This window comes from Oncorhynchus mykiss, chromosome 11, assembly GCF_013265735.2.
Source record: "Oncorhynchus mykiss isolate Arlee chromosome 11, USDA_OmykA_1.1, whole genome shotgun sequence".
Lineage (NCBI taxonomy): Eukaryota > Metazoa > Chordata > Actinopteri > Salmoniformes > Salmonidae > Oncorhynchus > Oncorhynchus mykiss.
Window position 1 is genome coordinate 44873738 of NC_048575.1, and position 65897 is coordinate 44939634.

General features: G+C 39.9%; 2 protein-coding genes and 2 gene segments (V, D, J or C); all 4 read left to right on the forward strand.

The window, feature by feature from the left end:
* The first annotated feature begins 15991 nt into the window (after positions 1–15991).
* Positions 15992–22199, forward strand: LOC110536623. The gene is made up of 5 exons (XM_036936307.1): positions 15992–16093; positions 16300–16617; positions 21081–21374; positions 21671–21734; positions 22142–22199. The coding sequence occupies exons 1-4, from the start codon at positions 15997–15999 to the stop codon at positions 21682–21684; spliced, it is 723 nt and encodes a 240-aa protein (XP_036792202.1). The 5' UTR covers positions 15992–15996; the 3' UTR covers positions 21685–21734; positions 22142–22199.
* A 4180-nt stretch (positions 22200–26379) lies between these two features.
* Positions 26380–36721, forward strand: LOC110535026 (immunoglobulin lambda-1 light chain-like). Its single transcript, XM_036936308.1, has 5 exons — positions 26380–26544; positions 26711–27014; positions 29025–29074; positions 29571–29879; positions 36308–36721. Exons 1-5 carry the CDS (start codon positions 26502–26504, stop codon positions 36445–36447), a joined length of 846 nt encoding a protein of 281 aa, XP_036792203.1. The 5' UTR covers positions 26380–26501; the 3' UTR covers positions 36448–36721.
* A 6929-nt stretch (positions 36722–43650) lies between these two features.
* On the forward strand, positions 43651–44436 carry LOC118937356. The segment is given in 2 exon segments: positions 43651–43912; positions 43999–44436. Coding segments are annotated over 2 exon segments (372 nt in total).
* A 9100-nt stretch (positions 44437–53536) lies between these two features.
* LOC110535731 lies at positions 53537–60687 on the forward strand. The segment is given in 4 exon segments: positions 53537–54461; positions 55727–56029; positions 56357–56452; positions 59685–60687. Coding segments are annotated over 4 exon segments (558 nt in total).
* Positions 60688–65897: the final 5210 nt, after the last annotated feature.

Consider the following 65897-nt stretch of genomic DNA (forward strand, 5'->3'; position numbering starts at 1 on the left):
CAGCTGGCTGGTGTGTTTACGGACATATTCAATCTCTCCCTATCCCAGTCTGCAGTCTTCACAGGCTTCAAAGGGGCCACCATTGTTCCTGTACCCAAGAAAGCAAAGGTAACTGAACTAAAAGACTATCGCCCCGTAGCACTCACTTCTGTCATCATGAAGTGCTTTGAGAGACTAGTGAAGGATCCACCTCTACCTTACCTGTCACCCTAGACCCACTTCAATTTGCTTACTGCCCCAATAGCTCCACAGACGATGCAATCGCCATCGCACTGCCACTGCCCTATCCCATCTGGACAAGAGAAATTCCTTTGCAAGAATGCTGTTCATTGACTTTAGCTCAGCATTCAACACCGTAGTACCCTCCAAGCTCATCATTAAGCTAGAAGCCCTGGGTCTGATCCCTGCCCTTTGCAACTAGGTCCTGGACTTCCTGATGGGCCGCCCCCAGGTGGTGAAGGTAGGAAACAACACCTCCACTTCGCTGATCCTCAACACTGGGGCTCCACAAGGGTGCTTGCTCAGCCCCCTCCTGTTCACCCATGACTGTGTGGCCAAGCACGCCTCCAACTCAATCATCAAGTTTGCAGACGACCTTGTTGTAGGCTTGATTACTAACCATGATGAGACAGCCTACATGGAGGACATGAGGGCTCTGGGAGTGCGGTGTCAGGAAAATAATCTCTCACTCAACATCAACAAAACAAAGGAGTTAATCATGGACTTCAGGAAACAGCAGAGGGAGCACCCTCCCTATCCACATCGACTGGACCGCGCTGGAGAAGGTGGAAAGCTTCAAGTTCCTCGGCGTACTGATCACTGACAAACTGAAATGGTCCACCCACACAGACAGTGTGGTGAAGAAGGCACAACAGCGCCTCTTTAACCTCAGGAGGCTGAAAAAATTTGGCTTGGCACCTAAAACCCACAAACTTTTACAGATGCACAATTTAGAGCCTCTTTTCGAGCTATTACGGAAACTGCACAGCCAGGCAAACCGTGGCACAGAGGCTGCTGATAACTGTTTAACAGTCTGATGGCCTTGAGATAGAAGCTGTTTTTCAGGCTTTCGGTCCCAGCTTTGATGCACCTGTTCTAACTTTGCCTTCTGGATGATAGCGGGGTGAACAGGCAGTGGCTTGGGTGGTTGTTGTCCTTGATGATACATAAACTTGAAATCACTGGCCACTTTAATAAATGGAACACAATTCACTTTAATAATGTTTACATATCTTACATTACTCATCTAATATCTCACCTCTCATCTCAAATCACTGAAGTAGCAGCCTCTTACCTCTCTCACTAGCTTTAAGCACCCGCTGTCTGAGCAGCTCACAGATCACTGCACCTGTACATGGCCCATCTGTAAATAGCCCATCCAAATAGCTCATCCCCATACTGTATTTATTTATTTATTTAGCGCCTGCACCCCTGTAGCTCTACTTGGACATTAATCTTCTGCACATCAATCACTCTAGTGTCTAATTGATATATTGTAATTACTTCGCCAACATGGCCTATTTATTGCCTATACCTCCCTTTTCTTACCTCTTTTGCACACACTGTATATAGATTTTATTCGACTGTATGTTTTGTTTATTCCATGTGTAACTCTGTGATGTTGTATGTGTCGAACTGCTTTGCATTTTTTCTTGGCCAGGTCGCAGTTGTAAATGAGAAATTGTTCTCAACTTGCCTACCTGGCTAAATAAAGGTGAAATAAATAAAATCAAACAAAAAACATGTATATACTGTATTCTATACTATTATACTGTATCTTAGTCTATGCCGCTCTGACATTGCTAGTCCATGTATTCAATATTCCTTCATTCCTTTACTTCGATTTTTGTGTATTGGGTATATGTTGTGAAATTGTTAGATATTACTGCACTGGAGCAAGAAACACAAACATTTCGCTACACCCACAATAACATCTGCTAAACATGTGTATGTGACCAATACAATTTGATTTGAAGCTCAGGAAATATGTATTTAAAAAAAGAAATATATATATATATATATTGGACACACAATTAACCCCTTAGTTTTGAAGGTAATCCATTTGTATGGGTTACCTTCAGACGAGTGCCGTGAAACTTGTGTGGGATGTAGAGAACAATGGAGACACCATAGTGTTTGTTAGTCTCATCTTTCCATATTAGTTTGTAGGCCAACTTTACAGATATTATCATCAAAGATCGTTTTTTGGGATGTCTCCTGGTCTAACAAACAGCGCTGTAGCTCTGCCACTTAACACCGCACATGTGGAAGGGTGACATAGTTGAATGCGGTGGATTGAGACGTAGACAAAAACACATATCTCAAGCTTAAATTGTCGGATTTACGCAATAGACTGTTAAGTTAACCAAAAATGTGCAAGGTCCTCTTGTTGAAGTCGTTGCATCGCCTGAACTGTATCTGTTAAAGACATGATATATACTGTATACACTGAGTGTACAAATCATTTGGAACACCTGCTCTTTCCATGACATAGACGGACCAGGTGAGTCCAAAAAACAGAAAACCTGAGAAAAATACATCCAGGAAGTGGGATTTTGTTAACGTTTGTAGTTTTCTATTGAATGCCATTACAGTATCCATTGACTTAGGACTCAAATTGCACATCCTATAGCTTCCACTAGATGTCAAGAGTCTTTAGAAATGAGGGAGTAAGACCACTTTGAATGAGTGGACCATTCAGTGTCCCAGAGGTTTTTCATGTGCATCAAACTTGTTGCTCCTTCAGTCACGAGCTGGGGTGTAACGTTACTAATTTGTCCAGATGCTTAGGAATTCTTCAAATCGGGATGTGAAACTCCATAAACCAGCTGCATGTGTTTTCATTGTGAAATGACAAAATATATATCTATAAAAAATACCCTTAAATGAAATATGACATTATGTACTGTTTCCACATGTTCATCATTTGTCAGATTTGTGTGCTCACTCACCATCTAATGACTGACATGGCTGTCTCAGTGGCTAAAGGAAATCCAGAGGTATTTCTTGTTGTTAAATATGATGAATAATCTTTAGCACTCTGCTTCAAATATTCACTTGACAATTATTGTCTCACCATAAACAATAGTAAAAGAGCCACTACATTACCCCCTTGCTATCTTCAGCAACTGAGCCCAATCTCGTGTTGCCTTTAGGAAGTTGCTGGCCAGGCGTATGTATGCAGTGCCTTGCAAAAGTATTCACACCCCTTGGTGTTTTTCCTATTTTGTTGCATTATAGTCTGTCATTTAAATTGATTTTTATTTGGATTTCATGTAATGGACATACACAAAACAGTCTAAATTGGTTTAATGAAATGAAAAAAATTACTTATTTCAAAAATAAAAAACACAAAAGTGGTGCATGCATATGTATTCACCTCCTTTGCTATGAAGCCCTGGTGCAACCAATTACCTTCAGAAGTCACATAATTAGTTAAATAATTGTACCTGTGTGCAATCTAAGTGTCACATCATCTGTCACATGATATCAGTATATATACACCTGTTCTGAAAGGCCGCGGAGTCTGCAACACAATTAAGCAAGGGGCATCACGAAGGAGATCTCCAAACAGGTCTGGGACAAAGCTGTTGAGAAGTACTGATCAGGGTTGGGTTATAAAAAAAATATCAGAAACTTTGAACATCCAACGGAGCACCATTAAATCCATTATTAAAAAATGGAAAGAATATGGCACCACATCAAACCTGCCAAGAGAGTGCCGCCCACCAAAATTCACGGACCAGGCAAGGGCATTAATCAGAAATAACCCTGAAGGAGCTGCAAAGCTCCACCACAGAGATTGGTGTATCTGTCAATAGGACTACTTTAAGCCGTACACTCCACAGAGCAGGGCTTTATGGAAGAGTGGCCAGAAAAAGCAATTTCTTAGCCTTTTTGGGATAGGGGGTAGCATTTTGACTTTTGGATGAGTAGTGTGCCCAGAGAGGACTGCCTACTACTCTGTCTCAGATGCTAATATATGCATATTATTATTAGTATATTCCTCTGGCTGTTTTGGGCTCTGAGCGCTGTTCTCAGATTATACTTTTTCCATAAAGTTTTTTTGAAATCTGACACAGCGGTTGCATTAAGGAGAAGTCTATCTTTAATTCTGTGAATAACACTTGTATCTTTTATCAATGTTTATTATAAGAATTTCTGCAAAATCACCAGATGTTATGGAATCAAAACATTAATGCACGTAAGGCGCCAATGTAAACTGAGATTTTTGGATATAAATATGCACATTACTGAACAAAGCATACATGTATTGTGTAACATGATGTCCTATGAGTGTCATCTGATGAAGATCATCAAAGGTTAGTGATTCATTTTATCGATATTTCTGCTTTTTGTGACTCCTATCTTTGGCTGGAAAAATGGCTGTTTTTTTCCGACTTGGCTATGACCTAACATAATCATTGGTTATGCTTTAGCTGTAAACCATTTTTTAAATTATAAATTGGACACGATTGGTAGATTAACCAGATGTTTATCTTTAATTTGCTGTATTGGACTTGTTAATGTGTGAAAGTTACATATTAAAAAAAAATTATGAATTTCTGTCATGGGAATTTTACAATTCCTATATGTGTTCATTAACCAATTCAATTAACTTCTTGACGCTACCCATTCCTTTAGCGGGATCATTTTCGTCAGCAACCGCTGAAGAGCATAGCGCAACAGTCAAATAATTTTACTAAAAATTATTCATATTCATGAAATCACAAGTGCAATATTGCAAAACACAGTTTAGCCTTTTGTTAATCCACCCGTCGTCTCAGATTTTGAAATTATGCTTTACAGTGAAAGCAATCCAAGCGTTTGTGTAAGTTTATCGATAGCATAACATACCATTATGTACACTAAGCATTAAGTAGCTAGGTCACGAAAATCAGAAAAGCAATCAAATTAATAGTTTACCTTTGATGATCTTCGGATGTTTTCACTCACGAGACTCCCAGTTACACGACAAATGTTCCTTTTGTTCCATAAAGATTATTTTTATACCCAAAATACCTTTTTTACCGTTTGTTTGTCGCGTTATGTTCAGAAATCCACCGGAAAGAGCGGTCACGACAACTCAGACGTATATTCCAAATAATATCCATAATGTCCCCAGAAACATGTCAAACCTTTTTTATAATCAATCCTAGGGTTGTTTTTAAAATATAGATTCGATAATATATCAAACAGGTGTGTAGGTTTTTCATGAAACACCGGAAGAACAATGTCATCTTTACTCTGTAGCGCAAAACTCACTCTGAGAGCCCCCACATATCCACTTCCGCAATGTGATCTTTCACGCTAAATTTTCAAAATAAAAGCCTGAAACTATGTCTAAAGACTGTTGACACCTTAGGGAAGCCATAGAAAAAGGAATCTGGTTGATATCCCTTTAAATGGAGGATAGGCATGCATGGGAACAGAGAGGTTTCAAAATAAGAGGCACTTCCTGATTGGATTTTCCTCAGGTTTTCACCTGCAATATCAGTTCTGTTATACTCACAGACAATATTTTTACAGTTTTGAAAACTTTAGAGTGTTTTCTATCCTGATAAGACAATTATATGCATATTCTAGTTTCTGGGGCTGAGAAATAGGCAGTTTCAAATGAGTACGTTTTTTACCAAAAACGAAAATTCTGCCCCCTACACGCAAAAGGTTAAAATCACTCTGTTTCTAAGAAATTGTAAGATCCTTATTTGCATAAAATAGACAGAGACCAGTCTATCAAAAATGAGCCAATAGCATTTATTCTCGGAGAGCGCTGCCCATAGAACCCTGTACAACAGTTTATATATCAAATATGACATCATCGGTTATAAAATGAATCTACTCCTCTCGACCAGGACAAAGCAGGTTCAAAAGTTAATTCCAAATTTCTAGCGCACACACGGCACACACTATATCTGGATAAACTTCTGAAGTCTCACCATAGTTTATCACTACTTAGCAGACAGTTCCAGATACGGAAAACCTGGAGAGGCTCTCGCTGTCTTATATGATCGCCACAGAGTTATAGTTGAGTCGGTTCAAACATAGGTTAATGATTCTCTTTGCTTACTTAAGACACACACACACACACACATTACTTCCTACACAATGGTTATCATTTCCAATTACCCCTTATCCATGCTACATAACCTCTTTCTTAGGAACTAACATTATTAATCAGATATTGTAAAACAGGGTAGAGTTTAATTAGTTATAGTTCTATTGAAATGTAGATAGTGTCTAGTCATTATTCATAAAATTCCTATCAATTTCTCACGCTGCCTTTTCAGCGGAATGTTGTCGAGGGGTTCCCCTGTGCTAGAAAGGTTAAAACAGACAAAACAGATATGCTTGTTCTAGTTTCTAAGAAACAAAGAGATCTGCTGTCAGATCTGAAAATGAATTTTGATGGTTGAACAGTCGTCTCAAATAAAACTGAAGGAACTCAGCGTGACTCTGGACCCTGATCTCTCCTTCGACAAACATAACATAGGACTCAATGTTACACAACACATGTATGTTTTGTTCGATAAAGTTCATATTTATATCCAAAAACCTCAGTTTACAATGTCGCCATGTTCAGAAATGCCTCCAAATCATCCGGTGAAATTGCAGATAGCCACATCAAATAACAGAAATACTCATCATAAACTTTGATGAAAGATACAAGTGTTTTACATAGAATTAAAGATAAACTTGTTAACTTCTGTTAACCGCTGTGTCAGATTTCAAAAAAGCTTTACAGCGAAAGCACATTATTCAATCATCTGAGTATAGTGCTTAGCCACCAAAGCAAGCCATACAGTTACCCGTCAAGTTGTGGAGTCAACAAAAGTCAGAAATACCATTATAAATCTTCCCTTACCTTTGCTGATCTTCGTTTGAATGCACTCCCAGGACTCCCACTTCCACAAGAAATTGTTGTTTTGTTCGATAAAGTCCATCTTTATGTCCAAATACCTCCATTTTGTTTGCGCGTTTAGTTCACTATTCCAAAGGCACAATGCGCGAGCGCAAAATCCAGACTAAATGTCAAAAGAGTTCCATTACAGTTCGTAGAAATCTGCCAAATGATGTTTACAATCATCCTTAGGGTCTTTTTATCATAAATCTTCAATAATATTCCCACCAGACAATAGCGTATTCATTACAGAGGAAAAAGAAGGAATGGCAGGCCCGCGTGATCGTGCAGTAAACAACTCATTGGCCTCAGCCTAGTCCACTTGTTGAAACAGCTCTTATTCGACACTCTTCCACAATAGTAGCCTCAAACAACTTTTTAAAGACTGTTGACATCTGCTGGAAGCCTTGGGAAGTGCAATCTGGCCCCATAGACACAGCATATTTGATAGGCAATCACTTAAATGAAACTACAAACCTCAGATTTCCCACTTCCTGGTTGGATTTGTCCCAAGTTTTCCCCTACCATATGATTTCTGCAATACTCACAGACATTACTTTAACAGTTTTGGAAACTTTAGAGTGTTTTCTATCCAAATCTACTACTTATGTATAGAGATTTTTCGAGTTTCCATTCATAATACATAACAATGATAACATTTAAATTAAATGTGTTTAATGCAGGCCTGAATCATGTGATTGAATATATCTATTGTTCCCTGGACGGCAGATAGATGAAAAAGACTGAACTGGAACGTTTGCCGAAATAGAATGCAACTGTTCAGCTACAGTGACCAACACATATCAGTTTGCTACTAGCTAATTTTGCAGTCTGGTTGACATGGGTCGATTTATTGTAAAAAAAAGAAAATAGAAAGCTATTGTCAATGAAAATGATGGGCAAGAGCTGGAGAACAACATGACAGTCTTGTCTTTGTGATACAGAGTAGGTGAATGGATAATCTCCATATGTGTGATGGTGTGGAGGTGCTTTGCTGGTGACACTGTCAGGGATTTATTTAGAATTCAAGGCACACTTAACCAGCATGCCTACCACGGCATTCTGCAGCGATATGCCATCCCATCTGGTTTGCGCTTAATGGGACTATAATTTGTTTTTCAACAGGACAATGATCCAAAACACCTCCAGGCTGTGTAAGGGCTATTTGACCAAGAAGGAGAGTGATGGAGTGCTCTATCAGATGACCTGACCTCCAGAATCACCCGACATCAACCCAATTGAGATGATTTGGGATGAGTTGGACCACAGAGTGAAGGAAAAGCAGACAACAAGTGCTCAGAATGTGGGAACACATTTAAGTCTATTGGAAAAGCATTCCAGGTGAAGCTGGTTGAGAGAATGCCAAGAGTGTGCATAGCTGTCATCAAGGCAAAGGGTGGCTACTGTGAAGAATCTAAAATTGATTGATTAACACTATTTTGGTTACTACATTATACTTAAGTGTTATTTCATAGTTTGTATGTCTTCACTATTATTCTACAATGTAGAACAAAATAATAAGAAGAAGAAAAACCCTTTAATGAGTAGTTCTGTCCAAACATTTGAATGGTATTGTATATGGTGGGGCTCAATGATGCGTCGCCACTATATATTTATATTCCAGACTCTGACATTTCTCATTGTGACTCTTCTTAATTTCTTTATTTGTGTGTATAGTTAGGAATACCTGCACTGTTGGAGCTAGAAACATAAGCATTTCGCTGCACCTGCGATAACATCTGCAAAATATGTGTACATGACCAATACAATTTGATTTGATATCGTGGTATAAAAGTTTATTTTGACATTTATAAAGACAAACTTTTATAAAAAGAATAGTAGCTCTCTTGACACTGCCATGTTAATCTGAGCCTTGCTGTTGGAAGCTCATTACATTGTCCAACTTTCAGCTGTCGCAGATTCACCTCCCCCTTCACTCGCCAACTTTCGTCTACAGTTGGCTTTGTTAGCTTTACCACTTGAACACACCATCATGGCTTGTTCGATATTGCAGCTGAAAGTGTAGGCAACTTCTGACTGATCTACAAATCACCTTGCATGATAAATAATGACTCATTATTTGTAGATCATTCAGACAGTCCTCATTCACCTATGATACAGTTTTGACGCTCTCGAACACGGCCACTGACTCCTACAGTTGGAGAGCGGAGGTCAAAGTTGAGCCACTGAGGCAGTCAAATGACCAACTTCAAAAGCACCACAGGGGTAAAGCCTGAAATCAAACTTGAATGTTTTGAAATTATTTGCCTACATTATAGATTTGCCTACTGTATAAATGTGCCTATGGCCGGTTTTAACATTTATTCAGTGTTGCAGAAGCTGACTGGAAAACCCAGTGATAAAGCATGTGGTAAATTACAGGCATTGTTTTTTTGGGGGGGTAGGCTTGGTTGTTGTTAATGTCACAAAATGGCATTACTCCAATAGACCTTCTGTATAGAGTACATGAGGACTTTGTAAGTATGAGATCCATTTTCTTTTTATTATACTGTGATATTGTAACGAGCAGCCTGGTGACCTAAAGGACGGAGAGGGAGCACACGTGACATAAATAAGGCCATTATGGGTATTAGTATTTCTATGGCAGCAGAAAGATTAATTGTGAGTATAACTTACATTTAAAATATGAACATTTGCAAGGATATTATTTAAAACCGCAAACACAAAATTTAAATCATAAGTAATGAAAGTAGTTTTCTTCAGATGTAGATGGTGTAAGTTCCCCAAGACAACTCTTGTGACTTCCCCAAAAAGCTTAACACATTCACAGCCTTCACTATCACTTCCTGGTACCTCTTCTATTCTTACACATTCACAGAGTGGTATATCAAAACCAGAATTGAACACTGACTGGTATTGTCTGGTAATATCAAGGACAACATACACTGAACAAAAATATAAATGCAACATGTAAAGTGTTGATCCCATGTTTCATGAGCTGAAATAAAAGATCCCAGAAATGTTCAGTTATCACAAAAAAAAGCATATTTCTCTCAAATTTTGTGGACACAATTTTTATATATCCCTGTTAGTAACCATTTCTCTTTTGCTAAAATAATCCATCCACCTCACAGGTGTGGCATATCAAGAAGCTGATTAAACAGCATGGTCATTACAGAGTGGCACCTTGGGCTGGGGACAATTGAAGGCCACTCTATTAATGTGCAGTTTTGCCACACAACACAATGCCACAGATGTCTCAAGTTTTGAGGCAGTGTGCAATTGGCATGCTGACTAATTTAATGTTAATTTCTCTACCATAAGCCGCTTCCAATATTGTTTTAGAGAATTTGGCAGTACATCCAACCGGCCTCACAACCGCATCGTGTGGGCGAGCAGTTTGCTGATGTCAACGTTGTAAACAGAGTGCCTCATGGTGGCAGTGGGGTTATGGTACAGCAGGCACAAGCTACGGACAACGAACACAATTGCATTTTATCGATGTCAAATTGAATGCACATGAATACATTGAAGATATCCTGAGGCCCATTTTGAGGCCCATTTTTTTAAGGTATATGTGACCAAAAGATGCATTTCTGTATTCCCAGTAAGGGAGAATCCATAGATTAGGGCCCAATGAATTGATTTAATTTGACTGATTTTCTCATATGAACTGTAACTCAGTATGATCTTTGAAATGATTGCATGCTGCATTTATATTTTTGTTCATTATATGTGTAATGCTCATTCATGGTTAATGTTTGGACAGCTTTGCATACAGTGTAAATCATACATATTTTGGAGCAATAGCTAAATGTCCCATTCATAAATGAAGTAGCCGTATCGTGACTCATTAAAATTTGTTTATGATTCTTGCCATTGCAAAAGTATGACTTGGATTCAATACTGTATTTTAATTCAAATGGCAGCTTCTTGCGCAAGCGTTTTCTGTAATAAGGAATAATTGGCCGATAATAAAATATATTGGGGGTAAGGAGGTGAGAGCATTTACCAGAAGTAGGCTACAGTTCACCATTGTTTATACAAACATTATTGTTACAACCGCGCGCACACACAGTTCAAAGAAACAGTTAGAGGAAAGGAGAGGTACAATGAAGGAAGTGACATGCTGATGAACTACACAATCTAGGTCTAGGACACAGACACAGACACAGACACAGACATTGTTCTATGGATATTGTACAATATAATAATATAGCAATGAAGCAAATTATATGAGGAATGTATTTGTTGTTCTGTTTCAATGATGTCTATGGTGCTTCAAATGAAATGTTAGTTTCAAATTCTGATTTGAGCCACATCATGTGTGACAGCTCTAGGCCTATAGTAATACCCTACTGTACATAAGCATTTTTCAAACCTCTCCTCTGGGACCCCCAGCCATTCCATGCATTTGAACTAGGACACCTGATTTAAGTTGTTAACTAATAATCAAAACCTTAAGTACTTGAATCAGGTCAGCTAGTTCAGATTTAAATTTGCATTACCTGATTTGACATATCTTTGTTTAATGTATAAGGCCAGATTCAAAAGCCTTTTCGATGATCCCAAGGTCCTAAAATAGAAAATAAAATACAGTGACGGTCCATGTTATCACTATTTTAAAACAAATACGTGTTAATAGGGCAATTAATATAGTACAGAAAATGCATGTATTTAGTGGAATGTACTGTAAAGGTCTGCCACATCTCTCCTTAACACATCTCTGTTAGATAACTAACAGAAATTGGATTATGATGATATAATATTCAATATAATTTCAACACCAAGCCCCATAGTCTTGTGCTGTGAGTCTGACAACAATTATAGGCAGGTTAAAGAAGGATTTTTAAGCCTTGAGACAATTGGGACATGGATTGTGTCTGTGTGCCATTCCAGAGGGCGAGTGCCTTTGAACGGGGTATGTTAGTAGGAAGGTGTTCTTAATGTTTGGTATACTCAGTGTGTATTTTTTTTGTGTTCTGTCGCAAACTATCATAAACATAATGCTCCCGGCTACTATTCAATCGATGCCACATTAACATTATCCCACCCTTGTTTAGTCACTATCGTCTTAAAACTCCAATCTACCAAAATGCATTTTCTGCAATATTGCCCATCTGTCTGTCTGGAATGCGCGTTTGTCTATCACTCTGTATGTAGTGATGCTAATGATAACCGTCTGTGGGTAGATTGAAATACTTTCCCCAAAAACCTTCTCAATTAAATGTTAACTGCGAAGTAGGATTAACTGACGTAACTATAGCATGATTGGGTGGTGATTGTTTTGCAAACTTGTGCTGCAGCAGTAGGCCTACAGTATCAACAGAAAACATCGCTAGACAGACAAGGGGAATTACACCCCCAATTTTTTTTTAACCTTATCCTTTTTATTCTGATGTGATTTAAGCATAGAAATGGAGTCAGAACATCATTGTTCATTGTTTATCTATGAATAATTGTAATATTAAATACAATTTTAAAAAATGTGACATCCGCCCAGAAAAACTGAATTCAGATATAATATATAATTTTATGGGGGCTGCTTAGTTGTTAATGAACCATTCATTTAGCAGGTATATTGACACAAAACACATATCTTGTACACCAGAACCTGGGGAAGAGTTGCATGGTAGAAGTAAAGAGAAGAATGTGCCTAGTTTGAAATCTGGGATGACCAGCGATGTTCTCTTTATAAGTGTGTGAATTAGACAATTTTCCTGTCCTGCTACGCATTCAAAATTTACTTTTGGGTGTCAGGGAAAATGTGTGGCGTAAAGGTACCTTACTGTCTTTAGGAATGTAGTGAATTAAAAGCAAAAGTTGTCAAAAATATAAATAGTAATGTGAAGTATAGATACCCCCAAAACTGACTTAAGTAGTACTTTAAAGTATTTTTACTTAAGTACTTCACACCACAGCCTATGTAGTAGCACATTTCTCCAAATAACCATATCTTTTCAAATTGGGATGGGTTTAATAATCGCTGCCCTTGTGAAAGAAAAGTTACAACCGTGCTGTTTTATATGAGCAAACTGTCACCATAATTAAAAATAAATTATACTTAAAATTGTATTTTATTGAATCACTTCAGAAGCGGAACTTAAACTTATAACATCCCCTATTGTCTGTTTCTAACCTGTTAGCTCTAATCTGCAAGTTCCGACGCAGGTGTTGAGCTTAGACTCAATAGTGGTGGGAAAATGTGGTTACCATCTTTCTTTGTTGTTGTTTTTTTCCAATGAAAGGTGAAACGGTAGTTACTGGAAACATGCACAGCTCGATAGTGTGATGAGTTTTTGGTTATTCAAAGCTGTTGGATGTTTATTTTTATCTGGGTCCATTTCTACATTTTAGTCATTAAGCAGCACTTATCTAGTGCTCAAGGGCACATACCACATACGATTATTCTAGTCGGCTGAGGGATTTGAATCAGTGACATTTCTGTTACCGGCCCATAACCGCTAGGCTATGTGCCACTCCTTGCCATCAAATTCGAGAATATGAGAGTGATCAGAGATCCTCAGACAAGAGGATTCCATAGTGGTAGCTTATTGTTCTTGAATTTGTAGAATTGTAGGTCTGTGGGAATACAACTTCTTCATACTTCTGTTTATGTGTACTTTTACCATGAAACAATCAAAATAAATTAAATCAGGGTTGGAGTGTTGAATTTTTTTTACCAGGAAAGTAATAGGGTTATCAAGAGAAGTAGCAAATACAGTAGAAGCTAAGGAAGTGTCCACGTTATTATTTTAGTACCCATTCTGTGATGTAAAGTGTTACCGAAATGTCTTAAGATACTTTTTTTCTCTACACTTACCATAGAAGGCCCTTTAACAAAATGTGCAAATGTTAGGCTACATTTTATTTAAATCTAATGGAATGTTAGTAATGTTAGGTTTGGTTTTCCATTAGATTTAAATCAAATGTAGCCTAACATTTGCACACATATACAGTATATATATATATTATATATATATATATATATAATACTATAATTAAGAGAAATTAATCATATAATTTTCACTTTCATCCAAAAAATGAAATAATTAGAGGAATAAAACCACTTTGAAAATTGACTTGGTGCCTTGAATGGTGAATCTTAATAATGTACTCTATTGAAAAAATAAGAGAATGCTCTCTTTATTATTGGGTATTCAATATAAAACAATAAGGCTGTGATTCAATCTGATTAACTTTGTCGGGCTACAGTATTGACAGTTTGTTAGATACATGCAGCAGGATGATTTTGTCACACATGAACACTTGTAAAATGGACAATGGTTGTGGCATTTATGACGTTGGACAGACGTTGATGTTGTTTGACAGATATGCATTTCCAGTAAAGTGGGCAACCTAATCTATTCTCCAACATGAGTGTCTTGGTATATTTTTCCAACATCTTTGAATTATTGATTGTTGTGTAAACATGTTCTGACAATCTACAATTCAACCTCTGATGCTAGTTCAAAAAGCACAGTAGTGTGCTAATATTTGTATTAGCCTTGTTAATATCAAAGACGGATATTTGACATAGGTGTGTAATTCGTTGCTCAGAGCACCACGTCATTACTTATGACTTTGGTGAACTATTCTGCACAACGAAGGCAAAATGCATTAACTACAATTTGGTTAAAACAATTAGTTAAGAATGAAATCAGGCTTTGTAGTATCTGTTTTATATTCACTTATATTTATAAGTGTACTGGTTCAATTATGTTCTGTTTCATAGAAAATTAATTGTGACATTTGCAGTAACTAGAAAATCCAATAATTTTTTTTGTTGTTGAAAACAGCAGTAACTGAAGTTACTACACTTTGGCATTGTTTCACCTTTTAACTGCAGTTACCTGCTCTGCCATACAAAGGCATAGAGCAGTAACTATGCAAACAGTGAAACAGAGAAACATGGTTTGAAAACGTATTTGCTGTCCAGCCAAATATGCTGTAAGTAGATAAATGACAATGTATTATCTTATTATGAAGTACTTTTTTATCCATATCAAGCATGACCACTGATTTTACCTATGACCCCTAAGTCAAATAAATAACCATACCAAGTCAAATAGAAAAACCACAAGAAAGTTGGATAAACAGATTGTAGATACTCACAAAGTCAAACATTTGTTTTATGTATAAACATTCTATGTCATGAAATAGTCATCATCTTATGGTGGAAAAATGCTTCTAGGTAAGTACAATATAACATTCAAAACATAACATAAATATAGAATATAGTTTGATCTCTCAACCTGTTTCCATCAATCAGAAATAGGTCAAATCCGTGGTCATGGTTGATATGCATAAACATTACTTCATAATATGATGATACGTCCATGCATTATCACTACCATCTACCTTCAACATATTTGGCTGGCTATCAAATAAAACTTTAAAGCCATTTTTCTCAGTTTCACAGTTGGGGTAGTTAATGCATTTTGCCTTTGTAGGGCAGTATAAACATTAAAAGGCATATGAAAATGCTATAAATGAATAGTAACAGAACATCAGATTGTTGAGTCAAAATCAATGGTCCCCATTTACAAGACTGAAAAGATATAGCCTTTGGTTTGTAATGTGAACCATTTCTTTATTCAACTTGATTTCTCAAACATGATTCAAAGGCATATGTCTTAGCACCATCTTGTGGAGAAAGACACAGGGGAGCAATGTCAGTATTAAAGGAGTAATCTGGGATTGGTACATCGAGATCTACATCAACAGTATATTTTGTCAGGAGGACCTTGAACATGGGTACATCAATAATTAATCTCTTAGCTGAGTAGTATTGATAAATCTTGGGAAAAAAAATATATATATTTTTTATTCAGACAGTGAATGGGTGTGTCCCAATAGTATCTAATTTCTCCTGAAGTGTTCACTACTTCCCACAAGCATTAGATAGGTGGCGGCGTGGGCTAGTGCCATTTCCACCATATTTCTTTCAAATCAGTGAAGGGAAGTGAACAACTGCACACTTTAGGAGGAAGGATAGATAAGTAGATAATATAATTGGAACATACTGTAGCTCTTGTCAACGACCGCAGCAAGTGACATCAGATTGGAGGAGCCGTTTGAAACCACAAAGCCCAAGTGATGGTTTTTCACTCATATCTTTATCTCTGCTCCAAATGACTACAATTATCTACAGGTTCAATAGAGGACACATCAGAATCATCATAGAAATGTCTCTAGTATCTGTTGTCATTATTTACTTACTTTATTTAAGTAAGTGTCTGTCCATCACTTACAGTAATTTTGTTCCTACAAATTCAACCTGGTCAAAGAGCAAATGGAAATGACTAGAGGGAAATAGTTCCTGTCTGAATTTAAGTCTATGATTGATGCAAATATTGTGGACACGTATTTGCTTTTAAGTTCTGCTAATGTATTTTTGTCTCAGTGTGTTGATGTTGTGATTTTTGTCTTTGCAGTGTCAGTGGCAGGGCAGAAATTGGACCAGGAGATTTCATGGACTAAGAAAAAGGGAGAGGGTGTCTCCTTCAGCTGCAAAAACAATGATCAGTGTGGAACGTATGTCTACTGGTACCAGAAGAAAGACGGAGAAACTTTTACCTTGATTCTCGGCATCCAAAAGCATAACTGCGCTTTTTATGCATTTTACAACCATCCTCAAAAGGATGATTTCTCATCTATGAGAAATAACAGATGTGATCTGAAGATCCAGTTAGTTAAAGTGTCCCATTCTGCCACCTACTACTGTGCCTGCTATCAGGCTGGGGGAACCCACAGTGAGAACTGATCCACACACCCTGTTCAAAAACTCTGTGGTTTTAATCAAGCTCTGAATTAATGGAAGAGAATAAAAAAAAATTGCACTGCACGGAGTGACATAATTAGAGGAACTGTTTGAAATGACACTCCCAGCTGGTGTTTCCACTCTCATCTTCAATCGACTCTATGATACAAACCACACTTTAGTAAAGATCTGTGAAACCAATTACATTTTCAGTGATCATTTATCTTTCATAATCATATTGTTCAATGTTATCATTTTATATAGCTTTTGATTTTCTCAATTCTTAAGCACATATTCACTGAACATAGAATGTGGTATAACAACATTCACATTTTTTCTGGGCAAGTGGTTCATCCAAATGTATCCAGATATTTAAATGAAGTAACTTTTCTGCAAGTTTTTAGTGATCCATTTCTGTTTTGCAGAGGCTGCTTCAGGACAGTGGCTGCAATGTGACCAAATATCAGAGACTAGGAGAGAGAGACATATTGTCTCCTTCAGCTGCAAAGTTACTGGTCGGTGTGTAGGTAACTTTGTCTACTGGTACCGGAAGAGAGAGGGTGAACCCTTCACTTGGAATCTAGGCATTGATTTTGAGGATTGTCACCCCATATCAAATCAAATGTTATTGATCAAGTACACATGGTTAACAGATGTTAATGCGAGTGTAGTGAAAAGCTTGTGCTTCTAGTTCCGACAGTTCAGTAATATCTAACAAGTAATCAAACAATTTCCCAACAACTACCTAATAGACACTCATCTAAATGGCTGAATGAGAATATGTACAGTACATTTAAATATATGAATGAGCAATGGCCGAGCGGCATTGCAAAGGTGCAATAGATGGTATAAAATACAGTATATGCATATGATATGAGTAATGTAAGACATGTAAATATTATTAAAGTGGTATTATTTAAAGTGCCATTGTTTAAAGTGACTAGTGACCCATTTATTAAAGTGGCCAGTGATTGGTTCTCAATGTAGGCAGCAGCCTCTCTGAGATTGTGATGGCTGTTTAGCAGCGTGATGGCCATGAGATAGAAGCTGTTTTCCAGTCTCTCTGTCCCAGCTTTGATGCACCTGTACTGACCTCACCTTCTGGATGGTAGCGGTATGAACAGGCAGTGGCTCGGGTGGTTGTTGTCCTTGATGATCTTTTTGGCCTTCCTATGACATCGGAGCTCTAGGTGTCATGGAGGGCCGGTAGTATTTCCCCCGGTGATGCTTTGTGCAGACCGCACCACCCTCTTGAGAGCCTTGCAGTTGCGGGCAGTGCAGTTTCCGTACCAGGCTGTGATACAGCCCGACAGGATGCTCCCGATTGTCCATCTGTAAAAGTTTGTCAGGGTTTTGGGTGACAAGCCAAATTTCTTCAGTCTCCTGAGATTGAAAAGGCGCTATTGCGCCTTCTTCACCACACTGTCTTTGTGGGTGGACCATTTCAGTTTGTCCGTGATGTGTACGCCGAGGAACCTAAAACTTTCCACCTTCTCCATTGCTGTCCCTTCGATGTGGAAAGGGGGTTACTCCCTCTGCTGTTTCCTGAAGTCCACGATCATCTCCTTTGTTTTGTTGACATTGAGTGAGAGGTTGTTTTCCTGACACAATACTCAGTGCCCTCATCTCCTCCCTGTAGGCTGTCTCGTCATTGTTGGTAATCAAGCCCACTACTGTTGTGTTGTCTGCAAACTTGATGTTTGAGTTGGAAAGATGCATGGCCACGCAGTCGTGGTTGAACAGGGAGTGCAGGAGGGTGCTGAACACGCACCCTTGTGGGGCCCCAGTGTTGAGTGTCAGCGAAGTGGAGATGACCCAATTGCACAGGGTGGGGTTGAGACCCAGGGCCTCCAGCATGATGACGACCTTGGAGGGTACTATGGTGTTGAAGGATGAGCTGTGGTTAATGAACAGCATTCTTACATAGGTATTCCTCGTGTCCAGATGGGATAGGTTAGTGTGCAGTGTGATGGCGATTGCATCGTCCTGTTGGGGCTGTATGCAAACTGAAGTGGGTCAAGGTGGAGGTGATATGATCCTTGACTAGTCTCTCAAAGCAGTTCATAATGACAGAAGTGAGTGCCATGGGGTGTTAGTCATTTAGTTCAGTTTCTTCAGCCTCCTGATGTTGAAGAGGCGCTGCTGCGCCTTCTTCACCACTCTGTCTGTGTGGGTTGACCAATTCAGTTTGTCCGTGATGTGTACGCCGAGGAACTTAACTTACTACCCTCTCTACTATTGTCCCGTCGATGTGGATAGGGGGGTTCTCCCTGTTTCCTGTTTCCTGAAGTCCACGATCATCTTCTAAGTTTTGTTGATGTTGAGTGTGAGGTTATTTTCCTGACACCACACTCCGAGGGCCCTCACCACCTCCCTGTAGGCCGTCTCATCGTTGTTGGTCAATCTGCTCCACCACAGCCAGGTCGATGAGAATGGGGGCGTGCTCGGTCTTCCTTTTCCTGTAGTCCACAACCATCTCCTTTGTCTTGATCACATTGAGGGAGAGATTGTTGTCCTTGCACCACATGGTCAGGTCTCTGACCTCCTTCCTATAGGCTGTCTCATCGTTGTCGGTGATCAGGCCTACCACTGTTTTGTCATCAGCAAACTTAATGATGGTGCTGGAGTCGTGCCTGGCCATGCAGTCATGAGGGAACATGAAGTGCAGGAGGGGGACTGAGCACGCACCCCTGAGTGCCCCCGTGTTGAGGATCAGCGTGGCGGATGTGAGGTTACCTACCTTTACCCCCTGGAGACGGCCTGTTAGGAAGTCCAGAATCCAGTTGCAAGTGAGGTGTTTAGTCCCAGGGTCCTTAGCTTAGTGATGAGCTTTGAGGGCACTATGGTGAACACTGAGCTGCAATCAATGAATAGCATTCTCACATAGGTGTTATTTTTGTCCAGGTGTGAAAGGGCAGTTTGGAGTGCCAAAGAGATTGCATCATCTGTGGATCTGTTGTAGCGATATGCAAATTGGAGTTGGTGTAGGGTATCTGGGATAATGGTATTGATGTGAGCCATGACCAGCCTTTCAAAGCATTTCATTGCTACAAACAAGAGTGCTACAGGTCTGAAGGCATTTAGGTAGGCTACCTTAGTGTTCTGGGGCACAAGAACTATGGTGGTCTGCTTGAAACATGTTGGTGTTACAGACACAGACAGGGAGAGGTTGAAAATGTCAGTGAAGACACTTGCCAGTTGGTCAGCGCATGCTCGGAGTACACGTTCTGGTAATCCGTCTGGCCCTTGACCTTGTGAATGTTGACCTGTTTTAAGGTCTTACTCAAATCAGCTTTGAAAAGCATGATCATACAGTCGTCTGGAACAGCTGATGCCCTCATGCATGTTTCAGTGTTACTTGCCTCGAAGCGAACATAGAAGTTATTTAGTTCATCTGGTAGGCTTGTGTCACTGGGCAGCTCTCGGCTGTGCTTCCCTTTGAAGTCTGTAATAGTTTGCAAGCCCTGCCACATCCGACGAGAGTCGGAGCCGGTGTAGTACGATTTGATCTTAGTCCTGTATTGCCTGTTTAATAGTTTGTTGGAGGGCATAGCAGGATTTCTTATAAGCTTCCGGGTTAGAGACCCGCTCTTTGAAATCGGCAGCTCTTCCCTTTAGCTCAGTGCGAATGTTGCCTGTAATCCACGGCTTCTGGTTGGAGTATGTACGTATAGTCACTGTGGGGGCGACGTCATCGATGCACTTATTGATGAAGCCAGTGACTGATGTGGTTTTCTCCTCAATGCCATCAGAAGAATCCCGGAACATATTCCAATCCGTCCTAGAAATACAGTCCTGTAGTTTAGCATCTGCTTCATCTGACCACTTTTTTATTGACCGATTCACTGGTGTTTCCTGCTTTCATTTTTGCTTATAAGCAGGAATCAGGAGAATATTATTATGGTCAGATTTGCCAAATGGATGGCGAGGGAGAGCTTTGTACGTGTCTCTGTTTATTGCACATTTTAACATGCTGATAGAAATTAGGTAATTGCTGTTCTGATGTCCAGAAGCTCTATTCGGTCATAAGAGACGGAAGCAGTAAAATGATGTACCAAAAAAGTTACGAAAAGCATGAAAAAATAAACAAAATAGCCATCCTCTCCGGCGCCTTGGAATACATCCACAGGTACACCTCCAATTGACTCAAATGATGTCAATTAGCCTAACAGAAGCTTCTAAAGCCATGACATCATTTTCTGGAATTTTCCAAGCTGTTTATTAACAGTCAACTTAGTGTATGTAAACTTCTGATTAGAATTGTGATACAGTGTTGGTACATGTAGTTCATTTATTTATGTATGTAATTCATTGTTTACTTGAATATAGACAGTAAAGCTGGATATGAAACAAATGTTGTGGGACATCACGATTCAACAGACTACCTCTGAAGTCTGACAGCTTGTGTGTGATGTCCCTTTGAAGAAGACTGTAAATGTTATTGTTTCTCTTGAAAATCAGACAACAATTGTGTACAAAACCCCAAAGTGACGGTCTACCCAACATCCAAACCTGAGCCAAACGCCTTCTGTGTCTGGCTAGAGACATGTTTCCAGATTTCATGGAAGACAGTGGATGAAAATGGCCAAACAGCAGAGGTACCCAAAACAGAGAGGGAAGAGCTGGAGCAGAGAGAGGAAGGACGGACAAACAGTATGATCATCATTAATAAAGACAAGACATACAGGAACAAATACGGCTGTTCTGTGGAGCATGAAGGGGACCCTCAAGATGTTGACATACCAGAAGGTAAAGACAATCTTTGAAATTGTTTTACATTAGTATGTATTATTCATGTAATATTTATTCATGTATATGTTTATATGAGTAGGCAGTCATGTAATCCGAAAATGGCATAATACCTTTTCAAAGTAAAAAAAGAGAGTACGCCCAGCCTTCATAAAAATTGGTCTGACCCTTGGTAATTGCACAGGAAGGTTGTGATGTTAGTTTTGCGTAACTATTAGGCTATCCCTGACAGTAGCCTACATAATGCTCTGAAAAAAACTATTATTTAATATGACCTTTTTACATCACGTTCTCAGAGAAAACCAACTGAAGCTTCTCCAACCACCATAACTGCACCAACCACTTTGCAGGTTAACTATGGTAAGATGTATATGTATTTACTTCATGCAGGGTTGGGGTTAAATAAAATAAAAACTCAATCTTGTAATAATTATTTATTCAGCATTTTCTTTATGAGAATCGTGTGCATCCGTCAAAAAATGGCATATCATCGTTTCAAAGTTAAAAAGAAAGTACAGAACAATTGGACTCACACTTGTTAATTGCATAGGAATGTTGTGTATCTAGTTCGTTTCATAAGTAAACAAATAACCTTTATTTGCATAGGCTAACTATTATCCCCAACGTAATCTCCAAAGAAAAAGGGATACCTTGCCATAACTGTAGCAACATAGATATGGCATGGCTGGGAACTTTTGAATTATCTGACAGTAAACAATGCTCTGTGTTCTTTTCTGTAATATGATCTTTTTCCATCTCATTCTCAGATGAACTGAAGCTCCTCCAACCACCGTGGCTGCACCAACCACTCTGCAGGTTACCAACGGTAAATATTTAAGTGAATACTAGAAAATCAAGCTTTTTATTGCTTAATGATGAGTGCTTATTGAGCAAACAAATTGATCTATGAGTGAAATCATTAATTTGTGATTTTTTTTACTTTGATACAATGTTGTTGATGTTTATTTTTTACATTGATACATACTTGTATGAAAAGTGACATTTTCCTTGCGTAACACAGCCTTTGTAGTGACCAACGTTTCTCAAAATAACCATATCCTTTCAGATGGGGATGGGTTTAATTATCGCTGCCTTCATGAAAGAAAAGTTCAAACAAACATGGTTCTGTAATGTATTGTATAGCCTACATTTTGTACCGTTCCGTGCTATATTGAATGAGGAAACTGTCACCATAATAAATAAAAAACATTTTATTCATTATAATTTCATTTTATTGGTTCACAATAGTTTGCTTAAATTTGCATGTTCCGAAGCAGGTGCTGAGCTTGTAGACTCAATGCCGGTGGGGAAATGTGTTTGATGTTTCTTTGGTTTATTAATCAAAGGTGAAATGGTAGTTACTGGACAAGATACAGCTGCATAACCGAAACAATATATAGTTGTTTAACCCCAGCTCAAGTGTGTGATGAGTTTTTGGTTAGTCAAATTTGCTGGATGTGTCATTTATCTGTGTGTTCGGGTCTTGCAATAAAATTTGAGAATATGACAGTGATGGGCAAAAAAGACGATTCCATAATGTTAGCCTGTGGTTCTTACATTTGTAGAGTTGTAGGCCTATGGTGAAACAACCTCTTCATAATTCTGTTAATGTGTACTTTTTTTTTACCTTAACAACCTAATTATTTTCCAAACACTTTATTTCCTCTGTGTAAGTTTTGAGAAGGTTGTAGATATATTCCAATTAAGTTAGATCTATAATTTTTGAAAATAATATGTACAAGTAGGAAAGGCCTTAAGATAAATAATCTACTTGTTTAGAGTTAACATTTTTCATAATTTTTGAGTAAAGTAGGCCAGGCCAGGTTCCCTTTTATGGTTATGAATGTGTATCTATCTGTCATTTAGGCAATGACTAGCCCAGTTAGCACTAGTTTATACTAACTTGCTAGCTAGTTAGCATAAGCTGCTAGGAGTACTAGCTAGCACCATTACTACCAGATCGTCTGAGGTAAAATGCATTACGTAACTTAATTTCAGTTGTAATTGTCTCCACTAGTGAATGATAGCTTTACAGTTAATGAAATAGACTTTTAGCTATTATACAAAGCATTTTATGTCAAATAGCTAGATAGCTATCTATGTTTTTAATAGAGAGCTTTTCAAATGGCATCTCTTCCCCTGTTTTCAGTCACAGGTGGGGACTGGATTAGGTGTGAGCAGGGCAGGAGGTGGGCTCACAATTTCACTGGGGATAGATAGCTTTATTTGTGACCTACAGGTACAAATTACAATCGTGCAATAGCAGAGCATAAGAGTTGCCACATCAATGTTATAATGACTTAATTAGTTAAATTGTTGGTATTAAATGTTTTATTCCAATGTTATTTAATGTTATTATTTATATGTCATTTTAACGACTGCTGGGATTTAAAATATTGTATTTTAAAAATCATATTCAGTGCAATTGTACATAATGGATTGTATGGAAAGGAACAACAAAGAAAGAACAAAGAAAATGTATGTGCAGGTGAGTGAAAAAGAGGGACAGTTACACCAGTACTTAAAAAAATGCAGTTTTCTAAAACAATATTCATGAAATTAAACTGTAGCCATTTATTTCCCTTTATAGTTTATTCGCCTAAGCAAACATTCAACCACATACAATGTTCTTCCCAACGTTGCTTAGACATTGTTCTTAGCAAAATTAGTAGCCTAGTAAATACAGCAGAGGTATTTGAAGTATGTTTCCACGTTATTATCTTGTTATTACCCATTTATTCTGTGCTGTAAAGTGTTACCCAAATGTCTTATTAACAGCCTTTTTCTTCTCTACACTTCCAAAGAAGGCCCTTTAACAATATGGTCAACTGTTACATTTTATTTAAAGCCAATGAAATATCCACAACAACTTTATATAATACTATAAAATAAATTAATAATACAATTTATAATTTCATCCAAAATACTATATTTTTTAATTTTACTAGGCAAGTCAGTTAAGAACAAATTCTTACTTTCAATGACGGCCTAGTGGGTTAACTGCCTGTTCAGGGGCAGAACGACAGATTTGTACCTTGTCAGCTCGGGGGTTTGAACTTGCAACTTTCCGGTTGCTAGTCCAGCAATCTAACCACTAGGCTACCCTGAATTAACAAGAAATGTACTTCTTGTTAAAATGTGGTAGGTAACTGTTACTTCCTAAACACACACAGGCTTGCCACTGAAAATTAACTTGGTGTCTTAAATGGGTGAACCTTATTATTTTACTGTGTTGAATAAGATAGGAGAATACTCTCTTTTATCAATGTAAAACAAAAAGGCTGGGATATAGTCTCATTGTGCTTTGACGGCTACAGCATTGACAATTTGTTAGCTACATGCAACAGGATGTTTTTGTTACACATCAACACTTGCTTATGGGTAGGATCGTTGTGATATTTATGTTGTTTGATCAGTGACAGATATACGTTTCCAGTATAGTGGGTGACCTAATCTAATTTCCAAAGTAAGTGTCTTGATATTTTTTCTGACGTCTTTAAATGATTGATTATTGAGTAAACATTCTCTGACAAGCTCCAATTTAACCTTTGATGCTAGTTCACAAATCACAGTAGCGCGTTATATTATATTATATTAGCCGTGTTTATATCAAAGATAGATATTTGAAATGGTCATACTCTAGGTGTGTTGTTCTTTGCTCAGATCAGTACGTCATTACTTACAGCCATGGTGAACTATGAACCTTAAATGGTATATTAAAATGCTGTAAATTAATAGTAACATAACATAGGTGATCGTAGATAATCTAGCCAAAATCAATGGTCCCGATTGATAAGATGGAAAATCAAATCCAATCAAGCTTTATTTGCATAGCACATTTTAGACATGGATGCAACACAATGTGCTTCACAGGAAGAAACTCTTGGCAGTGACCAGACATTTTCGGATATCCATGCGGATCAAAGCTTACTAGCTATAATTATTCAAGCACCACTACCAAATCTTATGAAGCTACCTGTAGCTGTCTGCAAAAATGTTATGTTTATTGGGAATCAAAATTGGGGGGCTGTCTGTGTGTTCTTGTGTGGTTTTTTGTGTATTTATTATAATGTATTATTGGCTGGTGCAATCAAATTTACCTTTTGATGGATTTATAGTACTATCTTATCTTATTTACTAATGCATTATTGGGTTTTACTGTCATCCACAGCTGTCTTTTACATTTAGTGGTCATTTCTTCAGGTTCTCCCCAGCTAGTTATCTAATAGTGGTGGGATAATCATTCTTGGTTTATGCCAGATTACCCTTTACAGGATAAAACATGCATTCTTAGAGTTATCTATTAATTAGTTCTGTCATCTTTCATTAGTGCTGTAGTAATCATGATGCATCAGGTTAGGCAATATTTTAGGAGTGTACTACATTTTAGGATAGCAGTATGTTGTTATTTGCTTAGATCACCTCGTCATTACTTATAACTTTGGAGAACTATAAACCTTAAATGGTAAAGAAAAACATTAATAACAGAAAATCAGTGATAGCAGATTGTCTAGCCAAAACCAACAGTTTCCATTCATAAGACTGAAAAGATATAGCCATTGGTGTCTTTCTTGAACCTTTTCTCTATTCAGCTTTTTCAAACCTGACTTATAGGCTTATGTTTTATCCCCATCTTGTGGAGAAAGACACAGGGGAGCAATGTCAGTATGGGATTGGTACATAGAGGTCTACAACAAAAGTTAGCATGACCTCAAACAAGAAAACACCTAGAATGTATCACTAAGCTTTGTAGCAATGATACATCTGGTAGAAAGACTATAATGGTTGAATTGACAGTGAATGTGTGCGTCCCAATAATATATACTTTCTCCTTAAGTGTTCACTACTTCCCACAAGCATTGAATCAGTTGAGGCATGGGCCACCATATTTTTTCAAATCAGTGACGGGAAGTGAACAAGTGCACTCTTTGGGAGGAAGGAGAAATAAGTAGATAATATAATTGGCACATACCACTTTTCAACAACCGCAGGAAATGACATCACATTGGAGGAGCAGAAAAAAACCACAAGGCCCAACTGACAGTGTTTCACCTCACATCATCTCTGCTCCAACTAAACACAATTATCTTCAGGTTCAATAGAGGACACATCAGAATCATCATAGACATGTCCCTAGGCTTTGTGGTCATTCTTTATTCACTTTATTTAAGTAAGTGTTTGTCCATCCATCACTTACAATATATTTTTTCTCCTTCAATGCACCCTGGCCATGGAGCGACTGGAAATGACTTGCGAAGATTGTGGACACGCAATTACTTGTAACTTTTGCTAATGTATTTTTGACTGAGTGTGTTGTTATCATGTTGTCATTGCAGTGTCCGTGGCAGGGCAGAAATTGGACCAGGAGATATCATGGACTAGGACACAGGGACAGGCTGTCTCCTTCAGCTGCAAAGATACTTACCAGTGTACAACGTTTGTCTACTGGTACCAGAAGAAGGAGGGAGAACCTTTTACCTTGATTCTTGACATCCAAAAGGATAACTGCGCTGTCGATGCAAGTTACAACCATCCTCAAAAAGATGACTTCTCAGCAACAAGTATGAATAACAACTGTGATCTAAAAATCCAGTCTGTTAAAGTCTCCCATTCTGCCACCTACTACTGTGCCTGCTGGAACCCACAGTGACAACACATCCATTCACCCTGTACAAAAACTCTGGTTTTAGTCAAGCTGTGAATTTATAAAAATTAAAAAACATAATCAGAGGAACATTTTTAGATGTCTCTCCCAGCTGGTGTTTCATCTCTCATCTTCATAATCGACTATATGATGAAAACCATACTTCAGTAAAGATCTGTGAAATAAATTTGACTTTATGTGATTTCTTATTCACACTGATATTGTTCAATGTTATATCGAACACGTAGCTTTTAATTTCTTAAGCACATATTCACTGAACATGGACTGTGGTATAATAATATTCTCTTTTTCTAGGTAAGTCATTCATCCAACCTGTATACAAATATTTGAATGTAGTAACTCGACTGTGATTCTTTTTGTGATAATTTATGTTTTACAGTGGCTGCTTCAGGACAGCGGCTGCAACAGGACCAGATATCAGAGACCAGGTGTGTGTTGGGGTAAACTTGTTCATTAGTACCAGAAGAGAGAGGGTGAACCCTTCACCTGGATTCTATACTTTGATTTTGATTACAATTCTGTCACTTCAGATACTTCCCATCCTCAGGGAGCAGATTTCTGTTTTAAGAGGGTCTGACTCCAGTTAGCTGAAGATCCAGTCAGTTATAGCGTCCCATTCTGCCACCTACGCTGCCTGCTGGGACACAGGACTCCACAGTGAGAACTGATCCAAACAGCCTGTACAAACACTCTGTGGTTTTAACGAAGCTTTCAATTCATGAGAAGGTTTCTGCACCACAGGATGTGACATAATCAGAGGTTAGGGTGGTGTCTTCTTCAAATCCATGGTGAAATGCTACTCTAAAAGGAATTCTAAATACATTTGCAAGATGTCTTGCCAATGAGCAAACAGTGACTAAACTTCGTTCTCCTGATGTGCCCTTTATGTATGTAAATTGATTTTTGATAATGACTGAGCTTTCGGTCAGTCAACCTTCATCAGAGCCCTACACAGGAAAGACTAGGAGGGAAAGAGTGTCTCCTTAATTTGTAGTTGTCAGCCAGTGTAGGGCTAACTTCTTCTACTGGTACCTGAAGAGATAGGTGAATGAGACATGGCAGAAATCGGGAGTTGTTTCTCAGATCTGCAAGGAGGAGTAACAGAGGGCCAACTTATTGGAATGAAATGCAGGTCAGGATTCTCATTTCCTACCATGAGTAAATTATAATTTACTTCATTAATTTTCATTCTTATATTTTGATTCTTAACTTAAAATAATATACATGTATATATTTTTTTATTTGCTGTAGCATGTGACATTGCACAGCTGGAGACCTAAGCTGGTTTGAAAATGGTCGATTTACACAATGTAGAAACCTATTTTTCCACAAATAACATTGCAATTTCAATAACAGGTATTTCTATCGAACTTTCACAATAAACAAATATCTTTACAGGTTTACATTTAAGCTTCTAGGGCACAACATGTGCTTCAGAAGAAGCTATAATTCATATAGGCCCATTATAGATTATACCTCAACCAATTTTCTGGTACTCCTAATTTGTATGATGTGCTCCAAACTTTAAGTTGGGAGTACCACTCATACCAAATATTTTTTTTAACTAAGTGCTGTAGGCATCATGTTCCAACTCATTATGTGTGTTTGTGTGTGGGTGTGTGTGTGTGTGTGTGTGTGTGTGTGTGTGTGTGTACTTTTACTGCTGTAAAGGGAATTAAGGGACGATTGTTTTGTTGATAACCTTGTAAATTATACATGTAAAAAATATATTATAGAGAAAAACATGAAATTCTGTTAATTGGTTAACATTTGCAGAGGCTACGTGACCATAGGAGGCATAGGGGAATGTTTTCCGTCAGATAAGTCCGTTTTATTTTACATTGATTGTTTTTATACATAGGATTAAGCATAATTATAATTATTATTGCTCTGGATTGCAGGAAAAAGCAAATGCAAAACTCTTCAATTTACGGACAGGGCCCTGCCAAGACACAATGCAGACTACTTTTTGTCAAGGGAATATTCACTGTGTATGGATTTGTATTTGGCTCTGGCACAAGACTTTATGTGACAGGTAAGAGATCCATTCCTCAGATTTTTCAGCAGATAAAGAAAGCAACAGTAATTAATAATTAATCTATATGTCTAATCAGTTTCCAAAATAACTGAAAAAACGTCCTGCAGTACAGCTCCACAAATATGAACTATTCAATATTCAACTATTCAATTTCAAGGAATCCAAATGCATAATTTGCATGTCCTTACTTTTAGAGATATACACAATCAGGTAAATGTGTGATATAAATGTAAAGTCATTTGATATAGGGCAAGAAAGTTGAACTGTATACTGAGCTAAGAATCTTATGTTTTAAATAATATTGACATTATATTTAAATAAGATATTCCATAAAGGATAGTTCTGAAAAAAATAATGAGTTGGTACATGTGGTTTATTTATTTATGTAATTAATTGTTTACTTGAATATAGACAGTAAAGCTGGATATAAAACAAAACTTGTGTGATGGCCCTTTCAAGCAGACTGTAACTTATTGTTTTTCTTGAAAATCAGACAACAAGCATGTACAAAAACCCAAAGTGACGGTCTACCCAGCGTCCAACCCTGAGCCGAATGGGAAGACCACCCTGCTATGTCTGGCAAGAGACATGTTTCCAGACTTAGTCAAGATCTCATGGAAGATGGAGGATGAATACAGCAGAACAATGGAGGTGGCCAAAGCAGAGACGGAACAGCTGGAGCAGAGGGAGGAAGGACAGACGACCAGTATGATCATCATTGATAAAGAGAAGATGTACAGGAACAAATACATCTGTTCTGTGGAGCATGAATGGGGCATTCAAGATGTTGACATACCAAGGGGTAAAGCCAGCTATTTAAATAGTTTTACATTAGTATGTAATGAGCTTTTCATAAATCATTATTCATGTATATTTATTCACGTAGCCTAATATATTTATATGAGGAGACTATCATGTAGGACATTCAACAATGTAAATTCACTTGAATGCCAGAGAGCGCTCAGACTGCCCTCTGGGAGTTCTAACTTCAGAGAGTTGTCAGATTGTCAGTTGGCTCTGGTGGAGGAGTAGGGTTGATCTGAGTGTTCTGACCTCACAACCGCAGTCAAGCACCCAAGCTAACTGGCTAAAGTTAGCTAGCTTGCTAGTTACTCCCAGACTTAAATGAGAGAACACCTCACTCTGACCATTTTACTTGCCCTAACTGAGCTGGTTAGGCTGTTTTCATGTTATCCAGAGCGTTGATGACTGTAACTGTGCTGCAGGCAACAATTGAATTACTCTTTTTTTACTGAGGTTTACTGACACCGACGATATTTAATAGGTCTTTGAGCATTTGTAAATTCATCAGTTATTCTGCGCTCAGACGAGAGTGCTCTGAAATTGGAATAGATAGCCAGAGCGAATTTACAAATGGCATATTACCTTTCAGGGCCAGTGTTGTACCGAAAGTCTCCCCCTGCCAGAATCCCTGCCCCCCTTCTAATTTCATTAATTTGGTGGCTAGAGTCAAATGCTTTTTGTGGCACACATCAGAGTCAAATACTTTCTATAGAACAAACTTCACATCAGGATAGGCAACCAAAATTAATAATTAATGTATGTGTTATATTAAACATAGAGGAGGGAGAAAAAGGTTGGCAAACAATAACCATTTCACATTAACTATGGCTGAATTATTATCCTTACACTTTCAAAATACTAGTCGAATAAGACATGGGAGAGATGACGAATTTTGGCAAATATTTTTTTTTATAGACCAATTCAAATCAGTAGCGGATTTAGGTATGGGCAACACCCGCACCCGGGGGAGGGTGCTGAAGGGCGGGGGGTGTTCGCCTTGGGCGCCACATAAGCTAGAACCTCCACATACACTTGAAACAAAAAGCCAAACCAAAAACTGCAGACAACAATGCTTTCTGCTACTAAGATCAGTGAAATGTAGGCTAAACGGATTGAAGAGCAGAAATCACAACTAGCAAGCAAGTCCCAGCAATTAAGAATGCGAAGGGGGGGAGAATTCTGGCAGGTGGGGGAGATTTTCGGCACAACACCGGCTCCAGGCATATGTGAAATACAGTTTGCTTAGGGCCCTTTAGTCAGTGTCCACATTTACTGTTGAGAGTTGTACCCTTTTCTTACTTAAGACAGGTTGATAGCGACAACTGATAACCTTTCAGAAAATTGTAAAAAGTCCCGCATCAGAAGCGTCTGTACCTTATCAGACAGTAGAATTCTGCTCCAGCATGGAATGTTCGGTACTGTTTCCCTGACAACAATAAAAGTTGCTGATTGATAGATTACAGTTAAGTGATAATGCCAAGGAGCTAAAGTTGGCAGAAAAAATGTTTTGGTTTGAAAGGTGTAGGCCTAGTCTAGCCAGCTATCTAAACTGGTAGGCCTACTAGCCTAATCATGTCCGAATACCGAACAGGTACACAGGGCATGTACTTGCCCAGTGGCCCTGACTTCCAGGGGGCCCACATTGATTCTCTTAGTTACTCTCACTCAGATATGATTCATGGCAAAATGTGTGGAATTGCTGGGAATTTGCTTTAAAACAGCTCAAATGTTGGCCTATCTCTGGCACATGGCAAAATGAGTAGAATTGGACTACATGAAATGTGTTATAAAATTGCTACATTTTCTCTCTGCCCCATGGAACAAAGGTTTATAACTGCAAAAACTTGCTTTAAAACTGCAACATTTTATCAAAGGCCAATAGATACATTTGTAGAATTGCATGAAATTAACTTTAAAAAATAACATGAACAGATTAGAGTCTTCTCTTTTCAGTAGGGGCCATTTGGAATCCAACTCATTTTCCCACGATTGTATTGGAAATATTGCGAAAGGCCTGTTTTGTCTGGATGCTGTTCACTGACAGATTTGCCGTTCGTTCCTGACTGTAAACTATGCATTGTTAATGGTCTACACACAATCCACAGCTAGGCATTTTTTTTAAAGGAGCTACTGATCCTCTGTGGCTAAATTATCGCCATTTTCATGGTGTAGTTAGCTATTCTGAATGATTTCATTTCTTTCTGAACAGACAGCAGTTATTCTATAACTTTGGCAAATGTTTTTCAATTTATCAGGGGTGATGCAACTCCTCCAGAACCCTTCGCGTAGCTGTGATTCTATAAATAAAATGATGAAGTGCAACACTGAAGAAATGAGAGTTGCAGGCTCATGTCTATCAGGCAGATAGAGGGAGATCATAGGAAGTTAATCTCATTCTAGTTCTGTGAGAGATGCAGGCGTGCTACTCACACAGCCAATGGCCACGCATGGGTTACAATGTTACGAAACCATAAGCCCGGGCCGACCCAACCCGAATCAACTCTTAGAATATCAGGGCCAGGCTGAAAATCAACCTTTTTAACAGTTTTTTTGTGAGAGGGGGAAATGGAAGAGGCTACTCAAATAAACTTTGATCGCTTTTATTAGAACTTTTACTTTGCAAAAAGTGACAATTATTTTCATGCCACGAGAGGTCCTAGATCCGGCCAAATAGGTCCCTGAATGGAACATTCCAAAACGGAGAGGTGCAGATGCTGTTCCGGCAGGATCCGGATCAAATTAAACACTACCTTAGGCCCACATAATAATTGGACTCACACTTGGTGATTGCATAGGAATGTTGTGTAGCCTACCTAGTTAGTTTCACTAGTTTAAACAAATCACATTTTCTGGCATACAATTATCAAATTAAATCAGATTGTATTTGTCACATGCGACGAATACAACAGGTGTAGTAGACCTTACATTGAAATGCGTACTTACAAGCCCTTAATCAACAATGCACTTTTCTACAGAGTCAATGCACCGGTTAGTCGAGGTAATTCAGGTAGTATATACATGTAGGTAGACTTATTCAAGTGACTTATGCATAGATAATAACAGAGAGTAGCACCAGCGTAAAAGAGAGAAGGGGGGGGGGGGGCAATGCAAATAGTCTGGGTAGCCATTTGATTAGATGTTCAGTAGTCTTATGGCTTGGGGGTAGAAGCTGTTTAGAAGCCTCTTGGACCTAGACTTGGATCTCCGGTACCACTTGCCTTGTGGTAGCAGAGAGAACAGTCTATGCGTAGGGTGGCTGGAGTCTTTGACAATTTTTAGGGCCTTCCCTTACTCCATGTAGCCTAATGCCTACAGTAGCCTACGAATTACCTCTACATGGCGCATAGCTGACAGAGTGCAATCGGAAATATGGATTCAGATCGGGGTTATAGGTATAGCCTACAGTAGCAGTGCTTGGGAAAGCCAATACAAAAACAAAGCCATATTACAACCTATGTTGTGATATTTGCATTGTTTGCTCTATAACCCATATGCTACCATGGTATAGCCTACAATAAGGCCATGACAACAAAAAGACAACAGTCACACAGTGGTGGAATAAATTCAACTACACATAGGCCTACATTTGTTTCATCACAACATTGGAGAGTAACATCTGTCCGGTGAAGTACACAAATTAAATATTGCACGTAACAAACAGTTATATGACCTGCAGCATGGTCAAGCAAGTTAATGTTTTTGACAATTTACAAAACAACTAGCCTACTGATTTAGAACCACGGAGTTTCCGCAAGTCAGCACAAAGACAACAGGAGCACTGCCTCTGCTACTTCAGCAACATTTCAGCTTAAACATTTAAATATCAAAACAGGCTATATATGCTTAATTTAACCTGACGACGGGTTAGGGATCCCTTTTGGGAACATCCCCTCCCACGTTCAGCTGGAACGTGGCGCATGGAACGCAAAAATATTCTTAGAAATATTTAACCTCCACACAACAAGTCCAATACCTCAAATGAAAGATAAACACCTTGTTCATCTACCCAGCATGTCAGATTTTTTAAATGTTTTACGGCGAAAACACACCACATATTTATATTAGACCACCACCGAAACGAAGACAAGAGGCAGCCATTTTGTCCCAGAAAATATAAAATTATAAAAGCAGGATTAAAAAATAAATCATTCACTAACCTTTTGAAAATCTTCATCAGATGACAGTAATAGGACATGTTACACAGTACTTTTTTTTTTTCAATAATATGCCATTTATATCCATAAATGTCCATTTACATTGAATTCATGTTCAGAAAATACTCAAAAATGTCCGCAGAAAATATAGGTAGCGCCGCAAGATAACGGAAATAGACATCATAAACTTTGACTAAATATACATGTTCTACATATAGTTAGAAAGATACACTGCTTCTTAATGCAATCGCTTTGTTACATTTCTTTTTAACGTTACAGAAAACGCTCACTATTCAATATTCTGAGACGGCGCTCAGATGTAAGCTATATTTCTCCGCTATGTTGGAGTCAACAGAAACACAGATTTCAGCAGAAATATTCCCTTACCTTTGATGGTCTTCGTTCAGAATGTACTTACCCAAAACATAGTTTGGTTTCAAGTCTTGTGTCTTTGTATTAGCTACTGCTAACAATATCAGCTGAAATGCACCCAAAATGTCCTCTGGTCCGGAAAAGTTGCGCATCAAAACTTCAAAATTACATATTATATGTCGACTAAACAGGTCAAAATAAGTGCAGACTCAAACTTTAGGATGTTGTAAACATACAAAACAATGTTCTATTCAACCGGTCATTGTTAGTTCTCCTCCGGAGTGCTGGAACAAAGGAATGGCTGGTACCAATTCGCACCCCAACGCACAGGTATTTTCTCGCGGCACTCACTCAATTCACTCCCATAGGGCCAATTCTCGCGGGATTTGAACGATTAAACACTCTACTGAATGAGGACATCTAGTGGAAGACATAGAAAGTGTCCCCAGATCCATAGCTGGTTGGGAAGGGTGGGGGCGATGACGTCAAAGTTGCCCCAACTTTCATGACCACAAAACTAGTTTGGAAGAATTTTTTTTCCGTTTTTTTCAGTTTACTATAGACACGCAATTCCTCCAAAGGGGGCAGTATTCTGCCTAGCCTTAAGAGGTTTTAATACACCGAAAACAAACTTAATGACACCAAAAACAATTTAGTCCAATCAATATGGCTAAATATCATGTGTCTGTCAATGGTACTGATTTCTGTGTGTGTGTGTGTCTGTGTGTGTGTGCGTGTGAGAGAAATGCTACACATGGTGGAGAGAGGCTGTAAGACATAATGATTTGCTTTATGGGTGCTGTACGTTACTCCATAACACGTCACGATGTAACGTACAGCGTCAGAGGTGTCCGTTTTTTCAACTTCTCTCCAATACTATAGAGTCATTACCATGTCAATCAACACCCCAGATGTTTGTCCACATAGTCCCTACAGTCCCATTAGTTTTCTTTGCAGCCTCATTTGAATGTCGCAGTTGCGCACATTTCTACGTAATGGGGTTAACTTACGTTACAGAGAATTAAGTCAAAACCACAAATCCAAATCTCCATCCATGGCTTAGGAAAAGGCCCATTTAGCAAGCTAGCTACTGCAGGACATCAACACAAGCAGACCAGAAACAGACACATTTGTCTGACAATGATTATGTTTTGCTTAGGATGTGATTTGATTGGTGTGAAGCCAAATCCAAACTGGCCTTTTGCTTCACCAGGACAACCCATAGTTGAGCTCAGCATCGCTGATTGAACAATTATTTGACATTGTTTTATCAATGGAGGCCAAATGCTTGCTGGCGTCAGTCAAATGCTACAGCAGCAACATGTCATAGTCTTTTGTTCCCGACAGCATCAGCTACATGGGCTACACATACTGAGACAAAGGGGTGCTGTTTTCCTTTCTGTGATGATTTCTCCGGCGAGATTCAGCCACTTGCGAATTGACGGAAAATTATAAAAACACAGCGAGATGAAAGATAAATGATTTAACAACGTTTATTTTTATATTTTTAAATATTTTTGCAGTAGCCAGGCTTCCCTTGGCATCCATTAATACATGTCACTGTCGGTTTAGTGGCTTTTTAAAGACAATGTTCAGTTTTTGCGGAGACCCCATCCATGACAAACGTTGCATATTTCGGCTTGATCGGAAATTCCCTTGAAAACCGCAATGCTTATAACCCATGATCGGACTGAATCCTAGTCTTACTCTTAAAAAACATTTTGGGACCAATATTTTATTGATATTTTAAATTTTTTATAGGCCATGTCGAAAATGTGCTATATAAATAAAACTTGATTTGAAGAAGATGACGGCAAACAAAAACTAACTGAAAACAAGACTTATTCAAATAAATTCACTGGTTAAAATCTCAGCCAATATACTCTTTTCTTTTCCCCAGATTCCTTCCCCTTCATGTGCAGTCTGAACCTGGCCTCTCTGGTTTATACAGTGATGATAGTAAAGAGCATGGTGTACTGCTGTGGGCTCTCTCTCCTGCTGCACCACAGGAACATGGGGAAGTGGACACAACACCTGTAGAAAGGCTACCACCCAGTATGGATAAAGATGTAGTAGGCTGGGAGTAACATGGATTTTACATCCTATTGAGGTCTAACATCTCAATTGTTGGCCTATTGCCTTAATTTTTTTAACTTTATTTTTCAGATGCTAAAATATTGTGAGCCATAGATTTCCATGTCTTCCGATAACTTAAAAGGACAATTATGACATTAATTGCAGAACATTTCATGTAAATTGTGTTTCATTGCTTAAAATAAAAATTAAGCCTAATATTGCATTTTTTTATAACTGTGGAGGCTACCCACTGCTGAAACTTGAATAAAGGTTAATTTAAGGTTGTCTGAAAACAAATTAAAGCAAATCTTGAAGATAGATCCTTACGATTCAAATGTAGACTGTTTTATAAGTTTCCCTTGAGTATCTGTCATAGCTTAAATTATTTTGTACAAAATCTGAATTTGATTTATACAAAAATATTTTACCTAAATATTATATTTACCAATACATTATTAAATATGTAGGCTCGTGATTTCCAAAAATGCTATATCATTAGCCAATAATATATTTCGTAACTTGTTGTGTGTAATTAAGTGTATTCCACCCCCCTCCCCCCAATAAATGTGTTCATTTCATATCATAATTCAATTATTTTGTTCATTACATGAGAAATAGAAAATACATATTATATTTTCTTTGAAGAACTACAATTATTGCTTATTAAGCAGACAAATTGATCCGAATGAAATTATTAATTGGTGTGTTTTTTTAAAGTTTTTTTTTACATTAATACTATGTTGTTGTTTACATTGATAGGTTTGTATGAAGAGTAACATTTTCCTGTGTAACACATTAATCATGTCCTTTCAGATGAGGAAGGGTTTAATAATCGTTGCCTTCATGAAAGAAATGTTACAACAAACATTACTCTGCAAAGTATGCTATATACTGTATTGTACAGTATTGGGCTGTTTTGTATGAGGAAATTGTCACCATAACAGACAAAATAAAGGTTACTTAAAACCCCCCAAAACATTGTATTTCTTTACTATGAGATCATCTATTCGTATTTGTGAAAATTGTATTTTTATTGAATCTCTTCAGAAGCAGAAACAATAAGATCATAAGATCCCCTTTTCTCTGTTTTCAATCAGTTTGCTTCCATCTGCATGTTAAGACGCAGACGTTGAGCCTAGACTCAATAGTGATGGGAAAATGTGGTTAATATGTTCATTTGGTTTTCTAATAAGGTGGAAGCAAGATATAGCTGCATAACCACAGCTAGATCGTGTGATGAGTTGTTAGTTATTCAAAGTTGATGGATGTAAAAAAAAAAAAATGTGGGTTCATTTAGCGGAGGGTAATTCTCATTCAGTGTGACTAAAACCAATAACAAACTCCTAAAAATCTACGCAGTATTGCTTCGTTGCAGTGGCGGTTCTAGCTTGTATGGATCCCTGGGCGAACCCCCACTTCAGTGACCTACCCCTGCATCCCTCCCCGTTTCGTACTTCTGAGTGGTACACCTTCCCCGGTTAGTTTCCTGCCTAGCTCACAAACTAGAATCAGGGAGCCTCGTGCCGCCCCCGGCAAGATGTCGCCCTGGGCAGCTGCCCATGTCTTCTATACCTAAATCCGCCACTGCTTCGTTGAATTAACAAACAGTGTAACTCCTGAACAAATGTGGCGTTGTGTTGCAACATGCACACAGGCTTGCTACTGTGAAAATGTACTTGGTCCCTTGAACGGTGAACCTTATTATTTTACTGCATTGAATAAGATAATACCCCTTTAGTGGATTCAATCTGATAATATTTTGTCGGTTACAGAATTGACAGTTTGTTAACTACATGAAGCAGGGTGTTTTTCTCAGACATCAACACTTGCTAATGGCGATGATGGTTGTCGCTGTCACGACTTCCGCCGAAGTTGGTCCCTCTCCTAGTTTGAGCGGCGTTCGGCGGTCGAAGTCACCGACTTTCTAGCCATCGCTGATCCTCTTTTCATTTTCCTTTGGTTGTCTTGTCTTTTATCACACCTGGTTCCAAGTCCATCAATTACATGTTGTGTATTTAACCCTCTGTTCCCCCTCATGTCCTTGTGGGTGATTGCTTATTGTAGTGTTTGTGCACGGCTGTCCTGGTGTGCGTCGGGTTATGTACCCATTTATTGATTTGTTCTGGGATATAGCCTATTTGATTGATATAACAATATGCCTTTTACATTAATTGCAGGACCTTTCATTTTGTACATGGTGCATTTTGTGTTCACTCCTTAAAACTAAAATGAATATCACTTTTTATTTTTGATGATTGTGGGACCTACCCACTGCAGACACCTGAATAAAAGGTGTACGGTTCTGCTTTTCTTTTCTTAGTCAACCTTGTGTACTTTTTCTTTGTGTTCTTGAAAGTAGCCCTGTTGGAATGTAGCTCTGTCTTTAATTTTTGTTCATTGATTTCACCTGTGTTCGTTTCTCGCCTGGTCTCATCAACTCCCTATTTAGTTCATTTATTTCTGTTTGTATGATTGTGAGATATTGTTTGTTTTTGACTGCCTACCTGTGTTTGAACATTGCCTACTACTACGATTCCTGCCTTCTGCGAAGGCTTAATAAAGTCTGGTTCATCCTTGGGAGCAAATGCCTGAAGATACCACGTTCATCTGTAGAAACAATAGTACGCAAGTATAAACACCATGGGACCACGCAGCCGTCATACCACTCAGGAAGGAGACGCGTTCTATCTCCTAGAGATGAATGTACTTTGGTGCGAAAAGTGCAACTCAATCCCAGAACAACAGCAAAGGACCTTGTGAAGATGCTGGAGGAAACATTTACAGAAGTATCTATATCCACAGTAAAACGAGACCTATATCGACGCTCAGCAAGGAAGAATCCACTGCTCCAAATCCAACATAAACAAGCCAGACTACGGTTTGCAACTACACATGGGGACAAATATCATACTTTGTCGAGAAATGTCCTCTGGTCTGATGAAAAAAATAGAACTATTTGGCCATAATGAGCATCGTTCTGTTTGGAGGAGGAAGGGGGAGGCTTGCAAGCCAAAGAACACCATCCCAACTGTGAAGCACGGGGGTGGCAGCATCATGTTGTGGGGGTACTTTGCTGCAGGAGGTAATGGTGCACTTCACAAAATAGATGTCATCATGAGGTAGGACAATAATGTGGATATATTGAAGCAACATCACAAGACATCAGTCAGAGAGTTAAAGCTTGGTCGCAAATGGGTCTTCCAAATGCACAATGACCCCAAGCATACTTCCAAAGTTTGTGACAACAAAGTCAAGGTATTGGAGTGGCCATCACAAAGCCCTGACCTCAATCCTATAGAAAATGTGTGGGCAGAACTGAAAAAGTTTGCGTGAGCAAGGAGGCCTACAAACCTGACTCAGTTACACAAGCTCTGTCAGGAGGAATGGGCCAAAATTCACCCAACTTATTGTGGGAAGCTTGTGGAAGGTTACACAAAACGTTTGACCCAAGTTAAACAATTCAAAGGCAATGCTACCAAATACCCTAGGCATCATTGCTTCTGTTTCATGTCTGTGTGTTGTTCGTGGTTCTTTGTTCTTTGTTTAGTTTATTCATTAAATGTATTCACTCCCAGAACTTGCTTCCCGACTCCCAGTGCACACGTTACAGAATGACGCCTCACCAAAGGGAAGCATCAGGGAGTGTTTTTTTGTTGTTTTTGTGTTGGAGGTGATGTCGGGTCCGGGTGTCCGAATTGGAGCTACCTGGGAGGCCTCAGCCGGTTTGTCGGGTTCCCATGCCTCAGCTGGCTCGACAGGCTGCCATGCCTCAGCGGGTTCAATAGGCTACCATGCCTCAGCTGGTGAACAGGTTCCGTGACTCGACCGAGGCAACCGGGGAGGTCTCAGCCGGCTCATCAGGCTCTCACGCCTCAGTCGGTTCGTCAGGTTTCTGTGCCTCAGCAGAGGCGACCGGTCCGCTCCGGATCCCCGGGATTGTCCCTTTGGTTGGCATCCTGCGGCTGGAGCCGGATGCGCCGGGGAGTCCCGTGTCCCGTATGCTCTATCTCCGGCGCTCCCTCTCTCTTATTGTGCTTCCTCTTCTGGCCTCTAGGTCACCAGGCTATTCGTTAATGGTGCACACCTGTCACCATTGTTACACGCATAATGACACTCACCTGGACTCCATCACCTCCTTGATTACCTATATCTCTCACTCCCTTTGGTTCCTACTCCAGGGGTCATTGTTACTGTTTCATGTCTGTGCGTTATTCGTGTTTCTTGTTATGTTTCGTATATTCATTAAATGTTTTCACTCCCTGAACTTGCTTCCTGACTCCCAGCGCACACGCTACAATGGCCTTATTTCTATAACAGCATATGGGATGACTGTCATTCATATTCCATTCACCCAGCTCAATTTAAAAAGGGATAGGTTTGGCTACTACATGATACTACATTTGTTCCTATACCCATCATGAGGTTACTACAGCATAGCCTACGAATGAAAGTTTATAGCGTAGGTGCACAGATCGAGGGACAAATTGGAGTAATCAAAGTGACAGACAGATAGTGACAAATTCAATACAGCCTTGCACACAAGTGTAATCATTAGTCCAATAGTTTAAAACAGGAGATTCTACAAATTCAGGCATATTTATTAAAATGTTTTCCAACAGAATCGGCAGCATGAATACACCCCTGATCACTGGCACACACAATTCACTTTCATACCTGCAGCCTACATTCATTACATTCGGTCATCTAGCAAACACTCCCATCCAGAGTGACCCACAGGAGCAACCAGGATCAAGCGCATGCCCACGGGCACATCGACAGATCTCCCACTATATATAGTATCTTTCAACTATGCTGTGATGTTTAACATACAATGTGAATCTATCTAATTGAATAGAATCCACAGTTTGCAAGTTGAAGATAAATGCATTTACTAAGAGTATTAATATATTAGCAATTGACTGACCAGGTCTCTCCAAATCTCCCAACAATACCATTTCTAGGGTAAATTTTCGATTAATGTTTTGCATTTTCAGCCATTGTGGACTTCAGTGCACAGCTGTCTGTAAACAGGTGAAAAAAACTTTCAGATACCACAACTGCTACACACATCCTACATCATTGTCACCATATTAGCGAACGTCATAGTTAACATACCTATTAGAATTAACGCGTTAGTAAACCTGCTACAATCACATGGTGCACTGTACAGCAAGCAGTTTAGCAGTTACACCAGTGGGCCTTGGTCAAAATAAATAAAACTGAAAGCTTACCTTGACTTGGAACAGTTCCAGTGATGGATCGCCTTAAAACAAGTCAAAATACATGTATTTTTAATCCTCAGGTACCCTAAAATGTTAAACTATAATATTTCATACGGAATGAAGTATGTTCAATAGGAAAGCGATATTAGCAGGTGCGCGTCCTCTTCATCGCGACTGTTTTCCAACTCTGTGTTCCTGTATCATAATTATTGTTCGTTTTGGAAGAAACAAGCATGAAACCTTGAACTAACACTGTTAACATCTAGTGAAGACATGGGAATTGAAATCTGGGAGCTGGATTGAACTTTTTCCCTATACGTTCTAATGGAAGAGCATGGGCTCTTAAAAACAAGTCTGGTTGGTTTTTCTTTTTCTTTTCTCCTACCATATCTATTGTGTTAGTCTCCTACATTATTTTAACATTTCTACAAACTTCAGAGTGTCTCCTTTGCAATGGTACCAAGTTTATGCATATCTGGGCCTGAGTAACAGGCAGTTTACTTTGGGCACATCAGTCAGGCGGAAATTCCGAAAGCCCTAACCTAACAAGGTAGGATGGTCTTCCCTTCGGAGGAGACTCAACTGGATAGTCAACTCCAAAATAGTCAATTCCTCAACTCCTTGACTACCAAGAGTCGGAGTCAACTCCAAAAATCCTGGAGTCGTTTAATGAAAAATAGCCTAGGCAGCGAGGCTGACATAGCCTACTGATTAGACTTGAATTTGATGGTTAGTAGAGATTGTCAGATGGCTCCAAAGCCATTGCTAAGTAATTACCCAGTTTAATAGGGTGCGTGCACACTGACATTGCAGCTGTAGTAAACATTTGCTCATTTTGGTCCGTTCTTTTCATTTGACATGGTCATAGGTTGGTTGTTCTTTACTCAGATCACCACCTCCATACTTATAACTTTGGTGAACTATAAACCTTAAATGGTAAATAAAAACGCTGTTAATTAATAATAACACAACATCAGTGATAGCAGATCATGTAGCCAAAATCAACAGTCCCCATTTATAAGATTGAAAAGATATAGCCATTGGTTTGTTATGTGAACCATTTCTCTGTTCAACTTTTTCAAACATGATTTATAGGGCTATGCTTTTTCACCATCTTGTGGAGGAAGACACAGGGGTGCGATGTCAGTATTAAAGGAGCAATATGGAACTTTTACATAGAGGTCTCCATCAAAAGATAGGAGGACCTTGAACAATGATACACCTAGAATTGATCACTTAGCTGAGTAGTATTGATAAATCTGGTACAAAGAAAATAATGGTTGAATTTAGACAGTGAATGGGTGCCTCCATAATATCAACTTTCTCCCTTCATTGAATACGTGGGCATTGGCTAGTGGCCTTTTCACCATATTTCTTTCAAATCAGTGAAGGGAAGTGAACAAGTGCACACTTTGGGAGGAAGGAGTGATAAGTATGTAATATAATTGGAACATAGCCCTTGTCAATGACCACAGGAAGTGACATTAGAGTGGAGGAGCAGTTAGTGACAGTGTTTCACCTCACATCATCTCTGCTCGATCTAAACACAATTATCTACAGGTTCAAAAGAAGACATCTCAGAATCATCATAGAAATGTCTCTAAGCTCTGTGGTCATTCTTTACTCACTTTGTTGAAGTACTGTATCTTCTCTTCTTACAATGCACCCTAGTCGTGGAGCAACTGGAAATGATTGGCAGAAAATAGTGTCTCTGTCTGAATTTAAGTCTATGATTGATGCATACATTGTGGACACACGTAATTACTTTTAAGTTTTGCAGTCAATTGTCATTGCAGTGTCAGTGGCAGATATCATGGATTAGGACAGAGCGAGAGGGTGTCTCCTTCAGCTGCAAAGACAATGATCAGTGTACAACGTATGTCTACTGGTACCAGAAGAAGGAGGGAGAACCTTTCAACTTTAGTCTTGAGCTGCGGAAGAATCAAGCTGTGAATTAATGAAAAAGAAAGTGTTTTGCACCACAGGAAGTGAAATTGTCAGACAAACTGTTTGAGACGACACACTCCAGCTGGTTTTTCACCTCTCATCTTCATAATCGACTATATGATCCAAACCATACTTCAGTAAAGATCTGTTAAATCAGTCTCATGTTCAGTGTTATTTATAACGTCTAGCTTTTCAATTCCCCAAATCTTAATATTCACTGAACATGGACTGTGGTATAATAATATTCTCTATTTTTCTGGGTAAGTTTTTCATCAAACCTGTATCCATATATTTGAATATAGTAACTTTACTGTGATTTTCTTTGTGATCCACTTCTGTTTTACAGTGGCTGCATCAGGACAGTGGCTACAACAGGACCAGATATCAAAGACTATGAGAGAGAAACAGAGTGTCTCCTTCAGCTGCAAAGTTACTGGTTGGTGTTCGGGTAACCTGGTCCACTGGTACCAGAAGAGAGAGGGTGAACCCTTTACTTGGATTCTATACTTTGATTTTGATGACAATTCTATTAGTCGTGATTCCACTCATCATCAGAGAGCAGATTTCACTGTTGGGAGGGAGTCTGACACCAGTGAGCTGAAGATCCAGTCAGTTAAAGTGTCCCATTCTGCCACCTACTACTGTGCCTGCTGGGACTCGTCAACCCACAGTGAGAACTGATCCACACAGCCTGTACAAAAACTCTGTGGTTTAAATCAAGCTTTGAATTCATGAAAAGGTTTCTATACCACAGTAAGAGGTTAGAGTGTAGTGTCTTCTTCAAATCCAAAGTGAATTGCAATTATAAAAGGAATTATAAATAAATAAACAAGATGTCTTGCCAATGAGAAAACAGTATCTAAACTTCATCTTCTTGATGTGTCCTGTATATGTACATTCTGTGCAGAGGTTGGACAGAGGTTTGTTTGCTTTTTAGGTATATATGGGTATAACGGTCTGAATAACTTGTTTACATAAATATTCAGATCGTTTGCTATGAGACTCAAAATTGAGCTCAGGTGCATCGAGGTTTCCATTGATCATACTTGAGATGTTTCTACACCTTGATTGGAGTCCACCTGTGCTAAATTCAACTGATTGGACATGATATGGAAAGGCACACCCCTGTCTATATAAGATCCCACAGTTGACAGTGCGTGTCGGAGCAAAAAACTAAGCCATGAGGTAGGAGTAATTGTCCGTTGAGCTCTGAGACAGGATTGTGTTGAGGCACAGATCTGGGGAAGGGTACCAAAAATTGTCTGCAGCATTGAATGACCCCAAGAACACAGTGGCCTTCATCATTCTATCGTTACATTATTTATTTGCATGCGGAAGCCTCTGTTATGAAACCATTGGATTCAGTTTCTCATTCAGCAATATGTTTTATTACTGGGAACTGTTTTAGAACTCCTCATTGTATTCTTTACAAACATGTGGGATGGACCTTTCTGTCTGTAGGAAGAGAGCTGCACAACCTTTTAATGATTTACAATGATTTAAAATGCAGTCTCCACAGAATTGGGAAAATCTGCTTTTAGTTTTTTTGCTCCTTGTGTGGAACAAAATGCAGAATTCCTTGCAATGAGATATTCTGGTGACTTCCAGGCAAAATCAAATTATTGATTGCTGACTTTTACGTTACAGAATGCGATTGCGTTTCATAAATATATTTAATGTTGTGTATTATGTGTTTTATTATAGTGTTTTGTATGGCTGTTGTGGTTTATGTGTAAATGTATACAGGGCTCTCATGTAAAATAGTTTTACCTCAGTGTGACTCCCTGTTTAAATAAAGGTTCATTCAATTCTTAAATGGAAGAAGTTTGGAGCCATCAAGTCAATGTCCTTGAGTGTGTCACGTTCTGACCATCGTTCGTGTGTGTTCTCCTTGTTTTAGTGTTGGTCAGGACGTGAGCTGGGTGGGCATTCTATGTTGTATGTCTGGTTTGTCTATTTCTATGTTTGGCCTGATATGGTTCTCAATCAGAGGCAGGTGTTAGTCATTGTCTCTGATTGGGAACCATATTTAGGTAGCCTGGGTTTCACTGTGTGTTTGTGGGTGATTGTCCTTGTTCCTGTCTGTGTTAGTTTGCACCAGTTTAGGCTGTTTTGGTTTTCACATTACGTTTATTGTTTTGTATTTGATTCGTGTTTACTTTGTTTTCATTAAACATGGATCGCAATAGCCACGCCGCATTTTGGTCTGACTCTCTTTCACATACAGAAAACCGTTACATAATCACCCAACACAACAGGACCAAGCTGGTAACGGGCAACAGCAGCGAAAGGAGGAATGGACATGGGAGGACGTTATGGACAGCAAGAGTATGGACTATACTACTTGGGAGGAGATAGACAGGTGGGCGGTCGACCCAGGGAGAGTGCCGGAGCCCGCCTGGGATTCGATGGAGCAGTGCGCGGAAGGTTATTGGAGAATGTAGTTGGCGAAGCAAGCACGGCGGCGTGGACGGAAGCCTGAGAGTCAGCCCCAAAAATGTATTGGGGGGGGGCTCACAGGGAGTATGGCTACGCCAGGTAGGAGACCTGCGCAAACTCCCTGTGCTTACCAGGGGGCCGGGCAGGCACAGTGTTATGCTGTGGTGCGCACGGTGTCTCCAGTGCGGGTGCATAGCCCAGTGCGGTACATTCCAGCTCTGTGTATCGGCCGGGCTAGAGTGAGCATCGAGCCAAGTGCCATGAAGCCGGCTCTACGCATCTGGTCTCCAGTGCGTCTCCTTGGGCCGGCTTACATGGCACCAGCCTTGCGCTCGGTGTCTCCGGTTCGCCTGCATAGCCCAGTGCGGGCTATTCCACATCGCCGCACTGGCAGGGCGACCGGGAGCATTCAACCAGGTAAGGTTGGGCAGGCTCTGTGCTCAAGAGCTCCAGTGCGCCTGCACGGTCCGGTCTATCCAGTACCACCTCCACGCATTAGCCCTCCGGTGGCAGCTCCCCGCACCAGGCTTCCTGTGCGTGTTCTCGGCCCAGTACCACCAGTGCCAGCACCACGCATCAGGCCTACAGTGCGCCTCGCCTATCCAGCGCTGTCAGAGCCTTCCTCCTCTCCAGCGCTGCCGGAGTCTCCCGCCTATCTAGCGCTGCCGGAGTCTCCCACCTATCTAGCGCTGCCAGAGCCTTCCTCCTCTCCAGCGCTGCCGGAGTCTCCCGCCTGTTTAACGCTGCCAGAGCCTTCCGTCTCTACAGCGCTGCCGGAGTCTCCAGTCTGCATGGAGCTGCCAGTCTGCATGGAGCTGCCAGTCTGCATGGAGCTGCCAGTCTGCATGGAGCTGCCAGTCTGCAAGGAGCTGCCAGTCTGCAAGGAGCCACCAGAGCTGCCAGTCTGCAGGATGCCGCCAGAGCTGCCAGTCTGTATGGAGCAGCCAGAGCTGCCAGTCTGTATGGAGCAGCCAGAGCTGCCAGTCTGTATGGAGCTGCCAGTCTGTATGGAGCTGCCAGTCTGTATGGAGCTGCCAGTCTGTATGGAGCAGCCAGAGCTGCCAGTCTGTATGGAGCAGCCAGAGCTGCCAGTCAGCATGGAGCAGCCAGAGCTGCCAGTCAGCATGGAGCAGCCAGAGCTGCCAGTCAGCATGGAGCAGCCAGGGCTGGCAGTCAGCATGGAGCAGCCAGTGCTGCCAGTCAGCCAGGATCTTCCAGATCCGCCAGTCAGCCAGGATCCGCCATTCAGCCAGGATCTTCCAGATCCGCCAGTCAGCCAGGATCCGCCATTCAGCGAGGATCCGCCAGTCAGCCGGGATCTGCCAGAACTGCCAGTCAGCCGGGATCTGCCAGAACTGCCAGTCAGCCAGGATCTGCCAGAACTGCCAGCCAGCCTGGATCTGCCAGAGCCAACTACCTGCCTGGGTTTCCTGTCAGTGCTGAGCTTCCTCTCAGTGCTGAGCTACCCCTCAGTCCCGAGCTACCCCTCAGTCCCGAGCTACCCCTCAGTCCCGAGCTACCCCTCAGTCCCGAGCTACCCCTCTGTCCCGAGCTACCCCTCTGTCCCGAGCTGTCCCTCTGTCCCGAGCTGCCCCTCTGTCCCGAGCTGCCATTAAGGAGGGTTGCCTATCTAGGGACGCTAAGGAGGTGGACTAAGACTATTATGGAGTGGGGTCCACGTCCAGCGCCAGAGCCGCCACCGCGGACAGATGCCCACCCACACCCTCCCCTATAGGTTTAGGTTGTGCGTCCGGAGTCCGCACCTTGGAGGGGGGGTACTGTCACGTTCTGACCATCGTTCGTGTCTGTTTTCCTTGTTTTAGTGTTGGTCAGGACGTGAGCTGGGTGGGCATTCTATGTTGTGTGTCTGGTTTGTCTATTTCTATGTTTGGCCTGATATGGTTCTCAATCAGAGGCAGGTGTTAGTCATTGTCTCTGATTGGGAACCATATTTAGGTAGCCTGGGTTTCACTGTGTGTTTGTGGGTGATTGTCCTTGCTCCTGTCTGTGTTAGTTTGCACCAGTTTAGGCTGTTTCGGTTTTCACATTACGTTTATTGTTTTGTATTTGATTCGTGTTTACTTTGTTTTCATTAAACATGGATCGCAATAGCCACGCCGCAGTTTGGTCTGACTCTCTTTCACATACAGAAAACCGTTACAGAGTGGCCCAGCAAGAGCCCGGACTTGAACCCGATCGAGCATCTGCAAAAAAGTAACTCCCCAAATACAGGTGTGCCAAGCTTGTAGAATCATACCCAAGAGGACGCTAGGCTGTAATCGATGCCAAAAGTGCTTCAACAAAGTACTGACTAAAGGTTCAGAATACTTAGGTAACAGTGATATTTTTAAAACCAATTTTAAAAATCTCTAAACTTGTTTTTGCTTTGTCACTATGGTATATTGTGTGTAGATTGATGAGGGAAAAAAACTATTTATTTAATCTTAGAATAAGAATGTAACAAAACCAAATCTGAAAAAGTCCAGGGGTCTGAATTCACTGTATACATCTGTTGCTCACAGATACCTTTTAAAAAACTGGAGGTGCGTGGATCAGTAAACCAGTCAGTATCTGATATGACCATCATTTGCCTCATGCAGTGTGACACATCTCCTTCGCATAGAGTTAATCAGGCTGTTAATTGTGGCAGTGGAATGTTGTCCTACTCCTCTTGAATGGCTGTTTTAAGTTCCTGGATATTGAAGGAACTGGAACACGTGGTCGTACAGGTCCTTCCAGAGCATCCCACACAAGCTCAATGAGTGACATGTCTGGTGAGTATGCGGGCCATTGAATTACTGGGACATTTTCAGCTTCCAGGAATTGTGTACAGATCATTGCTGAAACATGGGGTGGTTAGTGCATTGGGCCAGTAGCCGAAAGTTTGCTGGATCGTATCCGTGAGCTGACAAGGTCAAAATCTGTTTTTCGGTGTTTCCCGGAGGGCTGTTATTGTAAATAAGAATGTGTTTTTAACTGATTTGCCTAGTTAAAAAAAGGTTATATTGAAAAAAAAAACATGAGGTGATGGTGGCGGATGAATGGCACGACAATGGGCATCAGGATCTCGTCACGGTATCTCTGTGCATTCAAATTGCCATCGATAAATGCAATTATTTAACATAACCTCAGCACCACCATGGGGCACTCTGTTCACATCGTTGACATCAGCAAACAGCGCGCCCACAAAACACCATACACTCTGTCTTCCATCTGCCCGGTACAGTTGAAACTGGGATTTGTCTGTGAAGATGAATCTCTTCTCCAGCCTGCCAGTGCCCATAGAATGTCAGCATTTGCCCACTGACGTCAGTTTCGACACCGACCTGCAGTCAGGTCATGACCCTGGTGAGGACGACGATCACGCAGATGAGATTCCCTGAGTTTCTGACAGGTTTTGCAGAAATGATTCTCTTGTGAAAACCCACAGTTTCATCAGCTGTCCGGGTGACTGGTCTCAGATGATCCTGCAGGTGAAAAAGACGGATGTGGAAGTTCTGGGCTGGTGTGGTTACACGTAGTTCGTGTGGCTACGTTGGTTAGAGCATGTTGCTTACAATGCCAGGGTTGTGAGTATGAGTCCCACGGAGGATTAGTACAGAAATGTATGCACAACCCTTCTGTGAGTCGCTCTGGATAAGAGTGCCTGCTAAATGACAAAAATGTTAAAAATGACAATGTCTGCAGTTGTGGGACCGGTTGACATACTGTCAAATTTTCTAAAAGAATGTTAGATTTGGCTTATGGTAAATAAATTAACATTCAATTCTCTGGCAACCGCTCTGGTGGACATTCCTGCAGTCAGCATGCCAAATGCAGACTGCCTCAAAACTTGTGGCATTTTGCTGTGTGACAAAACTGCACATTTTAGAGTGGATTTTTATTGTCCCAAGCACAAGGTGCAACTGTGTAATGATCATCCTGTTTAATCAGCTTCTTCATATCAAATGTTATTAGTCAGGAATACAACACAGTGAAATGCTTACTTACGAGCCCCTAACCAACAATGCAGTTAAAAAAATAAATGTTTTTTAACTGCATTGAGCAGCAGCATAATAACAATAGCAAGACGATGTACAGAGGTGTACCAGTACAGAGTTAATGTGAGGGAGCAACGGTTAGTTGAGGTAATATGTATATAATATGTATATATGTAGGTGGAGTTATTAAAGTTACAATGCATAGATGATAACAACAGAGAGAAGCAGCGGTATAAAAGAGCGGGGGAGGACCTAGACTTGGCACTCCGGTACCGCTTACCGTGCGGTAGCAGAGAGAACAGTCTATGACTAGGGTGCTGGAGTCTTTGAAAAACTTTAGGGCCTTCCTCTGACACCACCTGGTATAGAGGTCCTGGATGGCAGGAGGCTTGGCCACAGTGATGTACAGGGCCGTACGCAGTACCGTTTGTAGTGCCTTGCGGTCAGAGGCCGAGTAGTTGACATACCAGGCAATGTGATGCAACCGGTCAGGATGCTCTCATTGGTGCAGCGGTAGAACCTTCTGAGGACCCATGCCAAATCTTTTCAGTCCCCTGAGGGGAAATAGGTTTTGTCATACCCTCTTCACAACTGTCTTGGTGTGCTTGGACCATGTTAGTTTGATGGTGATGTGGACACCAGGGAACTTGGTCTGCTTGGTCCTCTTTTGGTCCTCGTTTTCCTGTAGTCCACAATCTTCTACTTTGTATTGTATCATGTTGAGGGAGAGGTTGTTGTCCTGGCACCACACGGCCAAGTCGCTGACCTCCTCCCATAGGCTGCCTCGTCGTTGTCAGTGATGAGGCCCACCACTGTTGTTCCATAGGCAAACTTAATGATGGTGTTGGAGTTGTGCCTGGCCTTGCAGTCATGAGTGAACAGGGAGAACAGGAGGTGGCTGAGCATTCACCCCTGAGGGGCTCCTGTGTTCAGGATAAGTGTGGTGGATGTGTTGTTACGTACCCTTACCACCTAGGGGCGGCCTGTCAGGATCCAGTTGCAGAGGGAGGTGTTTAGTTCCAGGGTCCTTAGCTTATTGATAAGCTTTGAGGGCACTATGGTGTTGAATATTGAGCTGTAGTGAATTAATAGCATTCTCACATTGGTGTTCCTTTTGTCCAGGTGGCAAAGGGCAGTGCGGAGTGCAATAGAGAGATTGCATCATCTGTGGATTTGTTAGGGCGGTATGCAAATTGAAGTGGATCTAGGGTTTCTGGGATGATGGTGTTGATGTGAGCCATGACCAGCCTCAAAGCACTTCATGGCTACAGATGTGAGTGCTACGGGTCGGTAGTAATTTAAACAAGTTACCTTAGTGTTCTTGGGCACAGTCACTATGGTGGTCTGCTTTAAACATGTTGGTATTATAGACTCGGACAGGGAGAGTTTGAAAATGTCAGTGAAGACACTTGCCAGTTGGTCATCGCATACTCACAGTACACATCCTGGTAATCTCTCCGGCCCTGCGGCCTTGTGAATGTTGACCTGTTTAAAGGTGTTACTCACATCGGCTGCGGAGAGAGTGATCTCAGTCTTCCAGAACAGCTGGTGCTCTTATGCATGTTTCAGTGTTATTTGCATCAAAGCATGCATAGAAGTAGTTTAGCTCGTCTGGAAGGGGGGCAGCTCTCGGCTGGGCTTCTCTTTGTAGTCTGTAATGGTTTACAAGCCCTGCCAAATCCGACGAGCATCCGAGCCGGTGTAGTACGATTCGATCATAGTCCTGTATTGAGGCTTTGCCTGTTTGATGGTTTGTCGTAGGGCATAGTGGGATTTCATATAAGCCTCCGGGTTAGAGTCCCGCTCTTTGAAAGCGGCAGCTCTAGCCTTTAGCCCAGTGCTGCCTGTAATCCATGGCTTCTGGTTGGGCTAATTACGTATGGTCACTGTGGGGACAATTTCATCGATGCACTTATTGATGAATCCAATGACTGATGTGGTGTATTGACGCCATTGGAGGAATACCGGAACATATTACCATCTGTGCTAGCAAAACAGTCCTTTCGCTTAGCATCTGCATCTTCTGACCACGTTGTCATTGATCGAGTCAATGGTGCTTCCTGCTTTAATTTTAGCTTCTATGCAGGAGTCAGGAGGATATAATTATGGTCAGATTTACCAAATGGAGGGTGAGGGAGAGCTTTGTATGCGTCTGTGTGTTGACTACAGGTGGTCCAGAATTATCTTTCCTCTGGTTGCACATATAACATGCTGATAGAAATTTGGTAAAACGGATTTAGGTTTCCCTGCATTAAAAGTCCCCGGCTACTAGGAGCGCGGCCTCTGGGTGAGTGTTTTCTTGTTTGCTTATGGCGGAATATAGCTCATACAATGCTGTCTTAGTCCCAGCCTCTGACTGTGGTGGTATGTAAACATCTACGAAGAATACAGATGAAAACTCTCTCTTGGTGTATCAATAGTAACCCTTTGCAGAGGAATTTTGTAGACATGTCTTTGTATTGTGTTTTGAGAATCTGAAGAGAAGAAAATGAGGTGGTTGTGTCATTACTGTTGTAGTCATGATTTTATACCTTTATTATCCCTAGCTGGTTTCTGTCCACAATCTTGGTGTGCTCCATAACTGCAAGGTGTGTCAGCTCCCTCATGCTGGTGTACAGAAAATTCCCCCACTTTGGGGTATTTTCCAGCAGGGCACTGTGAACTGCCGAACCACAGCAACCTTGTACAGTAATTGGACAATAGAACAAATATGGCTGAGCTTGTTGCAGGGTGCATCATTATGCACCTGTAATTCAAAAGTTATTTGCAAAGTGTAGGTCATCACTATGTTAAAAATTTTACTACTTTCAGTCACTAATTTGGAATGAAAACGTCTAGGTAGCCTAGCCAGCCAGTGCATTTGTGGCACACATCATACATCAGTGGCAGATGCTGGCTTGGGTCTCTGAGCAAATTTATTTCAAATTTAGTGCACAAATTTGTTTACATCCCTGTTAGTGAGCATTTTTCCTTGGCCAAGATAATCCATCCACCTGACAGGTGTAGCATGTCAATAAGCTGATTAAACAGCATGATCATGATACAGGTGCACCTTGTGCTGGGGACAATAAAAGGCCTCTCTAATATATGCAGTTTTGTCACACAACATAATGCCACAGATGTATCAAGTTTTGAGGGAGTGTGCAATTGACATGCTGACTGCAATTGTCATTATGGGGTATTGGGTGTAAAATGCTGAGGATTTTTTTTTTATACAATCCATTTAAGAGTAAGGCTGTAATGTAACAAAATGTGGAAAAAGTCAAGGTGTCTGAGTACTTTCCAGAGGCATATATATCGCTGGTATATCTTTGTTCCATTTTGAATAGATTGGTAGTTGGTGATATGTTGGTTCTATTTAGAATGTAACACTTTGAGAATATGGCCTTACCCTTGCTGTCATTATTTTGTGGATAGAATTGGATACTATATCTGAATCTCAGGGTACTCCGTAATCACGTAGAGCAGAACAAAGCTGCTAATGAAAGCAAAATGAAGAACCAGGCAGATCATTTTGCTTTATCAAGTCTTGGAAAGCACGTAGGCTACAACTGTCCACAGAATCAGAGAGAGTATGAATTCCCCTCTCACTCCAAGCTGGAAAATATATTTGCTGGTCACCCAAGAGGAGACTGTGATTATTAAACAATGTAAAATGGGGGTGATGATTAATAATATACAGTATTTGCAATGACTCCCCATTTAACACCATATTGTAAGCATTTGCGTGATGACAGGGCTGAAGGTGAGCATTGGCTTTTTTTGATAGAGATCATGGAGCCTGTAAGATTAGTGAAGGTGCTGGAGGCAAAATGCAATGCTGAAAAAGCGGGAAAAAGTTTCTGCACACTTCCAATCAGATGCAAATGTAATTTAATAGTAGCTGAGCTTTCGCCCAGTCAACCTTCATCAGAGCCCAACATAGGAAAGACTAGGAGTGAGGGGAAAATGTATCTGCAAGGAGGAGTTAGAGGGCCTGTCACACTGTGATCTGATTCACCTTGTGATTGTCTCCAGCACCTCCCGGTGTCGCTTATTTTCCCCAGTGTATTTATCCATGTGTTTCCTGTCTCTCTGTGCCAGTTTGTCTTGTATGTTTTTCATGTCAACCAGAGTGTTTTCCTGTACTCCTGCTTCTATTCTCTTTTTGCTAGTCCTCCCGGTTTTGACCGTTGCCTGTTTTCTGGACTTCGCACCTGCCTGCCTGACCGTTCTGCCTGCCTGCTGCTCTGTACCTCCTGGACTCTGGTTTTAACCTTTTGCCTGTCCTCGACCATTCTCTTGCCTACCCCTTTTGGATTGTTTAGTAAATATCAAAGATATCTGCCTCCCGTGTCTGCATCTGGGTCTCGCCTTGTGCATTTATAGGGCCAACCTATTGCAATGAAATGTAAGTCAGAACTCTCGTTTCCTCTCAAGTCAGTGATAATTTACATCATACATTTTCATTATCATCACAAATTAACATACTTGTTTAATTGTTGGAGATTTGCTGTAGCATGTGACATAGCACAGCAGTAAGCCTAAGCTGGTTTGGGCAGTGTGTTTATACAATGTAGAAACCTACGATTCTACAAATAACCTTTTAATTCAATAACAGGTATTTGTATCAACATTTTTGCTTTTTATAATAAACATGTCTTTGCAGTTATATTAGTTTCAATGGCAGGTGTGCTTCAATTGATTAAAAACATAATTTCTGGTGCTCCTAATGTTTATGTTATGCTCTTAACGTTTGTGCTCTTAACAGCAGTGCTACCAATGGAAAAACGTTGTCAGTAGGCTTCATGTTCCAACTCATTCTGTGTGCATGCCCCCTCCAGATTTTTTTTTAAGCTTAAGAGGTATACTTAGATATGCATAAATATATACATTTTTTTTTACATACTGTAAAATTAAGCATGTTTTGAGTGCGCCCCCTCAGATATTTGGGGTGCATGAGGCCGTGGAACATTTGTATAGCTAACAAGCTCTGCCAAGACGAAGTGAAGACTACTTTTTGTCAAGGGAATTTTCACTGTGTATGTACTTTTATTTGGCTCTGGTACGAGACTTTCTGTGACAGGTAAGAGATCCATTCCTCTGATTTTCGGGCAGAATCAACTAAGCAGTACTCATTAATAATGAATCAGTCCAACATAATTGACCAAACATCCTGCAGTATTGCTACCCAAATATGCACACACTATTTATGATCAACCCATGTTAGAAAAAAAAGCTATGAATTTGAACGTTTGTTATCAGCCTGTATAATTGATTATTCAGATTTTCAAGGAAGCCATATGCACAATTTGCAGTATATTGCATGTCCTAAATATTAGATATACACCCTCAGTTAAATGTGTGACATGTAAAGTAATCTGATATAGGGAAGAATGTCAAACTGTTTACTGAGCTAAGAATATGATTTAAATCATTTTGAATGTTATAATTGACTTTATTGAAATAATATATTCCCTAAACGATAGCTAAGACAAATCAGTTGGTTTATTTATGTAAGTAATTGTTAACTTGACTATAGACAGTAAAGCTGGATATAAAACAAATGGTGTGGGACATCATGATTCCTTTTGACAACAGAATACATCTGAAGTCTGAACTTGTGTAATGGCTTTAAAGAAGTCTGTAAATGTTATTATTTCTCTTGAAAACCAGACAATACCGTACAAAAACCCAAAGTGACGGTCTACTCAGAGTCCAACCCTGAGTCGAAGGTGAACACCCTGCTATGTCTGGCTGGAGACATGTTTCCAGACTTGGTCAAGATCTCATGGAAGCTGGAGGATGAAAACGGCAAAGCAGTCGAGGTGCCTAAAGCAGAGGGGGAACAGCTGGAGCAGAGGGAGGAAGGACAGACGACCAGTATGATCATCATTGATAATGAGAAGATTTACAGAAACAAATACATCTGTTCTGTGGAGCATGAAGGGGGCCCTCAAGATGTTTTCATGCTAAAAGGTAAAGCCAGTCATTGAAATAGGCCTACATACTAATGTAAAACTGTTTTACATACATCATTATTCATTTAATATGTATGTAATATAATTATGAGTAGGTTATTGTGTATTCAACCTTGTAAAATTGACAGGCCTATTACCTTTTCAAAGAAAAAAAGAAAGTATACAAAAATTGGACTCATACTTGGTAATTGTATTGGAATGTTGTGTAGTTAGTCTCATGTTTTGAAACAAAATAGCCTTTTTTTCTCAACAATTATCCTCGACAGTAGCCTACAGAATGCTCGGAAAAAAATCTTATTCTGATCTTTTTCCATTTCATTCTCAGATAAACCAACTGAAGCTCCGCGAACCACCGTGGCTGCACCAACCTGTCTGTTCAGAAATGACACGCAGCAGTCACAGACTCTACATCTTGCCGACGGTAAAAATTTATGTGTATTTCATGCATGGTTCAGGTCAATTCAAAAATATGGGGGGGAGTGTAAGTGGTTGGATAAATTGACCAATTTAGACAGGTATTAAATTTGATTGCGCTTTGTCACAATTGCACCTTTTGGATGGAGAAGGCATTCATGGCTTATGTCTGCAGAATTGAAAATTCCCTTTAAAGGGTGTTTTCACATACAGTGCATTCGGGAAGTATTCAGACCACTTGACTTTTTCCAAAATATATTAAATTAAAATGTTCTCTCGGATTAACACAATGAAAACGCAAAAACAAGTTTACATGTATTTTTTTTTACAATGTATTTACGTAAGTATTCAGACCATTTGCTATGATACTCAAAATTGAGCTCAGGTGCATCCTGTTTCCATTGATCATCCTTGAGATGTTTTTACAACTTGGAGTCCAAGTGGTAAATTCAATTGATTGGACATGATTTGGAAAGGCACACGCGTCTCTCAATATATGGTCCCACAGTTGACAGTGCATATCAGAGCAAAAACCAAGCCATAAGGTCGATGGAATTGTCCGTAGAGCTCCGAAACAGGATTGTGTCGAGGCACAGATCTGGGGAAGGTTACCAGAACATTTCTGCAGCCTTAAAGGTCCCCGAGAACACAGTGGCCTCCATTATTCTTAAATGGAAGAAGTTTGGAAACACCAAGACTCTTCCTAAAGCTGGCCTCCCGTCCAAATTGAGCAATTGGGGGAGAAGGGCCTTGGTCAATGAGGTGACCAAGAACCTAATTGGTTGGCCGATTTCAGGTTTTCATAACAATCGGAAATCTGTATATTTGGACCCTGATTTGGCACATTTTATTTTTAACACCTTTATTTAACTAGGCAAGTCAGTTAAGAACACGTTCTTATTTTCAATGACGGCCTAGGAACGGTGGGTTAATTGCCTTGTTCAGGGGCAGAAAGACAGATTTTTACCTTGTCAGCTTGGGGATTCAATCTTGCAACCTTACGGTTAACTAGTCCAATGCTCTTACCACCTACCTCTCATTGCACTCCACGAGGAGCCTGCCTGTTACGCGAATGCAGTAAGAAGCCAAGGTAAGTTGCTAGCTAGCATTAAACATCTCTTATAAAAAACAATAAATCAAATCACAATCACTACTTAGGGATGGTTGATATTACTAGTTTATCTAGCGTGTCCTGCATTGCACATAATCGATGCGGTGCGCATTTGCGAAAAAGGACTGTCGTTGCTCCAACGTGTACCTAACCATAAACATCAACGACTTTCTTAAAATCAATACACAGGTATATATTTTTATACCTGCATATTTAGTTAATATTTCCTGCTAACATGAATTTCTTTTAACTAGGAAAATGGTGTCACTTCTCTTGCAACAGAGTCAGGGTATATGCAGCAGTTTGGGCCGCCTGGCTCGTTGCGAACTGTGTTTAGACTATTTCTTCCTAACAAAGACGGCCAACTTCGCCAAACGGGGGATGATTTAACAAAAGCACATTTGCAAAAGAAGCACAGTCTTTACACGACTGTACCTAACCATAAACATCAATACCTAACCATAAACATCAATGCCTTTCTTAAAATCAATACACAGAAGTATATATTTTTAAACCTGCATGTTTAGCTAGAAGAAATCCAGGTTAGCAGGCAATTTCAACCAGGTGAAATTGTGTCACTTCTCTTGCGTTCATTGCACGCAGAGTCAGGGTATATTCAACAGTTTGTGCCACCTGGCTCGTTGCAAACTATTTTGCCAGACTTTTACGTAATTATGACATAACATTGAAGGTTGTGCAATGTAACAGGAATATTTAGACTTATGGATGCCACCCGTTAGATAAAATACGGAACGGTTTTGTATTTCACTGAAAAAATAAATGTTTTGTTTTTGAGGTGATAGTTTCCGGATACGACCATATTAGTGACGTAAGGCTCGTATTTCTGTGTGTCATGATATAATTAAGTCTATGATTTGATAGAGCAGACTGACTGAGCGGTGGTAGGCAGCAGCAGGCTCGTAAGCATTCATTCAAACAGCAATTTTGTGCGTTTTGCCAGCAGCTCTTCGCAATGCTTCAAGCATTGCACTGTTTATGACTTCAAGCCTATCAACTCCCGAGATTAGGCTGGTGTAACCGCTGTGAAATGGCTAGCTAGTTAGCGGGGTGCGCGCTAACAGCGTTTCAAACGTCACTCGCTCTGAGACTTGCTCTGCATGGGTAACGCTGCTTTGAGGCTGGCTAGTGTCGATGTGTTCCTGGTTCGAGCCCAGGTAGAAGCGAGGAGAGGGACGGAAGCTATACTGTTACACTGGCAATACTAAAGTGCCTATAAGAACATCCAATAGTCAAAGGTATATGAAATACCAATTGTATAGAGAGAAATAGTCCTATAATTCCTATAATATCTATAACCTAAAACTTCTGCCCTGGGAATATTGAAGACTCATGTTAAAAGGAACCACCAACTTTCATATGTTCTCATGTTCTGAGCAAGGAACTTAAACGTTAGCTTTCTTACATGGCACATATTGCACTTTTACTTTCTTCTCCAACACTTTGTTTTTGCATTATTTAAACCAAATTGAACATGTTTAATTTATGAGTCTATATTGATTTTATTGATGTATTAAGTTAAAATAAGTGTTCATTCAGTATTGTTGTAATTGTCATTATTACAAATAAATAAAAGACATGTGCCGATAAATCGGTATCGGCTTTTTTTGGTCCTCCAATAATCGGTATTGGCATTGAAAAATCATAAATCGGTCGACATCTAAAACTAATGGTTACTCTGACAGAGCTCCACAGTTCCTCCTCAGTCAGACACATGACAGCCTGCTTGGAGTTTGCCAAAAGGAACCTAAAGGACTCAGAACATGAGATACAAGATTATCTGGTCTGATGAAACCAAGATTTAGCTGAGCAGCAACGCTCCCCATCCAACCTGACAGAGCTTAAGAGGATCTGCAGAGAAGAATGGGAGAAACTCCCCAAATACAGGTGTGCGAAGCTTGTAGCGTCATATCCAAGGAGACTCAATGCTGTAATCGCTGCCAAAGGTGCTTCAACAAAGTATTGAGTAAAGGGTATTTCCTGTTTGCCGAGATGCCATCCACGGTAAATGCGGCATATGTCGGCTTAAAAGGAGAATGTCTTTAAAAACCGTAATGCCTGTAACCAACAATCAGATTGAACCCCGGCCTTACTCTTTTCTCTTCCACAGAATCCTTCCAGTCAACATTTAGTCTGAACCTGGCCTCTCTGGTTTATACAGTGATGATAGGGAAGAGCATGGTGTACTGCTGTGGGCTCTCTATCCTGCTGCACCACAGGAGCTTGGGAAGAGGACCCAGCACCTGTAGACACATTCATTGAAAGGAGACCACCCATGTATGGGTAGAATTGTAGTGGGCGGTAAACAACATGGACTTTACATCCCATTGAGGTCTAACATTTCATTTGTATTGCTTTTATTTTTCCTGCTTTATTTTTTAGATGCTACAATATTGTGAGCCATAGTTTTCCATGTCTTCTAATAGCTTCAACTGCCAAATATGACAATTGCAGCACATTTAATTTTGTATATGGAGTAATGTTACCCTCTTTATGTGGGAGCTACCCACTGCAGACACATGAATAAAGGTTTTCTGGAAAATAAGCAGAGCAAATCTTGAATGTAAATAAATTATGATTTTAATTTAGATTTGGTAAAGTTGCCCTGCAATATGTCAGAGGTAGTCCTAAATTATACTCACAACTTGTATTTAATTTATACAAAACATTTACCTAAATATGTAGGCCCATGAGTTCTAAACCAATATAATATGTTGTAACTTGTCTTGTATTGAAGTGTAATTTTTCTCAAGAAATTAGTTTTTCTAACATAGTATTTCACATCTTAATTAATGAATGGGAGAATCAATTGTTGCTTTAAATATCTAAATGCTGAGTGCTTATTGAGCATAAAAATTGGGCTATGCGCAAAATCATTTATTGGTGCTTTTTTACATTTAATACAATGTTTTTTTAATGCAGCTTTTATGAAGAGTAACACAGCCTGCTCAAATGAACCACGTTGCTCAAAATAATAATATCCTTTCAGATGAGGATGGATTTAATAAACGCTGCCTTTGAGAATGAAAAGTCACAACAATGGTTCTGCAAATTATTGTAAATAACTTTTTTTAAGTTCCTTGCTGCTTTGTATGAATAAAGGCTACCTAATCCCCCCCCCCCCCCAAAAAAAAAAAAAATATATATATATATATATAAATATAACATAGCATTTCTTTACTATAAGATCATCTATTCATATTTGCGACTGTTATTTGATTGGATCTTATCAGAAGCGAAACAATAAAATTGTAAGATCCCCTATTCTCTGTTTTCAACTTGTATGCTTCAATGTGCATGTACCAACACAGATGTTGAGCCTAGACTCAATAGTGGTGGGAAAATGTGGTTAATGTATATTTGGTTTTCTGAAGAAATGTGAAACGGTAGTTACTGGAAACAAGATATAGCTAGCTGCATAACCACAGCTTGAGTGTGTGAAGAGATAGTTATGCAAAGCTGCTGGATGGTTCATTTTTTATCTTGGTCCGTTTTCAGCTCCATGTGTGGGTTCGGCTCCTGCCATCAAATTGAAGAATATGACAGCGATGGGCAGACGAGTCCATAATGGTAGCTTATGGTTCCTGCATTTGTAGAATTATAGCCCTATGACAAAACAAGCTCTTACTTCAGTCTGTGTACTTTTTTTTTACCTTGAAACAATCAAATGAAATGAAATCAGGGTTGAGTGTTTAGTTTGTTTTTAACACATCTTTGGAAAGGAAACTAACATTGTTATCCAAAGTAGTAAATACAATAGTCTTGTTTCCGTTATGTTATTACCATTTATTCTGTTTTAATGTAACGCCCTAACAAAATGTTGTCTTAATTGCTTTCTTTCATCTACACTTCCCAAAGAAGAACAATATGTGCAAGTGTTACATTTCATTAAAATCTAAAGAAATGCAAAACAGAACTTATATACGCCTATAATACGATCAATAACAGAAATGAATCATAGAATTGTAACTTTCACATATACACTTTATTGAATTGACAACCAATGTAATTCATGATCAAATATGGTAGGTAATTGTTAGGCTACTTTATAAACACACACAAGCTTGTCACTGAAAATGAACTTTATTCATTTACTGTATTGAATAAGAGAGTGCTCTGTTTAGTGGCTCTTCAATATAGAACACTAAGGCCAGGATTAAATCTGATCGGGCTTTGACAGCGTGCACCTTTAAAAGGCAACCCAAAAGGTCGCTGTCTGCAACCCCACGGAAATATTACCACAATCCAAAAATCCCCATAACCAGTCAGTTTGAGTTATGAGTTGCACTGAATGCGTCTCAATGCACCGCATCTGTCAATGTTGCACTTCTGCATCTGCGGTGAAAGGTGACAGAGCTAGAGCAGTGTTTGTCAAATCATGAGACGTCCCGGTAATCGGTCTTCTCACAAAAATCGTCTGTAGCGTCCGAACGGTTTGGCCTATACCCTATTATGAACGATCTATGGAAAGATGACACTCTCACGAACACGATGGTGCTCTGTGTTTTGTGGTGTCCGAACAGTTTCGGCTACATACCCCTCTGTGGAAAGGTGAGACTCTCACAGGCCCTATAAAGACTATATATGGTAACTGTTTAGTGCCAAAAATAAGTGGCTAAAATGTTTCCTGAACTTTATTACATCTCTCAGATAGACATTTCAAAACAAACGTCTTTCGATTTTATTGGGGGGGGGGACTACGTTGTTCCATGTATTGAATCTGTAATTCAATGACTTTCTATTGGCTAATAGCAGTAAGTCCAAAATATTTTCTCAATTTATTTTGTTGATACTTGAAGGGGTCTTAAAATAAAAAGCTAAAACCTAAATGATCCTTGGTATAACCTCCTTAACCTGTTAGAGCTCTAGGGGTGCTATTTCATTTTTGGATAAAAAACGTTCCCGTTTTAAGCGCGATATTTTGTCACGAAAAGATGCTCGACTATGCATATTCTTTTACATCTACAGTTTTGGAAAGAAAACACTCTGAAGTTTCAGAATCTGCAAAGATTTTGTCTGTAAGTGCCCCAGAACTCATTCTACAGGCGAAACCAAGATGATGCATCACCCAGGAATTAGCAGAATTTCTGAAGCTCTGTTTTCCATTCTCTCCTTATATGGCTGTGATTGCGCAACGAATGAGCCTACACTTTCTGTCGTTCGCCCAAGGTCTTAGCAGCATTGTGACGTATTTGTAGGCATATCATTGGAAGATTGACCATAAGAGACTACATTTTCCAAGTGTCCGCCTGGTGTCCTGCGTCGAATTCGGTGCGCAATTGCCAGCTGCTTCTACTTTACCATTTGATTCAGGGGAGAAAGCATGTGTCCAAGAACGATGTATCAATGAAGAGATATGTGAAAAACACCTTGATGATTGATTCTAAACAACGTTTGCCATGTTTTCAGTCGATATTATGGAGTTAATTTGGAAAAAAGTTTGCGTTTTGAGGACTGAATTTATGGATTTTTTTTGGTAGCCAAATGTGATGTATAAAACGGAGCTATTTCTAATACACAAGGAATCTTTTTGGAAAAACTGAGCATCTGCTATCTAACTGAGAGTATCCTCATTGAAAACATCAGAAGTTCTTCAAAGGTAAATGATTTTATTTGAAGGCTTTTATGTTTTTGTTAATGTTGCGTGCTGGATGCTAACGCTAAATGCTAACGCGAAATGCTAACGCTAGCTAGCTACTTTTACACAAATTATTGTTTTCCTATGGTTGAGAAGCATATTTTGAAAATCTGAGATGACAGTGTTGTTTACAAAAGGCTAAGCTTGAGAGATGGCATATTTATTTCATTTCATTTGCGATTTTCATAAATAGTTAACGTTGTGTTATGCTAATGAGCTTGCTGATAGATTTACACAATCCTGGATACAGGGGTTTTTTCATAGCTAAACGTGACGCAGAAAACGGAGCGATTTGTCCTAAACAAATAATCTTTCAGGAAAAACTGAACATTTGCTATCTGAGAGTCTCCTCATTGAAAACATCTGAAGTTCTTCAAAGGTAAATGATTTTTTTGAATGCTTTTCTGTTTTTTTGTGTAAATGTTGCCAGCTGAATGCTAATGCTAAATGCTACGTTAGCCATCAATACTGTTACACAAATGTTTGTTTTGCAATGGTTGAGAAGCATATTTTGAAAATCTGAGATGACAGTGTTGTTAACAAAAGGCTAAGCTTGAGAGCTAGCATATTTATTTCATTTCATTTGCGATTTTCATGAATAGTTAACGTTGCGTTATGGTAATGAGCTTGAGTCTGTATTCACGATCCCGGATCCGGGATGGGGAGATCAGAAAGGTTAACCTAGAACCCTAAGCTATATGGAATTGTTTCATCTCATGGGGACAGCTTACATTTAAGCAATAAGTGGGTGTGGTATATGACCAAAATACCATGGCCAAGGGCTGCTTACGCACGACGCATCGCGGAGTGCCTTGGCCATATACCACAAACCCCCGAGGTTCCCTATTGCTATTATAAACTGGTTACCAACATAATTAGAGCAGTAAAAATAAATGTCTAGTCAGACCCGTGGGATGATATACCACAGCTGTCAGACAATCAGCATTCAGGGCTCAAACACAGCTTCTGTAAACCACTACAGGTGGCTGTTAGATGCCAGTGTGAACTCCAAAATCAGTTCATAGAAAAAGTATTCAGTCCTGTACAACATGGAAGACATGTTGAATTTGTACATTGATGCAATTTGCAAAGCTAAATGCAAAGTTTATCAAGAAGCTTCCACACTAATGCCCTTCTTTCAAAATGTCAGTTTAGCAAACGAATAGTATAACACTTCCCAGTGGCTTTAATGGTTGTACTGTATGATTACACAATTTGTTCACTTCCTACAATGAAGAGATGGCAGCCATAAAAATAAAAACATTGTGTCATTGAGTTCCCAAATGCATGAATTTGGACTGTGACTCTTTGCAGGATTGACTCTTCTTTTTCAAGACCTCTGCAATCCACCCTGGCATGCTGTCAATTAACTTCTGGGCTACATCCTGACTTCGTCACCAAACTGTTCCAGGATGGTTGGGAGAAGTTGCTCTCAGAGAATGTGTTGGTACCATTCTTTATTCATGGCTGTGTTCTTAGGCAAAATTGTGAGTGAGCCCACTCCCTTGGCTGAGAAGCAACCCCACACATGAATGGTCTCAGGATCCTTTACTGTTGGCATGAAACTGGACTGATGGTAGCGCTCACCTTGTCTTTTCCGGACAAGTTTTTTTCCGGATGCCCCAAACAATCGGAAAGGGGATTCATCAGAGAAACTTACAGTCCAATCCCTGTACCTTTTACAGAATATCAGTCTGTCCCTGATGATTTTCCTGGAGAGAAGTGGCTTCTTTGCTGCACTTCTTGACACCAGGCCATCCTCCAATATGTTTCGCCTGTGCATGCAGGTGCACTCACACCTGCCTGCTGCCATTCCTGAGCAAGCTCTGTACTGGTGGTGCCCCGATCCCGCAGCTGAATCAACTTCAGGAGACGGTCCTGGCGCATGCTGGACTTTCTTGGGCGCCCTGAAGCCTTCTTCACAACAATTAAAACGCTCTCCTTGAAGTTCTTGATGATCCGATAAATGGTTGATTTAAGTGCAATCTTACTGGCAGCAATGTCCTTGCCTGTGAAGCCCTTTTTGTGTAAAGCAATGATGACGGCATGTGTTTCCTTGCAGGTAACCATGATTGACAGACGAAGAACAATGATTCCAAGCACCACCCTCTGGCAGAGGAACTTTGCAATTAATTGCAATTCATCTGATCACTCTTCATAACATTCCGGAATATATGAAAACTGCCATCATACAAACTGAGGCATCAGACTTTGTGAAAAGTAATATTTGTGTCATTCTCAAAACTTTTGGCCACGACTGTAGATCATGGATTGAACAGCTGTCTTGGTTATGCAGCCTATTCTATTTTTTTTTTTTTTTTTTAATTTTCTTGATAGTATTTCAAAGGAGATTACTCTGAGAACTTATGTTTTATTTATATTAGACAATCTATTGATATTCAAGTGCCATCATTAAGGACTCAATGGTCATACACTGCCCATGCTGACTTCTCAGTCTTCAACTCTGAACTGATTTTGGAGCCATGGTTTACCAATGTAAAGTTACCAATATAAACACATCAGGATCTAGTTTTATATGAAAGAATATGGTTTCAACAAATGTTAACTGTATGCACAAAGTCAAGGAAAAATTTAACATCTTCATCTTTAAATACAACTGTTTGGAAGCTTGAGTGACGAGGCGAATAGAAATGAAGCAGGTGTGTAGACGGTGAGTAGGCTGAG

What these genes read in the sequence shown, in the direction of transcription:
- LOC110536623 (XM_036936307.1), top strand. Translation starts at nt 15,997, where the DNA reads ATGACTACAATTATCTACAGGTTCAATAGAGGACACATCAGAATCATC. An exon ending in TATTTACTTACTTTATTTAA is followed by an intron (nt 16,094 to 16,299) that starts GTAAGTGTCTGT and finishes TTGTCTTTGCAG; the next exon opens with TGTCAGTGGCAGGGCAGAAA. An exon ending in TCAGGCTGGGGGAACCCACA is followed by an intron (nt 16,618 to 21,080) that starts GTGAGAACTGAT and finishes GTTTCTCTTGAA; the next exon opens with AATCAGACAACAATTGTGTA.
- LOC110535026 (XM_036936308.1), top strand. Translation starts at nt 26,502, where the DNA reads ATGTCCCTAGGCTTTGTGGTCATTCTTTATTCACTTTATTTAA. An exon ending in TCTTTATTCACTTTATTTAA is followed by an intron (nt 26,545 to 26,710) that starts GTAAGTGTTTGT and finishes TTGTCATTGCAG; the next exon opens with TGTCCGTGGCAGGGCAGAAA. An exon ending in CACAAGACTTTATGTGACAG is followed by an intron (nt 29,075 to 29,570) that starts GTAAGAGATCCA and finishes CTTGAAAATCAG; the next exon opens with ACAACAAGCATGTACAAAAA.